The sequence below is a fragment of the Conger conger genome, chromosome 1 (assembly GCF_963514075.1).
Source record: "Conger conger chromosome 1, fConCon1.1, whole genome shotgun sequence".
Lineage (NCBI taxonomy): Eukaryota > Metazoa > Chordata > Actinopteri > Anguilliformes > Congridae > Conger > Conger conger.
The window spans coordinates 63,147,118-63,208,065 of NC_083760.1; the positions used below are offsets into that span (position 1 = coordinate 63,147,118).

Sequence of the window (60,948 nt, forward strand, 5' to 3'; positions counted from 1 at the left end):
AGGTTGTCTTTGCGAGTTTATAACTTTTTCTGATATTAATTCACAAGAATAAAATGTATACATACTATTATCTAAGACTTAAAGGGTCACACTAGTGTTGAAATTACTCTTATATGACGTGCTTAAATTGAGGTAGTCACAAATGAGTTAAAGTGTGACAACCATCCCCGGTCTCCCCTACTTATTATGCCAAGAGAGAAATTGCTGTTGGATTAATCTTCAGAGTTTACAAATCCAGTCTATCTGCAATTTGTGCCAGTAAGTACTATTACAGCTATATTAAGTACTGTCACATAATTGAAATGAAACGATTGTTCACGTCTATTCCAGTCTTCTCATTACAGACAGGTATAAGAAAAAGAACAAAATAGGCTACCGTACCAGAGCATTTTAGAATCTACTATGAAAACAGCCAAAATCAATTACAAACAGAAATAAATAGAGGAATTAAAATGAAAAGAAGTGGAAAAAACAGTGAATAATAACTACAATGTCACCAATGCATTTTCTTGTTTGTGAGATCTAGCAATAGGCCTATCATAGACAAACTGAAAAGCATACTATCAACGAAAACTGCTAATTACTGAAACTTGTGCCATAGGCCTGGGTTGAGCAGGTGGGTGGCAAAAGGGTGAAATGCGCACCTGTCTGACTGGAAAATTACAATAAGCTATACCAAATTTGAAATCAGCTGCTCAGTCTTGACTGACACGCCCCAAACAGCTTGTGCTGTGAGTCACAAAATTACCAGATGCATCCCGTCCTGAAAAGTCTAAATCAACAGCACGTCAGTGCGTAACACTGCAGACGCTGACCAGAAAATATGGCCCATAGTTAGAGTGCAAAACCACCGGCCCACCTTTATTTTCCAAAAGAATAACAATAGTATTGTCCTTTTATAAGTCCTTTTCTTGTCTCTCACCTTGCAAACATTTAGGGTCAAATTTGCTAACTTTCAAGTAGGTATATTTTGGCGATACATATGCAGGTACTGTGAATTACTGTAGACTATGTTTTTTTTTAAAATTAAATCACAATAGTCTTCATATAGAATAATCTGGACATAGTGCTAAACCACTTTTCCCTAGAAATTTCCCTAATTTCCCAACAAAAAAAAGTCTGTAAAAATCACGTTAGTAAAAAGTAAAAAGTTAGAAATCACTCCATGTGCAGATTCAGAACAACCTCGCCAACTTTAATTCTGGGTGACCCAACTGGCAATATGGATATATTTCAAAATATACATTTAGACATACACATTTGAATAGGCATGCTGCTAGGAGGTACGATAGCTTAGTAGTGGTACTATGCCCTCATGTGGTACATTTGATTATTTCTGCAGGATAATTGTACTGTGACTTCAAGGGGCAGTTCACTATCTGGGTTTAAAAAACATAATTTAATTTCTGTGTTTGTTTTTAACCAGGCTGTTTTTTTAACCAGACAGTTTTTATGCACAATGGAGAACATAATAGAACAGAAATAGTTCCAGAAGTTCCAGATGACCAGCAGGTTTATATTAACTGGTATAGGGATATTCAGGGATTTGGACATTTCAAGTCAATCTAAAGCAGTTTTTATGGCCATTTAATTTCCAGAAGCTGAATTATATTTTAATAAATACATACATTTTATAAAACAGTTACATTGTATAGTATTCAAAAAATCACAATAATTAAATCATTACCTGTTTTTATATAGTACTTCTTTCGTTGAGCTCAGTGGTTTCAGGTAAAATAAGATTAAGCATCATTAATATAAATATACATGTGTTCAACCAGGCATGGCACTAGCTGTTTTTGTAGTTTCCTTTCAATCAGCTGCCAATTAAGGCCTTGAGAAGAAGGTTTGCGAGAACACTGAAAACCAGCAGGATTGGAGTTTGTCATCTGTCTTCCATACATCTATGAATACAAAAATATCACTTATTCCAGAGGTGGGCAAAGTCGGCTGTATCTGTTTATGGGTTTCTCACCAACTTCTGGAATTAATGACCTAATTACTTAATTTAAACATTTATGGCATCTGACATTTTACCTACATTTCTGACAAATGCATTGATTGGCCAGTTCATGTCTTTACATAAAAGTGCCTTTGTGTGTGCATTATAGTTGTAGCCTTCTAGTAATCAGTCATAGGAAGATGTTACCTTCCGCAATTAAGCTAAGCTAAGATTACTATTTCAGATGAGATATAGCCTACAAACTAACATGCTATTAATGGAAAGGGTCTTGGATCAAATCTGGTCTGTGGCTTTTTATACATAATCCTATTTTAGAGGATTCAGAAGTAATTGGACAAATAACATTTTGAACATTATAATAAATAAAGTAATCTTTTCTTACTTGGTCGCAAATCCTTTGCATTTGATGACTCCCTTAAGTCTACGACCCATAGACATCATCAGACACTTGATATCTTCCCTGGTCATGCTCTGCCAGGTATGTGCTGAAGCCATGTTCAGTTCTTGGTTGTTTCAGGGGCTTTTTGCCATCAGTCTGATCTTCAGCAAGTGAAAATGTTAATTTGAATTCAGTTCAGATGATTGACTCAGCCAGTCAAGAACATCACACTTTTTTACCCTATAAAACTCCTTGGTTGCTTGGCCGTACATTTAGGATCATTGTCCCACTGCATGATGAAGCATCGTCCCATCAGTTTTGATGAATTTTCTTGGATCTGAGCAGACAAGATGTTTCTGTATACTTCAGCATTTATCATGCTGCTGCCATCAGCAGTAACACCATCAATGAACATAAGATAGCTACCCATATTGGCATTGGCACCAACAACCATTCCACAGTCAAAGTCACTTGGATCACATTTCTTCTCCATTGTGACGTTTGGTCTGATATACATACATATACTTGGTTATACAACGTACAAGTCCTACAACTGTTAACACAATATATTTGCAAATATGGTGTAACGCCCCGTGTCGCGCGTCAAATGTCCCAGTTTTTCACATATCAACCCTAATTGTAATTCACTATTTTCTCTGATTACCTGACGTTTTCAATAAAAGCGCACCAACAAGCAAAACGCACCAACACAAATACAACATAAGCTACGGCGAAAAAAAACAAAAACAAAGAAAGAACCGGTCGCACAGCTTCACAGGCAACGAAATGGAGATATTGTTACAGGACGTGGCGCTGAATACATTTTTTATCTCCCAGTTTTAGAACTACGGTATCCGACAAAGCAAAGAAACAACAATGGTTAAACGTCATTCCAGACCACAGCGAGAGTGGGAAATCGTCAATTTATAAATATAATTCAATAGGTAATTAGGCAACATGTTCAATAAAGGACAACCTGCATCGTTCGTAATGTGCACTTATACTCTTTGCATGAAAACAGTCCCATTAATGTGGCATTTTAGTAAGATTATTAGCCAATTACAACTGTAGAATTAGTAGTGTACATATTGCTTAACAGAATGAGATGTAACTAAGAGCAACAGCTCAGAGGCTTGCGGTCGTAACAGTAGTAGTGGCCACAAGTGGAGTGAGCTGACAACATCGATAAGGTATAGCTAAGAGTGGTCCAGACCAACCTTACGGAAGTACGACATACAGAAGGTATACTTAGCTAAGAACGTTTCGGGAAACACGCTGAAACGTTAAGGTACAGCTTAAGGTACAATTTACGAACGACGCAGCGTTAAGAAGGCTTCGGGGAACACTTTCAACCATGGATGGAGGAAGCACATGTGCATAATTCCCTTACATTTTTTTTAAAGCTGGACCATACTCAGTATGAGTGGATGAAGAATGTCTGAATTGTAACTTTTGGAATGGTAACTTACTTTTAAAGCGGAAATATACCAATTCAGAATTACAGTATCTATGCTTAATTGGTTTACAGTAAGTAGTTCCATTGCAGAGACCTACAACAACAATGGAACAATTGAGCAATTGGTTTGAGCAGTTTGAAAAAGATTCTCTGAGCGAGAATCTTTCAGGTATCCAGTTTTGGTTGATATATGTGCTGTTACTCTGTGTGCTCTTGAACTGAGTAACAATAATAATATTCAATCAATAATATTTGTTATAGCAATGCCTACGACTGTGCACAAGCAATGATACTAAGAAATTTAATTACATTACAGGAAAACAGCTTAGCAGAGCAACTTAAAGCGGAGGAGAATGCCAGTGTTATTCTCAGGAATACAACAGTGCAATACAGACAATAGTATGTATCACCAAGGAGGCCCATTTATAATCAATAACTGTAGTTAATAGAGAATAGTAGAATATCAGTCATCACAATGTGCCCTAATTGGCTTCACTACTCTCAAGGGTTATAGCACTGACAACACATTACAGACACATGAATAAGGCAACAAAATGGTGGCTCTGTATAAATACCAGTGAATACTGACCTTTGACAAACAATATTCAGCATACTTCATAAAAATGTTTGCACCAACATGACGTGATCACAACAACTTATTGCGACACATCAAGGCATCACTGCCAGGGAACAAGCTAGAACTCGTCTGGTAAGTTTGGTTTGTTGTCGATTTCTGAGCTAACCAAGCAAAGAAAACAGTCATACTGTATATTCTATATATCAAAAATGATTGAAACATGAGAGAAAATGAATTGAAATAAAATAATATAGTTTTCCCATATGTTTGAATGTAGCATAGAGATCATTATCTATGTTCTTCATTATATATTTTTTTATTAAGGGTGCCAATAATTCTGGAGCTCACTGTATATAAACATAACTTATATAACTTAACTTTCCGTAGTGTATTCTTTAATCAAAAAGAAAAGACACCACTTGTTTCATTTCGATAGTAATTGTTTCATTTTGATAGTTATGTTTGTATCACTGGAAAGTATGACTTGTTTAATGCTTGCCACCAGTAATGAGTTTCATATGCCATTTTGCACATATGCTACTTTCTGCTGGTTTCACAAGTTTTGTATTGTCAAGGTTCTGCTATATTTAGGTCGAGGCAAATTTCAAAATTTTGTCTGTCTTTTAATAGCCATTATGATTTCAGGATCGTTCTCTAGAAATAGGTGAGGCTGTAGAACCAGTCCACCAGGTTCTCCCAGGGCATGTCACATGAGAGTGTAGCTTTTTCTATAGATTTAAGTGCTCACTAAAGGAAGGGGCTTGCTATATACAGTACAGTAAGACGACAAGAGCAGACAGTTCAATGTTGTTCATATTACTGGTAAGTGTTTTGAGAATGTTTTTTTCAGGTGTTATTTTAATATAAAATGTTCCATTTCATTGTGTAGTTCTGTTCTGTTGGGCTTTCAACAATAAACATGTATTTCAAGGGCTTGTAAAGAGGTAACTCACCTTTCTCTCTTTTCTGCTCTTTCAACAGATCATTGTTGTCCTCCTTGTCATCATTTCATGCATTTCAAACAGTCTCAATGGGGTGAGTTATTAATCAACTTCTTCCAAGTGACCATTTTCACTTTTGCCAGAATGCTTGCATAAGAATATCGTTGTGTCATGCCACATGGAAATTCTACAGAGTGGAATGGTGGCTTATTTAAAATAGCATTTGGTATGTGTTCCCCCCCTCAGCTGAATACATTCCCTATTCATTCTACAGAGCTTTTAGGACACCTTGAGTGGGATTTATATATTTATTCTTTGTATATCACTTAAATGACTTTAAAAAACACTTAGTGTGCATGGAGTCTCATCATGACTGATGTGTGATTGGTTAAACATGTATTACATAGTTATTTTCATTAAATACAAATCCAGGGCCTAATTAATAATTAAAATCACATTTTAAAGAATTGTGTTGCTATCAACTTCATCACATTCAAATAATACAGCATAATTCAACTGGTTTGGCACTCAGGTGTGACTGAAATGTGACACTTGGAAGTTAGAAGTCCCATGTGATAGAATATTTACAGGGAAACTTAATAAAACAATAACTGAATTATTTAGTTTCCCTGAGTTTTTTATGTATAAAAAATAACATAACAATAATACTCATTTTGCACTCAGGTGAAACAGAAATAATAAAGGTGGCATACAGTAGGTCAGCCTAATGAGCATGAACAGGGAAACTGTTAGTAAACTCACGTTTTCAATATTCTGGAAAGTGTGTTGATATGGAAATTTGAAAGATTAGTTACTATAACTAATCTTTCCTGAATAATGTGGAAGGCTAGCCCTTTATTTCCTCCCTTACAGTAGTGTGCTATAAATAGACTAAATTCCAGGAGGGTTGCCTGAATGGAAATAGGTTTGGCCTGCACATGTCATGGGGGAACTGACACAACCCTAGTTGTACGTACAGTAGTAAAACTATAACCTGTGTTCTTTGGTTGAGCATATTGATACTGGCTTGTTCCAAATATTGGCATATAAAGGGATGTTTCCCCTTATGATGTTTTAACCTCTTGTTTTACAGTATGTCAAACTCGTGGTATGACAATGGAATGAAAATATATCATTGTGAATGCCTAATTTATACCATGCATCATATTGAGGAGTACATACAAATATGATCAATGCAATATGCTGGATAATATGTATCTTTCACACCACTGAGGTATACTGGAAAAACATGAAAAGGACCTGAAAAAACACAAACCTCTCTCACCACTATGCTAAATTAAATGCACATTGCCAGTTGAACGGTATATTAGTTGTTTTATTTTATTTTTTTTAGGCCTTTTTTCAGCTTTATTGGACAGTATAGTATAGAGAGACAGGAAGAATGGGAGCGAGAGAGATCTCCCGGGATTTTCCCACACAACAGTCTGTAGAGTTTGCAGAGAATGGTGCGTCCAGTGAGCCAAACATCCAGTGAGCAGCAATTCTGTGGGCAGAAACACCTTGTTAGTGAGAGAGGTCCGAGGAGAATGGTCAGACTGGTCAACGCTGACAGGAACGTGACAGTAACGCAAATAACCATGCATTACAACAGTGGTATGCAGAAGAGCATCTTTGAACATACCACAAATCAAACCTCTAAGTGGATAGGCTACAGCAGCAGAATTCTGAAAAATAGTAAATACCTAATAAAGCGCTCACTGAGTGTACATGCTGTAGATAACTCTTTGTCAAACTCTCTGCTTGCAAAATAGTATATCAATTGCTTTTCTACATAAAGATGCATATGTGTCATTAGAATTCATTAGCAAATTATTTGTCCCTGCGACCCTATTCAGGATAAGCGGGTTTGGATAATGAATTAATTAATGATTGAATTATTTGTACTGTAATGCTGTGCATTTTAACGACTTTGCTGTGATGGTAGTATGTTGTTTATGAATGACTTAACCCCCTTCCCAGAATTACAATGTTTGATTTCAATTGCAGAGGAAAGCAGACGTTGGACGATGTGAGAAAATTAGCCAGCCTCATCTAACTAAGCAGCACTGCTACAAGGGGAAGAAGGTGAGACTGTAATTGAGTTAAATGTAAATAAACAAACAAGCCATGTGCTGTGTAATATTTCACCACTGTAACAAAAGGTTATTATGATCAGATCTAAAAATAGCTTTGACACACTTAAATTAGTAGGCCTATTGCTTTGTTTTATCAAAAACAAAAATGTTTTCCTTTCCTTTTATAGGACAGTTTGAACATTTAATTCACATACTTCCATATCATACAAACACTGAGGTTATCCATGGCAGGAGGAGAGAGCAAACATTCATAGTAAAATTAGACCATGAAAGCAGGCTGATTTAAAAACTGGATGACAAAACAACTTCAAAGAGGGATTATTGGTATGCACGTGTGTATATTTACCTTTAAGAAAGCAATGGAATATACTAATTACTATTGCACACACATTTATAATGGGAAAAATAACTAAATCCGATGTGAAATAGTCTATTCTGGACAATATAAAAATCCATATCAGGTATGCTTAAAACAAGTGTCATTTTAATCTGCCTATTTTCAGATCAGCAGAAAGCAATGTTGTCAGAACACTTACTGATGATCCATTGTTCTAGTACGATTTCTGTCATCCACTGAGGCTGCCAATGTAGTGCAAGTATGGGTGGATTGCTAACAGTGGTTTGTTACACTTGACACAAAGCCTCCCCCTTCTGGGGTTATTTGGTGGGTCAAATTCCCTTTATACCTTTGGGTTCATTTTTGCCATGTCATGAGTCAATGTTTCATGACTGATTGCTACATTGTACATTAATTACAGAACAGCAACCAAACACGTTGTTGAACGGATATATGGACAAATTTACTCACATACACACCTAAAAAATGAAGAAATGATGCATTTGTCTTTAAAATATCTTTTGACATTTCAGAGGGATATGGGGGAAAAGGACCTGCAAGTTTTGGCCACCATCTTGTCAGCTGGTCTTGTGGATGCAGACCCCACCACCCTACAGCACCTAAAGGAATACAGGGATCTCCGTGGGGGCTCAACCTGAGAGTACTCCACCACCCCAAAAACATGAACTGGATGGTTGGAATGTAATTACAGTATATCTTCTTCAAAGAGACTGCAAGTTCAATTGCAGGTGGAATATGTTTTTGTCTACAGCAATGATCCCTGGTTTTTGTCAGTTCAATCACTTGCATAAATATAGCAGTAGTTATAATGATGTAGGAAGTGGAGTCCCATAGGGTTGAGGCTGGGGTCACTGCTCTTTCTCCTTTACATAACTGACCTTGATAGAGACATTGAAAGTACTTTAGTTACATTTGCATATGATAGAAAACTGGGAGGTTTAGCTAACAGCTTAACAACATCATATGCCTTTTACTCAAGAGTGACTTCCGTCTAGCAACTCTACCATAAAGGCCTGATTGATGGAGTGCTGCTGAGATAGTCTCTCTTTCAGACAGGTTCCCAACTCTGCAGAGGACTTCTGAAGCTCTGTTAGAGTGAGCGTTGGGGTCTTGATCACCTCCCAGTTACTCAGTTTGGCCAGCTGGCCAACTCTAGGAAGAGTGGTTCTAAACTTCCTAGAAATGTCCACACTTCCATTTCACATTTATTGAGGTCACTGTATTCCTGTGAACACACATAGCTTTAGAAATGGTTTTATACTCTTGCCCTGATCTATGCCTCACCACAATTTTATCGCGGTGGTCTACAGAGAGTGCCTAGGACTTCATGGCTTGGTTTTAGTCTTGACATGCAGTGTGAATTGTGGGACCTTATACAGGTGTATAAACTATGTCCAATCAATTCAATTTGCCACAGGTGGACACTAATCAAGTTCTAGACACATCTGAAGTATAATTAGAGCACAGGATGCACCTCACCACAATTTGGAGTGCCACAGCAAAGGGTCTAAATACTTATGTAAATGAGAGATTTAAGTTTTTGATTTGTAATAAATTTGCTAACATTTCTAAAAATGTGTTTTCAGTTTTTCATTATGGTATTATATTTTGGTTTACCTTCATTTTGTGCGTGCACGCGCACACACACACACACACACACACACACACACACACACACACACACACACACACACACACACACACACACACACACACACACACACACACACACACACACAATGACATACACTCTGCAATAGCCCTCCCACTGGTAGGGACAGTTGGTCACATAGAGGGTTTAATTGTCATTAGTACTGTTTATTGAATAGGATATTACAGGAATCACAGGGGTTCACACAGGCAGTAGGGGGCCCAGGGAAGTCTGGGTGCAATGTATATTCCTTCCTGAGAAAGTTTACTCATGACATTTCACATTACAAGCGTGCAGAAGTGCATCTCTGAACATACAACACATTATAACTCTAAGTGGATAGGCTACAGCAGTAGAAGTCTCAGTAATAAGTCTAATAAATACCTAATAAAGTGCTTGATGAGTGTATGTACGAATATATCCCATGCTTTTTGAAATATGGCGGGTGGTCTTTATTTTTTTAATATATATAAAAATTGTAAAGGTCCTGTAGCACCTGTTAAGATACACATGATCATGAACCCTCCCAATGAGCTTACCTAGATTTCCATTTTCATTTAAAAATGAAACTTTTGAATGCAATTCACTTATGGTTAGCAGCTCATATAATAAGTAAACATATGATATAATGAAATATTAAGTATTTATAGACAGGTTTATACAGTTTAAAGCATTTTATCATGAACAAAAAGTCACATTTCCCATGATTCTATTATGTTCTTTCCTCATCGTTCCCTTTTCTACCCTTTCTTCGTTGCTTATGCATGTCACTACTCTCTGTAGTCCTACTCGAATCCTGGAAAACCCCACAGTAGGCTACTTCCTGAAAGCTGTTTGTCACGACCCAGCGCCGACAGCCCATCTTCGTTGAAACGCTTAGACTTAAAATTAGTTAATGGACGAGATCGACCCGACACGATTGTTTGAATAATTTTCATAGCCTACACAAAAGTGCCATACCGGGATGATAGAACAAACGTCAGGAACCCAACTAAGGACTAACGTTGTTGATGGAAAGGGGCGACTATTGCACGAACCGAGGGCAAGTTAGGCTTGTATATGAACTCAGATCTACAGTTTCACTTCCTCTACGATAGCTACAGTTTGATTGATGGTAAGTGTTGATAAAATAGCAGGAGATAGCCTAGCCGGCAGCAGTTTAAAAATAAATAAAGAAATATATATATGTGTATTAAAAATTCCTGGAGCATTGGCTCTTGGCACTTTTGTAATGTCCTTGTTGCTGAATATTCTTGAGAAAATGGGAAGTAGTTAGACTATATTTAATCAGTTGATGGATATCTGACGGTTGAAATCAGAAACTTAAAAACGTCAAATCTGAGAATCTTTCATACTGGGCTAGCCAAAAATCGCACGAACTCGAGATATCATGCTGCCTGCAACCATAGCCTACTCGAGTCTGCGACTGCAGGATCTGGTCACTGTGATTTTCTGTTTTGAACATCGATTTCGGAGAAAATGTCATTTTGATTGAACATAGAAGACTTCCCCATGTCGGTGGATTTCCTAATAACGGATCAGAACAGAAGTAAAACAGGAAATGCGAGTAAAAGAAAAAAGTACAACGAAACACTCTGTAGGTAGGCTAGGCTATAGTCTGATTTTAGCCTACAAGCTAAACTGGACTGGACATTCATACTACATGTCAGTTCTGAATGATGTTAATCGCCCATTTTATGATTCCTAATCATTTTGATAGCATTTTTATTTTTAATTATATTTTTGCTAACAACTAAACATAAAATTTTTGTCTCGTTATATATCAGGTTTGTGAAGTATTTCAGAGAAGTGGCTGTAATGTGCTGTGAAAGATGCATGGGGTAATATTTTGGGGAAAAAAAGGTCCAGTAGCTGCTGAATTTATTTTAAATGTATATATTCTTTTAGAAAGCACTATTCAATCCTACTGCGATGCAATGTAATATCTATATCCTAATATCAGTTTTTTTTGTGTGAATTGTGTGGAATGTTGTAACTGGAGCTGAGGGCTCCCCGCTCTTTATCCAGTAGAGGCAGGTCAGGGAGTTGGAGGGCATGACGAAGGACAGCTTTGCAGGGGGGCATCCCACGGCCCTCCTGTCAACCTGCAAGCTGCTGACTGTGCATAGGGAGCTACTGGTGGGACAGGTGAAGAACATACAGTGCATACTGGACAACTTACAGCTCACTGGCTTCTTCTGTACCGAAGATACAGAGATCGTTCTGCGCTCAGCCACCAAGACTGAGCAGGTACCTGACTGCTGTGCATGCCATTTACTGCACCCCATTTTTCACCAAACAGGTTCTGTGCATAAACCTTTTGCTTCCCTACCCACTCACTCATACGCCACCCCCATCTTCCAATGTGCCAGGTAGACCACACCCCCTACTCAAATCGAGCAGGCTACCTGAAATGTATTGTTTTGGTTTTCCAATCGAAAACAAAGATTCCCAGACTTTGTAGAATTTCTTTAAAGTTTTTCAATAACAAGGATAAGGCAGAATCTTCAAGAATATCAGACTTTATTCTCTAACAGCGATCATAAAGCCGGGGTCACTCTGCGGAGTGACCCAAAATTGTTCAGTTGCAGACAGGCTTTTATACCGTTTCCAACAGGTGTCTCTTTTCACAATGACTTCATAACACGTGATAAGGAGAGTCAACTCTGCTAAGTATGGTGGTACGTGAGGTTCTAGAAATACGTGTTCCCACAACCATTTCAAAAATACGTGTTCCCAGCACCATTTCCCGCAGGGCCCATTGTCCTTCCCCCCCTGTGGGCCCTAAAAGAGTTCCAACACCTCAAATCCTTACTCTCCAGACGGACCACCCGAGGAATCTCTAGTGGTCTTTTTCTCAAGTGCATACAGTGGAAATAATACTTAGTGAATACCTAACAGTGTGGCTTGATACAACAATATACTTTCACATCTCTATGGGTATATATTGTCTGTGCATGTCTATTTATCACATTTATCCGGATGCAATTGCATTTCACCAATCATCAGTTCATATATTGATTTCACATTTGTGGCTACCAGTCACATTGTTTACATTGATTCTGACATTAATATGGCTTTTGATATGAGTGCATATTAGGTACATATTACCATACAGGTATATGATGCATTACATTTCAACTTAATATTTCCAACATTTTGATATGATGTTATTACATTTCAACTTAATATTTCCAACAGTATAGTTCTGACTGAGTATTTTTACATTGTTTTATACATTTAATAGGTAATATATAATATGTTATCACACTGTAAGCTGTAGCATTTGTGATGCAGGGCTGGGGGTGTCCACTGTATGTTGAACAGACAAAAACCTATGAACGAGTATATTTGGCTACATGTCAAACACTCCCCAAAAAAACAGTTTAAACATTACAAAATGAAACCGAACAACCTAAAGAAAGCCTATGGTCCAAAATCCATTGCTCCAACTCCCAGCAGTTCAGTAGCAAAAGAGTCCTTTAGGCTTGGAAGCAAAGGGTTTTATACAGCCCAATGATTACGCAATGGGCCACAGCTGAAGCAATTATCATTCATCACAGTTGTGGCCATGCCTGCTTGTACGCTGTGCACTAGGTGGCAGTTCCATTTCCCAGCCTGGCACCACACATTGCACTAGTAAAAGGTCATAATTTAATTTGGAGCTAATAACATTTACAATGTGATTTGCTGTGATTGTCTCCTCACGAAAATTAGCCTTCTGGCAGAAGGCTAATTTTGATTACACATTTATGGTAAAAAAAAAAAAAAGCAATGTTGTTATATATAAACAAAGAAAAACTGCTTCTTTACAGGTTCGTAAGATCCTGGAGCTGGTCCAGAGCAAAGGGGAGGAGGCTTCCGAATACTTTGTATATGTTCTGCATGAGGCCTGTGATGCATACATTGACCTGCGTCCCTGGTTGCTAGAGATCCAGTATAAGCCTTCTGATTCTATTAAGGAAATACCAGTGATCAATACTGACCCAAGTAAGTGTGCTAAGGACTTTAGTTTCTTTCAGTTGAAGCTGAAATGTTCTTTTTCTTGTAATAAATATCCTTCAGTTTATTTTTACAGGATTATAGTTATAGTTCTGTGCAGTGAAATCATTTCCAAAAGTAAATTATACATTTAAGTTGAATTTCTATTTTGCTTTTATTTTGAAATGCAGTTGTTTGAGCGCAAAATATATCATCATTTTACTTTGCATTTGAATCAACAAGTTAAACTTATTTCACATTCAGAAGTACATTTCATATTGAAAGACTTCCAATGTACAGTTCACAGTTTGTAATTGAAGTAAAATTATTCATTCAAGTCTATATTCAAATATTTTTAGTTAACATTGCCAAGTTTTTAACTAAAAGAATAATGAAATAGGAGAAGGAGATTATCAACTGAACATTGATTTTGTGTCACAGAACCATTTCTCTGTGGATTTGAGGTATCAGTGATGTTTTGGGGCTGTTTTAATCCCAGAGGTTTAGGAGCTCTGGTTAATATCAATGGATTCCACCAAGTATCATCATGAATCTGGTTTACTCTGCCACAAGGCTGAGACTTGGCTGCAGGTGGACTTTCCAGCAAGACAATGACTGAAAGCATACCTCAAAATCCACACAGAAACGGTTCTGTGACAACAAAATCTCAGGCACTGGACCTCAATCGAATTGAAAAACCTGTGGGCTGAAATCAAGAGGGCAGTTAATTAGTGCAAACCCAAGAATGTGAGGGATCTTGCAAGGAACTGCATAGAGGAGTGATCCCAGATCCCTCCAAATGTGTTCCTTAACCTTGTCAAGCATTGAACTCAATGCTGTTATCCTTGCTCGAGGTAGATGCACCAAGTTGATTTTGGTGAAATGTATTTTTTAGTAAATTAATGTATGATTTTGTTTGTTTGAAACTTTAATAAAGTATAATTATAATTATATTGTTTTGTTTTTGCGCATTGCCAATCAGGGGTGGCAATCATTCTGGAGCCCACTGTATATGATTAAAACCTGAGAAAAGCTCTAGTCACACTTCCTTTGTGTTGGGATGCATTTAGTTTTGGTAATAAAATTTCAATGTGTTTCTTTGGCAGTTAGTAAGTATTGCAAAAAATTACGTCATGAACTGGGACAAGACACCCGCTTCATCACCTCATATGCCCAAAAAGAGGAGACTCTGCTAGAGGACGTCTACACAGACACCCTGATGGAGCTGCTCAGTGAGAAGAATGAGAGCCTGGGCTACTTGGACAGCCTGGATGAGCTCTTGGGCCAGCAGGGGGTCTTCAATGAGCATGCTGAGACAATCTTCATCGTAGGTGATGCTGGTGTGGGCAAGTCCATTCTGCTCCAGCATCTCCAAAACCTGTGGTCCAAGAGGGAGCTCCCCAGTATTGAAGCTAAATTCTTCTTCAAATTCCGCTGCCGGATGTTTAGTGCCTTCAAGGAGATGTATGAAATCTCCCTCAGAGACCTCCTCTTCAAGCACAACTGCTATCCAGATGGTGATTTGGATGATGAGGTTTTTAGTTATATAGTGCGCTATCCTGAAACGGTGCTCTTCACCTTTGATGGCTATGATGAGATCCATTCTGACTTTGACTTGGAGAACCTGCCTGAGGTTGTCTCACCTGAGGAGAAGGCTCACCCTCTGATGCTGCTTACTAACCTGCTTAGTGGGAAGCTGCTCAAGGGTTCCAGGAAGATACTGGCAGCCAGGACTGGCACTGAGGTCCAGAGCCGGGTGGTCCGGAAGAAAGTGTTCCTGAAAGGGTTTTCACCAAATAACCTGCAGCAGTACACTGCTTTGTACTTCCATGAGAGAGATTACCAAGAAATTGTGATGTTGCAGTTGGATGCTAACCCCCACCTCTGCAGCCTCTGCTCCATCCCCCTGTTCTGCTGGATCATCTTCAAGAGCTTCAAGCATCTCCGCTCAATGTATGATGACTTTGAGCTTCCAGACACTTGTGTGACCCTCACCAGTGTATTTCTTATGCTGTGTGAGGTTTTCCTTGGCCACTCCTCTCGTCCTGGCCCGCTGAAGAGGAGCACCAGGTGCCCTGCTGACACCTTCAGAGGTGGGACTCGCACTCTAGCAGGCTTTGCAAAGCTAGCCCAACTTGGGATGGAGAAGGGTGGCTTTGTGTTCAGCCAGGATGAGGTCGTCTCTTGCGGCATTACTGCAGAGGATTTGCAGTTGGGCTTCCTGAGACCAGTAAGCAATTATGATAGCTGCGGGAACCCAGCCACTTTTGAGTTCTTGCACTTGACCCTCCAGTCCTTCCTTTCTGCATTCTCTCTGGTTCTGGATGAGAGCACTGTCCCTATGGAAATCCTGAAATTCTTTACTGAGTGTGAGTACCAAAAAGATCACCATTTCCAATTGTGTGGCCCTTGTCTGGGAAGCTCCAAACCCAAGGGCAAGAACCCCTTCCAGACTAATGAGCACCTCCAGTTTGCAAACCTCTTCCTTTGCGGACTGCTCTCAAAGTCCAGTGCTGGCCTGCTGGAGCACCTAGTCCCCCCGTCCTCACTGAAGAAGAAGAGGGCGGTCCTTAAGTCATATTTGGCAAACTGTGTAAAGTCACACCTGAAGGGCCTGCCACGGCACCCCAGTGAAACTGAGGGCTGCAAGGTCCAAGTAATGCCCCACTTCCTGTGGATGCTGAGGTGCATCTTTGAGACTCGCAGTAATGATGTAGCCCGGGTGACGGCCAGAGGGATCTCTGCAGACAACATCAAGTTGACATACTGCAACATGTCCTCTGCCGACTGCAGCGCACTCAACTTTGTCTTGCACCACCACCGCAAACATCTGGGTGTGGACATGGACAACAATAATATCAGTGATTATGGTGTGAAGCAGCTTCAGGTCTCCTTTTGTAAGATGACCGTGATCAGGTGAGGAAGTCTGTGTGTCTTTTGTTAGTACTGTACAAAAAAACTTTAACATTGTCATTGGGAGGAAGGCAAAGATGAGCAATGGACTTTCCTGCATCAACAGGCAAAATAAGTCTTTGTCTCCTTAGGTTGAGTGTCAATCAGATCACAGACTGCGGCATAGAGGTATTGGCTGAAGAACTTGTAAAACACAAGGTGATCAAGGTTCTAGGGTGAGTGTACTCCTTAATATATGAACTTAATCCAGGGTTTTTCCTGGCTCAAAATCAGGTATCTCAAACAAAATCATGTTAGCCAACCACAATTCTTTGGGAAAATGTATTGTCTGAAATACATACGATTCATATAGTAGACACATGTTCTTCTTTTTTGTCATTGTCTTGTCCTTGCAGTGTTTATATATGGTAATCCTCTGTTCTCAATACTTTTGGAATTATCTTTATTTTTTTAAACACCAGCCACATTTGGAGGAATATATGCAGGAAAACCCTGACACCCCCAGAAAAGTGTTTGCACTTCCCCTGCCTGTCACCCTCCCCTACCTCTCTGTCCCAAACTCCCTCTCCTTGCAGTTATACTCAGACAGCAACAGGTTGAGAAGATCATAAAAAATAAATACAATAATCGCAATAATACCATCTTGTATACTAATATATCCATTATGGTCCATTGATTGAAGTTTTTGTGAAATACCCAACCCCCATCAACAAGTCAAACACATTACATACATTTTTGCCGATGCGCAACAGACTCTAAATGCTACAGTTTCAAACAGTTTTAGTTGTCACTTCTATGATTTTCCCGTCATCAGAGCTGAATTTATACAGAATGTTCTTACACACGGATGGGGGTAATGCATTTTCTCTGCAACTACATTAAAAATTCTTGTACTTGGGCTCATCATGTTAGAGAGAGCCGATGCAAAACGTAGATAATAGCATTTCTATGTACAAGTACTTTTATAGAAGTATACAACGGCGATACTGACAACAATGATAATTTCTCCAGATAAATTCTAAGTAAACAATGGACATTCTTTCAACGTTTCTCTGAGTTATCACATTTTTATAATGAGAAACTATTCTGCATTTGGTCCGCTGGACACTTGTGAAAAGTGACAAGTGACAATACATTACCTTATTTCTTGTAGTATGTGGATTTCCAAAATGCAGAGAAGGTGAGGTCCCTTCTACCACCCACGTTACAAAATAAGGAACTGATGTCGGTAAAGCAATGGTATCTTAAAATAGGTTATACATATGGAACCGTGCATTTTAATGGTTCCAAATGGTATATCCTGTTACCATAGTGACTGAAAATTGCACCCTGAAAAAAAATGTATGAATGCAAAAAAACCCTTGCTGGCCCAGGGTGAGACTTAAGGGGTTAAATGTGCTTAATGTTTGTATATTTAACACGCTAAAACAAAATGTTTATTTATTTAGAGGAAGCACTGGTATTACTGTGCGTAAAGTGGCACAGCAGATCAATAAATTGTATTCAAAAGCATGTCTGTTGTAGTGTGAGATTTCATGTTGTGACATGGTGTTGAATAACTAAAGTGGTACCTGAAATTATTCTTAGCGACTTCCCGATATATGGGCAAACATTGATGTATTGCTGCTTTCATGTATTCCGTTATAAAAAGTGTAAATATAAAAAGGTTTAAAGACCCTGTGCAGTCAAAATCATGATTTTATGCTTTGCTTATATTATGTCCCGAGATTATAAGGTTACTTACACATTGATGTTAAAATTATTTCATACACGTATGTAATTGATTTGATTTCTTTTCCAAAAAACTGTGCAATGCTCGACATTGCCGCCTGGTGGAGTATTTGGTATTCGTGGTTTTGAGACCGCAATCGTGATGTCCCAAATGCTTATAATTTGCATTGACCAATGTGCGGTGGTCAAAACGCTCACCCAGTATGAATATCCATGTAGTGTGCTCTCCCAAGTTCAAAGCCATAACCAAATTCTCACTTAGATATTGCGCGGGTCTGCTGCTTTAGCAGAACTATCCGCTTCAACAATGCCTTATTATTGTGTTATTAAAGATTGCAGAGATAGTAATACATCTTTTCGTGCCTTGCCAAAATATCAAAGTCTCCGAAGGGTCTGGGTCAATTATATAGAAAAGAGAAACGGTGCAAAGTTAGTCATATCGACGGTACTCAAAAGTACACCTTTTACCCCTAATTCATTGTACAGTTGTGAACAGAAGAGGGAGGGTTTTGGAAAGACAACGGTTCTAAAGCCAGATACAGCGCCAACTGTAAATCAAGATCAATATATGGGTTGTTTGTCTTTTTACTTTAGGTGTTTTTACTTTAGGTGTTTCGGTAACCATCCGTTCGGGCTAGATATGCTATGAATCGAGTCAAGCCAACAAACTGTCTGGCTATTGATAATTTTGCTGATGTAGCAATGAGCTGTACTTATCTTGTGTAAATATAGCTAATATTAGCTGGCGAGTGTAATGCTACTTTATTCTCCAGATTTTTGTATCATTACATCCGCAAAAAGAACCAATTAATAATGTTATTTATAACTTTAGTGTCCTAAATTGTACCCTACTGGTATATGATGGTATTACCATTACGTTACGTCAGTATTACGTCAAGCATACAGATCACATTAAACTCACCTCCCCAATTTAATTGATCACTAGCTATCGATAATGTAATCTGCTAATTTAGAGATGAGCTGTTCTCACGTTATTTGTCCGTCTTGTCTAGCTAGCTGATGAGTTTACTTTATTCTCCAGACTGGCATGCTGCCGCCAGAAAGAGACGTGGGGTGTCAGTGGGAGCCACAACAAATGACAAGGTTCTCTTGCTAAACGTCAATCAAGCAAGCTGAGGTCAACACATCCATCAATCTATCCATCTATCTTTATCTATCCATCTAACTTTATCTATCTACTTACCTATGTATCTATACATACATACTTAGAATTTGGGTTACCATATACTAATCTAGTTAGCTAGATGATTATGGCGGAGTGTAGTCATCGCTAATGTTGCGCTAATACTAATCGATGTTGCGCTAATACTAATCGATGCTGTGCTGATACTATAGCGAGCTAGCTAGCTTGCGTAACGTTACATTTACCATTCTGAGATTGGTTGATCAGCACGAGTGCCTTCGGGTCCCGCTTCACTGATTGCAACGGTTTTATTTTGGCAAGGCCAAGGATTAAGAGCATGGGCTCATACTTCTACGGCTCAATAATAAAAAGTTTTTGATGTACTCGATTGCCATTATTACGGTTGTATGAGAACTAGCTAACGATGGGAGTGTGCGGCCTTGGCTGTCAATCAAAAGTGAATACATAAATAATTAGGACAGAACTGACGCCCTGCCAGTCTTGAATATGCTATATTAAGAAATTCAGCTTTTACACCAGAGCAGGGTTTTTATCTTTCTTTTCAAAGTCTAATTAGTAGCTGGGGAAATATATATATAGTAATTTAGTAACTAAAGGAACAATTTATATGTAAGAAAAGGGATGCTGCACAGGGACTTTAAATGTATATATGTATATATAAAAAAACACATTTTAGTATGTTCAGTATCGGCCAGGGTAAGCTTTGTGTCATTCAGAATCCTAATTATCAACTTTTCTTTTGCAGGCTTTATAAGAATCAAATCACTGATGTTGGAGCCAAACTGATTGCACAGATTATTGAGGAATGTCCCCATCTAATGACTCTTAAGTATGTATCAATCTAACATACCCTATAACAGGTCATAAGTATTGCCCTTTTTTGTGGAATGTTGACAAATATTCCTTGAATGTGCCTGTACATGCTGGAGTGCCTATTCAGATGTATAATTTCAAATATGAGTCAAAGATAATTATTTTGCATCCCATGCATTGCTTTTTAGAAAGGACATTGATATTTGATTCTTGTAAACATCATATAAAAATGCATTTTTACATTCATGGTTGAATTTTCATTATACACTATGATTGGAAGGAAATAAAAAATGTTTTGATTGATTGTGGACACAAAACCTGTTTGTTGGTCTAGACTTGGCTGCAACAAGATCACAAGCGTGGGAGGGAAATACCTGGCCAGTGCAATTCAAAAGAGCAAATCCATCTTTGATGTGGGGTGAGGTTAAAGCCTATGAAGCATTATTTTTAATTATTTCTTTAGTTTACTCTGTCTAATGTGGGTATTACCATTCTGAGTTAGGTAGTGGGATACATTTTTCATTAAAGTTCTATCATTTATTATTTTGGCCATTTGGACATTATCGATGGAGCTTGATTAACTCTGCATGAGTATGCAAATGTTTCTATAGTGCTTTTTTTCTTGCGGCCAGAATGTGGGGGAACACCATTGGGGATGAAGGAGCAGGAGCATTTGCTGCAGCCTTGAAGAATCATGCCAGCCTCACCAATCTCAGGTGAGAGAAGTATTGTTACACAAATAGCTTCTGGCATCTCATTATGTTATTGCAAACTGAGATGAGTTACACTCATTTCAGCAATTTCAGAAGTGAGCAATAATCATTTCATTTTGTTAAAATAGCTGAGGTGTTGGGCATGTTTTTTGACAGGCTCAATACACAAAAGACATCGTGTTTACCTTAACAGACATTTGGAGGAACACAATACAGTTAATAACATAAAAAATATTTAACCTGTTAATGTAGTGGTTCACTTCAAAGGAATGTGTTGGTTTTGGTCTATTTCTCTGAGGTTATTGGTGATTAATCACAAACATATTTATATCCATGTTGGCCATTTTCTGTATGCTTAAAATAAACTATCATTCACAGCCTGTCTGCAAATGGCATCACCTCAGTGGGAGGGAGGAGTCTGGCAGCAGCATTAAAAGAGAACACATCTCTTCACATCTTCTGGTAAGCAAATACACACACTAAGCACTTTATTAGGAACACCTGTACACTTACTTATTCATGTGATTATCTAATCAGCCAATCATGGGGCTGCAGTGCAATGCAAAAAAGTCATGTAGATACAGGTCAGGAGCTTCAGTTAATTTCAATATCAGCCATCGGAATTGGGGAAAAATGTGATCTAAGTGATTTCAACCTTGGCATGTTTGTTGGTGCCAGATGGTGTAGTGCAGATGGAACACAGGGACCGGTATCTCAGAAACTACTGATCTCTTGGGATTTACACACGCAAGAGTCTCTAGAGTATACTCAGAATGGTGCGAATAACATCCAGTAAGCGGCAGTTCTGTGGACGGAAATGCTTTGTTAATGAGAGAGGTCAGACTGTGCCAGTCTGGTCAGAGCTGACAGGAAGGTGACAGTAATGCAGACAACCACATGATGCAGAAGAGCATCTCTGAACACACAATGCGTCAAAACTCAAAACTAAAAAGATAATAGGATACAGCAGCAGAAGGCCAATAAGACAAAAAATATATCTAAATACCTAATAAAGTGCTCACTGAGTGTATACTGTAGCATCAACAGTAAAATATCCAAAATCCGTGGCTGTTTTTTTCATATTCATTCTGCATATACCTTCCATATCTGTCCTTTGTGAAAAATGTGAAATATGCAAATATCTAAATGGCGAGCATTGTTAATCTGCATGGCTTGTTCGTTCGTCAGTATTATGTATTACATGTATTAAATAACCAGTGATTAAGAAGAATCTCTTTGTGTGCCTGTATTGTGTCAGGTTGGTTCAGAATGAGCTTACTGATGATGCTGCCACAGACCTTGCAGAAGCAGTCAGGATCAACTCTGGATTAAGATGTCTCTGGTAGGATTGAAGCACAAGTCTACACATCTGCAGTTGTGGAGGTTTTTGTGGTTATGGAGAGATTGTAATGTTACATGGTATAGCCAATTTGTATCAATTTGACTTTGGGACCATTTTAATGTAAGTGCTATCTCAAGCTGTTCAGTTACATTTTTGCCTATCAAATTAGTGTTTTATTCGGCAAGTAACAAGTTATGTTGGTTAAGTCTCCTTTCATGTTTTAATGTGTTACCAAGCTACTAGCTATAAATATAGAAAACAATTGAGAATGAGTAACAATGAAAGGTCTGCCAAGCAGCTAGTCACCTATTTTTAGTCACCTTTCACCTGCATTCATATTTTACCTTTACTTAACCAGGTTAGTCTCTGATGTAATTTCTAAGGTATGTACCTGTTGTCAGGATTCGGTACAGAGGAACCAAACGCAGATTCAGGGATAACGAAATCAGGCAGGCTTTAATGATAAAGGGGCAGATCCAAAATGTTACCACAAACAGGCAATGGTCGAGATGCAGGCAGACAGGTACATGGAGGGCAGGCAGAGCGTAGTTGGGAAGATGGGCAGAGTTCAAAACCAAGAAGACAGACAGGCAAAGGTACCAAACCAAAAACCAAAAACGGAGTCCAAAAAACCAGGCAGATGTCAGAACCAGAAAAATCCAAAAGCAGAACAGACAGGAGCAGAATATAACAAATACAGGGCACAGGTATGGGGGAAGCTTGAACCAGGATGGGGAACAGAATACAGAAAGACAAACTAGCAACAAGAAACTGAAAAGGACAGGTTTAAATAGACTACTAACAAGCAGTCAATGAGAAACAGGTGAACTGAATGGCAAGAGACAGGAAAGAAGTACATATAAAAATAAATAAGACAACAAATGAACGAGGGAATGAAACTGAAAACAGACTGGTGGTCACAGAGGGAAACGAGGCAAGGACTTAGACAGAAATCTGACACCTGTAACAGAACCATTACTGTATTTCTAGTTTTGTTTATTTCAAATATGGCATAGAAGACATTTTCCCCTTTACCAGCCTGTGTGACTGATTAGTGTCCAGGTAACACGTTGAGTCTTCTCCACAGGCTAATAGACAACCAGTTTACAGTACACGGAGCCAGAGTACTGGCTGACGCGCTGCCTTCTAACTCTTCCCTTAAAGAGATCTGGTAAGTGACATCCCAGCCTCCCAAGTGCAGTGGGCATCAAGAGCACAGTTTAACCCAACTATCACTCTAGTTGGAGAATATGGTTATATAATAATCAGTAAAGGGATAAGTTAGCATATTATTGTTTTATGAGCCAGGTTGCTTTTTGGTTCTTTGTATGAGTTGTTGTCTGTTAATTTACTAGTTCAGTGGTAAATTAGATCCCTACATTAGCCTTTAAACCTCATTTATAGCAAAGAAATGAAAGATGAAAAAAATGTTTTGAATGCATTTTTTCCCCTTCCTCCATAGTATGAAGGGAAACCAGCTCTCTGAGGAGGAAAAGAAACTATTTAAAATGGAGCCCCGGCTGCGTTTTTCCTGACCAATGAAAATGAGGCAACTTGAAAGTCTTTTACCCCAGAGGTTGTGCATACACTCAGCAAGCACTTCAGCTTCGACCAGCCTGGCCATTCTCCTCTGACGTCTCTCATTAACAAGGCATTTCTGTCTGCAGAACTGCTACTCACTGGATTTCATTTTTGTTTTTTTGCACCATTCTTTGCAAACTCTAGAGACTAGTCTCCTTAAAATCCCAGGAGATCAGCAGTTACTGAAATACTCAAACCACCCTGTCTGCCACCAACCAACGTATCTACATGAATGTATGCATTGCACTACTGCCACATGATTGGCTGATTAGATAGTCGCATGAATGCATAGGTGTAAAAAGGAAAAATGCTTGTGAGTGTATATGTGCCTGTGTATGGCCAAGTGCCGGAAACACGTATTCTAGCCCGTTTGTGTATTTTATATTACGTATTGTATTTTTACGTGTATTAAGTTTTTTTTTTTTATTGCAAAAAAGTTTGTATTATGTAATTGTGTGCATTGTAGCAAAAGTTATTTTAATGTTCTTCAAACACTTTTTTATGTTACAATACTAATTGTGGTTTCATTTTGAAATATGTAGTTGCATTGATATGTGAGAAATTGGTTTGTACTGTTTGAAGAGGGTCATGTATACACTTGAATTTGGCTTAATGCTACTTAAACAGTGTTCGTTTGATACTTCCTGTTTGAAACTAACATTGGCTGCAATAATGTATGGCACTTAAGGCTAAAGTAACACAAGGATGGATGAAGGTTCACCTTTGAGCAGGTAGCCATAACTACAGCATGGGTCACAGTATATCCTGCAGGCTGGCAACACACCTCACCCTGCACTCAGAATATGAAGTACCCGTAAGCCCTATGAGAGAGGAAGTTGGAATAGATCTAATTTGCCCGCAAAAGGTTGAGTGCACTGGCTCCAGATGTGATCTAAATTAAATATTAAATCTGTTCATGAAGATCTTTTCATTTCAACTCAAATTTGGCACACCTAAATAAATTAGCAGCTCAATTTCTCTAGTTGCTCATTCCAATGACTTAGTTTTCAAAAATACTTCTGCAAAGGCTTTGCTCATGTTTCCTTGCTCAAAAAATCTTTGAGAGACTCCTAGCTCCTTGAAGGAACATTTAATGGACTGGAATTTCCTTAAAGACTATCAATTTCCAGGACAGGCAAACAACAAGGAGACAGGGAAGGATACAATAAGCGATTAAAAGAAGTCCCTGGTCTATAGACATCAAATGGGATTTTAACCTTTAAAACAAATATGAGATATGGTCCCTTGCATTGCCACATTACTATTGATGAATATGAAGGTTGGAATGAACATAATAGATGAATAGTCTCCATTCTGATATTATCTGGCTTTCTGATACTGCACTCCCAAGTTTCCCACACAGCAGTGTTTAATTGCTAGGTAGGAACAGTAGAATATTTCATGTGCATCGCTAATGGTATAGTATTACACATAGGAAAAGAAAGGTGTCTGATTTGTGTGCAATAGATTATGGCTTTCTCTTTGTTTCTCAAATATTGTTGATTCAATGCATATTCTCGACCTGTAAATATGTTTTTGGTAGGCTGATTAAAATGCAGACTGTCAATGACAAATGTACATGTAGCATTGTTTGCACCATTACTGCAACATTCCGTTTACAAAGAACAACTGCATGAAAAGGAAACATGAGATTAAGAACAATGTCCGTTCAGTTTTGTTAAATGAAAGAATGCAAGCAGTAATTATTCCATTTGAACAAAAAATATTTTTCTATCACCCCTAATTCACAAGATACTCAGGCACAGCTAGACACTCACCAATGTGCTTTAAAAGATTTTACTCTGTTAATTTCACATTTCTGTACATACTTGTTTTGTACATAAATGGAATGTTATAACACACACAGCACAATTATTTAAAAGTTTATAATGATCAAGGTATGTGCTCTCAGCTTGTCACATAAGTACCATGGGCAGCATTCAAACAGATACTCTTGCATGTCTACAGGTAACCCATGCATACTTTGACGCCCACTTCAAAGTACACAGTTCTTTTAACTCACTTCCTCCCATTGTAATAAATACTAAACCATGTACAATATAGCCACACCTATAAATAGCTGCTGATTAAAGTTGGGTCCCAGTATCAGCAAAAAAACAACATTCTGACCGTTATGACAACTAAGCAAATTTGTGTAGTCTTTTTCTAATTTTTAAATTGGACTAATGCAGGCTCAGATGTAGCAAATTTTGCACAAGCAGCAAATCTAAATATTTTCAACAGTGGAAGAAAATTTTTTGTCTTTTTGCTGGCATAAATATATAAATGAAATATATATTTTTTGAATCTGGTAAATTAGCTGATTAGCTCAGCTGGAGCTCAGAAGGCGACAGTGAAGTCTTAAGTATTTGGACAGTGACACATTTTTTGTTTTCCCTGTTTTCACTCAGCAAACCAACAGTTGATATAAAACAATCACAATTTTCGGGGCCCAAAGGTAATTGGACAAATGAACACAAACTGAAATAAAGTCACTATGTTCATTATGTGTTCCAAATCCTTTGCAAACAATGAATGCCCCATAGATATCACCATATGCTGGGTATCTTCCCTGGTGATGCTCCGCTAGGCCTGTACTGCAGCCCTCTTCTGCTTTTACTTGTTTCGGTCTTCTCTTCTGCTTTTGCCTTCAGTCTGGTCTTCAGCAAGTGAGATACTGTTTTGTATTTGTCCTGCTGCATGGTGAAGCAGTCAGTTTTCATCCGATCAAGCGTTTCATGCATTTGCTTGAATCTGACATGACAAGAGGTTTCCATATTCTTTGGAATTCATCAATGAACACAAGTGAGGCAGTTCCAGTGGTGCCTTACATGCGCAAGCCATAATACTACCTCCACTATGTTTGACAGATGAGGTAGCATGCTTTGGATCATGAGGTGTTCCTTTTTTTCCCTCACACTTTCCATCACTGTGGTGCAGGTTGATCTTCATCTCATCTGTCCATAATACTGCCCTATCTACAGAATTGTTTATGTCAATATTTCTACTCCAAGCTCTGCTCAAACTGTAACCAAGCGATTCTATTCTTGACACATCTCATATGTTTGCATCTTGTGTTGAGCCCTCCGAGATTATGCTAACATGGTCTTCTCTTGATGTCTTTGACACATCTACTTTAGGCCTACATCCAGTGTGTTCTTCATCCGTTGAACAGTTACAAATTTATTTTTCTCTACCATTCAAAGGATTCTTCTGTCATCCAGTACGCTGATCTTGCATGGTCAACCATGTTGTTTGTCATTGCTGGGCTCACCAGTTCATTCTGACATGATTTATTATGACTTTTCATCCTAATGATGGCCTGCTTTACTGGCATTGACTCTTTGGTCCTCATGTTGAGAGACAACAACAGACTCCAAATGCAGATGTCACTAGAATCAACTCTATTTTAAGCGCAAACTAACAATGAAATTGAATGCACCTGACCCAGAAACCGTTACATTTGGTCCCCTAAAATTGGGGGGACTATGCATACAAACACAAAAAATCCTACACTGTTCACCCAATATAGATGTAAAAACCCTCAAATTAAAGCTACAAGTGTGCATTTCATATACATTTTATGGAGTTCAGAGCCAAAACAACAAAAAATGTGTCTGTAGATTTGCTTGGCAACTGTGAATTTGGCCTGCATGGCTGATTTCCTACATTGGAAAAAGGCTAGTATTTATGTACATAGTCCTGCATTATTCCACTTACTGCAGTCCATAACTGATAGCATCCAACCCCATTCAGTCACAGCTGTTGGAGTTGCTGCTGGATTTTCTAATGAAGCAGTCCTGTTGTACCACAGGTAATTTAATTCCCAACCTTTGGGTACAGAGGCCAAAGTAATTTACCAAAGTAGAAAAGCTCAAAACATTCCATTAATTTGTTTTTCTAATGTCTGAAATGGCTCTTTCCCGAGTTTAAGATGACAATAGCAGCATATACCATATACCATATACCATTTATTTGCCATACTGGCAAATAAATTTCCACAGTTTATTAGGATTTGTCTGCATGTCCTATGACTGGTCACAGGTCCCTTCTTTTACAGTAAAAACACCAGACACTACCTTCTCAGTCTCATGTGATTCAGTACAATATTTAGCAGCATGTTTTCAAAAGCTGTCAAACCCTTTAATAACATGTTTCAAGGCCTTTTCATTATTGGGGTACAGGGAGGGCACTTGAAATGTGGTGAAATGTGTTACGAGAACCAAAATGAGAGCAAACTAAAAAGAAACCTCCTGGGACCCGTTCCATCAAGCAGGATTACCGAGTTTGCTGGATGTAAAACCCAGACCCATGCGGAACATGGACACTGCACTTTGTGCTGCTATCCAGCTAACTCAGTAATCCTGCTTTGTGGAACAGGCCCCATGTCCCACGTAGCTATTTTATTTCTGTCATAAAAAGAAACAATTTTATTTTTTCATCCAATACAAAACAATTTCCATTTCACAGAAATCTCATTTTCAATATGCAATGGAAAATTTCACATTTATTCGACTTTTACATGAGTCTACTTCACTCTTTGTGTGAGTCTGTAGCTGGATTTTCCTGTGACCACATCTGCTTTGTAGTAATAACATACAGTGACTCACAAAGCGAAATCAGAGCTTTTGTCTCAGTGTTGTACTCTGTCCATGCATTGGCGACCTCTCTCTTTATTTTGCTCTGTATGATTACATTTAATGACTGATTAACTGACTGATTTTGCTGCTGTTTAAATTATTATCGGAAGCTGGTAGACACTGAGAACTTTATGATCCCAAGGTCAAAATTCATGAGAAACAGGAAATAAATATCCGGCTCTGTTTGTTTTCTGATATGATTGATAAAGGTTGTTTTGCAATTACAAGCCGGATCATTAAAGATAATGATGCTAATTATAAGAATAATATGATAAAACAATGATGTGGTAAGGCCTACAAAGGCTAGAGTATGCACACAATGACCCTGTACTTTTCCCTGGGGCTTGTTTAGGATCCACCAAGCTTCATATCCCAAACTGTATTGCTACACTCTACAAGGACATAGGACACCGTCTACATTTGGAAAAAGCCTCTGCCGCTGATTCGTAGGAGCACTACTATGCTTCCATGAAAAATTGCAATAGTGTTGTGGAAAGGGTATGTGAATCAGCAACATTGATTCCACTTCTCTTGGGGAGGGGGGGCGTAGCATTGCAGAACGTTGCTTTTAGGCATAGTTAGCAGTGACATCACAATCACAGACTGTTTGCTGGTCACCCAACCTCCGTAATGTAGCAGACTGCTCTGACAAGCCCTTATTATTGGACTGTGAAGGCACTAGTAGACAGAGTTGGCAAAAAGGAGAATTAAGAAGTGGCCCACTCCTTGCCCAAAATTCCCAGTGTACAGTTGGGTGTTTGGATCTGTTGACCAATAGCAAGACAGCAGAGAGAGTGAGTCCATCTCCCTTTGTCAGAGCATAGTGTAAAGCGTGGACACTGAATTGAAGTGCGTTTTTAGGTGGTGTTAAAAGGGGCAGGACATGATGGCACCATGGGTGTGGTTAGTCTATCAGCATAATTTCCAGATTGCACAGTTGTGTACCAGAGTTGGGTCTCTTGTCCTGACGCAGTGATGGAGGCTGCCATGTCCATGTGGAACTTGAAGAAAGCTTGAGAGCCAGGGATCATGCCAAAAGCTTGCACAACAGGGAGTAGTGAAGGTTGCTTGGGCAATAGGGTTTAATTGCAATGGAAACTGCTGACAGTTGATTTTGAGGAAAAACAGCTGCACGCATATACAAAGGTAATTCCCTGAAGATTGCTTCAACAAATTTTGGCACACCCAAGGGCTTTTGGCAGCAGGCTTTCAGAACTGGCATTTTATGAGGGGTGAGGGGAAAATGAGAGAGGGGACAGGTGTGGGGTAAGGGGATAGGGGATGATTGGATCTGATCATGAACGTAGATCCCACAAGAGTCACATTTCCCCTAACATTGAGAAAACACCCTCCCTCCCAAATATTACCTTATGTTCTGTTCGTGCAACCCCCCCCCCCCCAGACACCCAAAAAAACCCCATGAAAATATCTTGTCGTCTCCTCCGAAGTTGAAATGAGATCTACGTTTGATTTAGATTCCCACCAACAAAGCAGTGACCAGGATCATGCCTTTGATTATGGCCTAGGGCAGAACTTCACATTCATTTCTGCTCTTAGTAGAGCAGACAGTCTTCCAGAACCAGTAGGATAGACACCTGCAATACAAAATAGAAGAATTAGGAGGAACCTGCCATTTGAATACATAGATTATATCTTGTCAGTTACACTTCTGGACCACAGCTGTCCGGGTCCATCCATGCATAGATGTGGGAACTAGGGGTGCAGTTTGAGACCCCCTCCCCCCAGAGATATGTATCAAACATGCAGAACTGCCTGCCCCCTCCCCCCTCCAAAATACAAAGACACTAGGAAAATGATTACAAGGACAGTAGTACCGCACAGCTGACAATTGTTCTGCAATTGGCTGTTGGTTCCTAATTTTCATACCTGCAATACACATTACCACCATGCACTTCCATGCAGGCACGTACAACATATGCATGCAGCCGTCACCCTTCACACAAATGCAGGTGCAAACTTGCCTGTGCAAAAAATGGAAGCTCCTTAATCGGTGGGGTGTTCCGGACATGACCTGTTCACCTCAAACCACTCGTCTATACAACTGCAAGAGTTAAAACAGAATGTTCTTATCAGGTTGTGCGGTACTGTGGGATGAGTGGGAGGTCTAACAACTTGAGTGGCTAAAGAGAACTTTAGTTTCATTAATTGGACACAAGATTGGACACTTTAGAAAGTGCAAATTAGACAGTTTTGAATGTGGGTGCGACTGTGCATATGATTATAAGTGTGCTAAATGTCTTATTTGTATGTTTTTACCTTTTGAGAAAGATCAAGACCTAAATGTATTTGTGCTCTTACCCTTTGTGGTAGATGCAAAGGCAGGGAAGACGTGCAATGGTATCACCCTGCATCAGCTCCTCCAAGCATATTGCACATTCCCCAGCATCTTTTGACAGGATGTCCTCTGTGGAAGCAATGCAGAGGGACATGTTGGTGTCAAAACTGGAGCTTGTGTTAGCTCACTTCAACTGAAATCCAATATGACAACATACTGTAAGGTGATACAAAGAGGTGCCCAACAAACGAGAAAAGTCAATAAATAAATATTATTAAAGTAACCTTCACATTCATATTACTTACCTCTATAACTGACCAGTAGACCTACATTTAACCAGCAGCATTTAAACAATAACTTTCACAGTCAGCTAGGCCTCCTTTTAAAAGCTACTGAACCTTTCGGCCTGTCTACAGGTATTTGCTCCAAACATGCACCACCTATTTTCATGAATTACCACAGGAGGTGAAGTAATTAGTGAAATCATCTGGTGTAGTGCATGGTTGGAAGAAATACCTGCAGTCACTGCAGCCCGCAGAACCTGGAGTTGAGTCTGCTTTAAAACTGAATGGTAATGCAATACATAATAAAACATTCATTTGTTAGGACTCGCAGAGGTGAAAAGTCTGGGGATCAGAAAGTAAAAGTCCTGCCTCGTGTTTCCCCTTCCCATGAACTCAGCCAGCTGATTTCATGAATTAGTTCTACCTCCTGACTGAAGAATTGTGCTAAGTAGCAAATCCAGATGATTAGAACATACTGGGGAGGACTTACTTTTTTAAGTTGGATTTTACATCTCTGGTTAGGAGTAACTCCATAATTTTACAAATCATGAAAAAAATCTGCGATTTTAACATGTTATCACAAGACTGAGCAGTGCTGCTGCTTATGTACAAGAAATTCTGATGCAGACATGTAAGAGTGTTTATCAAGAGTGTAGCCTAATCCAGCGAACAAACCTTTTTAGCCTGTGAACCGGCAAAGTCTCAGGGACCTCAACACATTGAAATGACAACAATATCATGGGTTTTATTATGACTAACTAGTAATTGCTGGGGACCTATGGCCATGTTGCTAGGGACCGGGCCACTCCATGGCCTTTCAATTCTCAGCTTTGGATTTATTTTTCAGAAATATTCTTTGGCCTCCTTGTATGTACAGCATGTTTGAGATCTCTCCACAGATTTTCAATAATATTCCAAAACCATCTTTCCTGGAGGCCCTTCATGGTTGATTTCGAGGTATGCTTTGGATCATTCCTGAAAAACCCCAACCTCTCTTCAACTTCAATATCTGGATTGACCTTCAAATAATAGCCTCTAGAATTTATTTGGAGGAATCCATTGTTTCTTCTACTCGCACAATATTTTCTGTGTCCCCAGCAGCCACACAACCCCAAAGCATAATGGATCCACCTCCACATGCTTAACAGTTGGAAAGGTGTTCTTCTCTACAAAGGCTTCACCCTTTTTTCTCCAAACATACCTTTTTGGTGGTGGCCAAAAAGTTCAATTTTGGTTTTGTCAGTCCAAAACACATTGTCCCTTAGGCTTCAGGCTTCTCAATGTTTTCTTTTGCATACTTCAGACACTTAATTTTGTGTTGAGGTAATTCTTTCTGGCAACTGCCAGAAGGTCTTTGTTTTTTAGAGTATGTTGTATTGTTGTCCTGTGAACAGCTAGACCTGTGTCTGCGACTCTTTTTTGCAGCTCTTTTGCAGTGATGTATGGCCACTGTATCTTAAATCTTTTTTGGCCCCGAGACCTAGTGAGAAATGCTCAGAAGAACCCACACATCACTGCAAAAGAACCGCAAAAAAGAGTAATCTTATAAATAAATAAAATAAAATGAAAATTTAATCTTACTTGGTCTTCCAGAGCTTGCCTTGACTTTAACTGTTCCCTTTATCTCCCATTTTCTAATAATGTTTCTGGCAGTGAAAATAGGTAGTTTGAAATGTTGGGAGAGTATCTGTAGCCTTCTTGGTGGAAATGAACCATCTTCATTCTGACATCCTTGGACAATTGGTTAGAGGAACCCATGGCTGTTAACACCAGACAGAACATCCAAGGCATGGAGTACTCCAGAATAAATAGTTCAGCCCTGGAATTAGACTCACCTGACTCATTGAAGCCCTAGTGAGTAAATCACCTGGGTCTGGGCCTTGGTAATAATATTTAAAAAAAGTAACAAACAATAATCCAAAAGGGTTTCCAAACTTTTGCACAGGGCTTTACAATTTGCAGAAAGGTATCATGTTTAACACTGTGCCATTTAAAGTTCAGGTTTGCTTGTCATGTACAGATTCATTCTAACAGATATTTAAACAAGGGGTGCCCAAATGTTTGCACCCCACTGTAGTACCAGGAAACAATGGGTAAAATGGGTATGGTAAAAAAACCTTCATATTAAAAGTATTTAAATTGTTTTTAAATGTTTAGTATTTAAGTGGGCCTTCAGCTTGTTCTTCAGTCCTGTCCCACCTGTAGACTGATGACTTTGGTCAGTGAAATACCTATATGATTGATAGCTGCAGCAAGTGTTGACATGCACCAGTGATGACATGGGATTATTTAAACACATCAGTGAGGTGTTTAAGTAACCATCCTCTCTTGGCACAATGCAGGTACAATCCCTCTTCCTGAGACAAATGAGTTTGCATGGCAAAGCAGGCATTTAAAAATGCAAGCATAACCTGGTCTTGAAAACCACTTAAAAGCTTGGTTATCTGGAAGTCTCATGAAGGGATGTGAGACCATTTCACAGACATTGAGTCTTAAGCAATTAGAACCTAATGTCTCAAAGATTAAAAGTACTTGCAAAACCGCAAGAACTGTGAAAATGAAAAAAATGTTAAATTAAAGAAGTGATTTTCTGCTAAATGCTGTTGATAGAAAGTAGAGAAAATATAATTTCAGAGCATTTCTTGCCAAAAGGAAAGGTAGCTTTCAGCTTGCAATGCAAAACCAGGCAAACGTCACCCAATTTGGCAGTATGGCTTCATTGTACCTGGATTTGTTAATGGTAATATGGTAAATTGCCTGCAACACAGAGTGCACATGCATGCACGCACACAGTTGCTAACAACCTCACTACCTCAGCATAGATATCTACCACAGAAAGGAGAAAGCCTAGTGGTAAAGGTACATGACTGGGGCCTGGAAGATTGCTTTGGATAAAAAGTGTCAGCTAAATAATCCATCATGTAATGTAATATAATGAATGTCTATCCATCTCTCTGCTTTTTCTGTCTCTCTATCTTGCATGGTTACAATCACTTCTGATTACAAAAGGGGTTGGAGAAGAAGCCTCATCTCTCTCAAAACTGTCATGTTAAATATTATTCATATTTACATTTTAGTGAACTGCTTCTAGACATGGTATTGATAAATCACCAATTTGTACCCAGAAATAGGCTAAATCATGCACCCCATTCATGTCTTAAACAATCCAACATATTTCCTAAATCACCACACCACAAAGCTGGCATTAACCATCACAAATACCTGCTTCACTGGGGTGTAAAAGAAGGCTCCCTTGGATTCTAATGGAATCCAGACTGAGATGTGGGAAAAACTGATTATCCCAACCCTCTAGCTTGTGAACATTATTCAATTTGTCAGACCAGGATTAAAACACTTATCCAAGCACAATTTCCAGACTCATAGCTTTTTACAGATCATATAGTCCCATCCTACCAGCCAAATACTGGATTTATTGGACAATATAAAAAGGAATGAAACAGGATTAATGTCTGTCAAATGGACATAGCTTTGCTGGTTGATTCACGCCATGACCTTCACAATCTGCATTGCATGAGAAAATACTTTTTGCTCACCAGGACATTGAACAAGGTCCTCAGCTAAGTTCTCCATTAGGGAAATAAAAAAATAAGGCAGGGTTACTTTATGGGTTTTCTATCCAAATCCATTGAATGAGCTGCCTCTAACCAACTCTCTTCCTTCTTCTCACAGAATCACCTGCTGAACCCCCACCAGTCCAGCTTCAGACCTGGCCAATCGACAGAGACCACACTCCTCTCCGTAAATGAATCCCTTCAGACTGCACGAGCAGCCTCCCTCTCATCTGTCGTGATCCTTCTTGACCTCTGCACCCTTTGACATAGTCAACCACTCCATCCTCTTATCCTCCCTTGCATCTACAGGGATCTGTGGCACAGCGCTAGACTGGATTAAATCCTATCTCTCTGACTGGTCCTCCCAGGTGACCTGGGCTGGTAGAGTATCAACCCCTCGCCCCCTTGATACAGGAGTCCCCCAGGGCTCAGTCCTCGGTGCCCTCCTCTTCTCCATTTACACCAGATCCCTTGGCCCTGTTATCTCTGCTAATGGCATGTCATATCATTAAGCCATTGTTATGTCAATGACACCCAACTCTTTCTCTCCTTCCCCCCATCCGCCACTTGGAACCGTATTGTCCTCTAGGGTCCTTATCACACACCCTGTGTTCGATCTGCACTTCATTGTACGTCGCTCTGGATAAGAGCATCTGCTGTCTACCTGTAATGTAATGTAATGTAATGAGTGGCACAAAATGAGAAAGTTAATTTGGGGGTAATAGTTGATAAAAGGTGACCTAGAGAAATATCACTCCCTAGATAATATGAAAAAAGCTGTTATTTTACTATGTGAAGGACACACCTCAATGTGCCACTTGAATGAAGTGTACGGTGTATCAAATTCCTACTGTAGATATGACAGGCATCTGAAATAGTGGCCAAGGTAATGTGAGGTGGTTAATGCCGGCAGTCATGTTCAATCTGCATAGGCAGTGGTGAAGTTGTGTGTTCATTTGAAATGATGGTTGTATAACAGTGGAAATCAAGAAAAATGGACTGGACTGGAGCACAGATAAGGAAAAAGAGTCAGCAAATTTACTACTCCACGATAACGCCTTCATGATTCCAACTGCATGAAAGCAATGTAATAAATTATATTTTGAAAGCCAAGAAGTATCAACTTCAGAAAATAACTCGACAAACACTGAAGAAAATCATGAACATAATCACTGGGGACGCGTAAAACCTAATGCTCTCGGTTTTGCCACACGTCATGGTTGCCTGCCACACGTCATGGTTGCCAGCCACACGTCATGGTTGCTGGCCACACGTCATGGTTGCCAGCCACACAGCCTGTCCACCATGGCTGCTCTCAGGTTGGAGCTCCATCCACATTCTCTTCACTTCCCAAATAAACTGCAGGCTAATAGACCCTGCAACGTACCTGCCAAAGTAGCATTGTTTACTAAACTTTATTAGAACTGATTTCTCCCACTCTGAAAAGCAGTTAGAACAAATTGAAATACAGTTTCTCTCGTTATTTATCATAAATAAATAATTAGGCAATACTGTATAATTAGAATTAAATATGTATAATTTCATTCTAATTAAATACCAAAAAAAAAACTGAATTAAAATGAGAGGAGAGAGAGAGTTAAATGAAAGCATGCAGGATTCGAGAGAGAGGAGGGGGAGGAGAGAGAGCTAAACGAATGTGTGAGAGAGATAATAAGAGTGAGCAGCAAAGCGTGGCGATGAAAACCTCAGCAGATTTTGCCAGAATTCATCCTGCATAGTTATCAGGTAAGGAAGATCACTGGAAGAAAAATAAGTGTCTGCTCTGCGGCAGTGTCTTGGTCCTGAAGCCTGACACACTCCTTCCTGCCTGCTGCTGCACATTCTGTTAGGCCACAGTTTCCAATTCAACACCTTAAAAAAATGTCTGGCAAAAAGAAGGAGAGCTGTGAAAAAAAAATTTTCTTTTACCAGCCTGGAGATTTCCTTGACAACCAACCGTTCACTGCCTGCTTCAGAAGCTTTCTGCAGTTTGCTGCACTCAAAAGCACAGTTTTCAGTCTTAGACATGAATAATGTAGCCAGGCAGAAAAAAAAAACATGCAAAGCACATGAATTACTCATAATTTAATTTGCCTATTAATAGTCTAAACTATTACTGATCTGGCACACCTTTTCTAGATGGAAATGGGTTTCAAATTTTTAGTTGGGATGTAACTGTTTATACAAATTTGGCCATTGTCTTAAATAACAGTACAAGGTAATATGTGTAAAGTTAAGCTCTGTCAAGTTTAGGTTAATTAAAGATGGTGCAAAGGCTTAAAAGTTAATGTCAATATTTTTTTATAAAGTCAATAACTGAAAGCTCAGTGCAGGTGGTGGCTGCAGTTGCAGGGGATGTGGACAGAGAGCTGCAGCACCATTGTGGGGCACATGCAAGCTCAGGTAAGTTAGGTACAGACAGCCCTGTAACCATGTTGACTGCACCTCTGAATAAGACGGGGAAGAAGGAATGCCTTCAATGTTCTGATTCAGTCAGATTTTCAATTCCATCAGCTCGGGTGACCTGTCACTGCAGAAAAAAGCCAAGTTAACCTGTGTTACCACGGTGCTGAACATCTGATTCCAAGTCATGTTGGGGGGGGGGGGGGGGGGGGGGTCATTGTGAGGACTGGGAAGATATAGATACAGCCTACATATATACTCAGTGAGCACTTTATTCGATATTTATTGGACTAATTCTTTCCACATTCTGACGTTTGGCTTGAAAAACAGCTGAACCTCTTGACCACTTTTATGCATTTAGTTGCTGCCACATGATTGGCTGATTCAATATTTGCACTATCAGTAGGATTCTGTACGGTACACTGCATAAGCCGTCTGGCACCAACAATCATGCCACAGTCGAAAATCACTGCGATCACATTTTTCCCCATTCTAATGGTTGATGTGAACATTAACTGAAGCTGCTGACCCAATGCATACAATCTGCATGATTGTATGCATTACACTACTGCCACACAATTGGTTGATTAGATAATTGCCTGAATAAGTGGGTGTACTAAGTAATAGTATATAATAGGCCAGTCACTGGTTCCAGTTCTGCCCTGTTACCAGAGGCCTTTAAGCTATAGGTATAGGTATTGCTACAACACACACAGGACCCTGGTCTCAATACAAGCAGCACCTGGTAAGGCAGCATATTTCCAAAATTCAAAATGGGGATCAATTCAAACCCATTTCTCTTTCGTTCACGCCATATTATAAAGGCTAGACATTGCTTTGTATTTAACAGCATGGCAGGCAGCAATTGCGAATGCATTCTGATTTTGGCTGAACGTGCCACCGTGAATAATAACACGGCTGTAAAAAAGCAAACAATCAGCACTGTGAATCCTGGTCTTTGTCTCTGCACAAGAAAGAGAGCTCCAGAGCGAATTAAACTGGAATAGGAAGAGAAACTGCAGATCTGCAGCCAAAAGGTATCGATTCAGTTCTTCCTGGGCTTCTGTTTATAAGTGATCTGCAAGACTGGAACAGCCAGGACATAAAAGCGTTTGGCTGTCATGGTGCCCGTGCCTTTAGATGCTGGGCAGGCACAGAGAGAATATAAAACAGAGCTGCCCTCCTTACACCACTCCAAAGAAGCAGCCTGGGCTTAAAATGGATACATACGTTTGGCCTTTTATCTGAAGATTCTGATTTTGGAAGAAGGAAGCAGCCATCAACATGGCTGCTGACTGACAGATTTTTTGGGGGAATTATTTTCTAGGAACTTTTGGTTGAGAGAGGTGGAGATGCAGAGAGGCAGGTCAGATGATGTAGCCAGCGCCTGTTCCATTGCCTAGTCTCTTTTAGTCTCGCTGTGCTGTTTTTCATCACTTCCTCCAGCAGGAGGGGGGGAAATGGAAACTGTGGCCTCATCACTGACACTGGGCAGTCTCTCTGAACTCCTTTCACACAAAAAAGGTTCCTTTCAGCTGTGATGATGGATGTCTTAACCTTTTCTGTGCCACTGGCTTATTGTGAGCACATTAGCGCCATCCAACAACATCTGATGCAGATTTTCTTAACAGTATGATGAAGTCTGCCTGTGTCTGAGGCTTTCCGTGACCTGTTCTGTGAACAAACCATGCGTATACATCATTCTCCAAGGCCCACTGGACCCAGTGCATTGTGGGCCATGGGGTGGGAGTTGAACTGACAAACCACATTCACAATATTACATTACATTAATGGCATTTGGCAGACGCTGTTATCCAGAGCGACGTACATTTGATTAGACTAAGCAGGAGGCAATCCTCCCCTGGAGCAATGCAGGGTTAAGGGCCTTACTCAAGGGCCCAACAGCTATGCAGATCTTATTGTAGCTATACCGGGGATCGGACCACCGACCCTGCGTGCCCCAGTCACGTACCTTAACCACTACGGTACAGGCCGCCCAACAGTCTGGAAGGTAGCACAAGCCCAACATTCTGGAAGGTAGCATAAAGCCTCCATGTTCCATGTTAACTGGTGCCATACAGTAACGCAGGAGCACTGTACATGTGGGCCTGATGATGATTGGCTTGGAATAACAACACCTGCTTAATATATGCAAAATGTCATTATCATTATTATAGTGCTTGCACACTTTCTGTGAAAAAAAATGCTTGTTGTAACTTGGTCTCATTTTGATGTATTTATGGTTTGTTGAGTCACCCTGGTTAAAATTTAATAAAACAATCAAATAATAATCAACTAATTAAATAAATCTTCTGTGCAATTCACTATAATATGCCAATCCTAAATAACAATACATGCAATTAAAAATAACATTTGTCTTTCAGAAAGCTCAGAAATGCTACTGATATGCACAACACCCGCTCACACAAAACTATGCCTAGTTACCTCCTCGCCAATGACATGAGCACCAACAAATTCCCTCAGGGGGAGAGGAGAGAGTGATCCCTGATGGTGGTGGTAATATGTCAGACAGGTAGGATTACCCTGTCATTCATTCTCCGCTGGGAAGCCCCTGCTGGCAGGGCCTGAAGGACCGTGCTCAAATTAGGCCCCTCATCTGTTATACGTGTTTACAGCATAATTCCACGTGGATACGCCAGCAGCAGGCGGACACACCTATACTCTATTGAGTAGTGCCACAGGCGCCACAGGGGGCGACAGGGGCCAGAGGCGAGTAGGATTAGTGGCCTCACCAAACCCAGCTCAGAGACCCCTTACCAAGAAAACGCATGACACAAGCTTCAACAATTACGTTAAAAGCGTTATGTCCTTGAATCACTTGGAAGGATTCTCCCAATTTAACATGTTCCTCCATAAAATAACCTCATACAGATGTGATCTGACATTCTTCTGAGAGTTTAGCTACATCGCCACCCTCAAGGGCGGTACATCTACCGTACAGTATCATCTGGGTTTCACCCCACTGTGAGATCCACCCCAGACCATTATTGAAAGACACACCAGTAAGAACCCCCTGTGCACTTTAACAAAAGGGAGGCAATAGTTGTGGTCCCATGCTCTGTATCTTTTGAATGGTTCAGGAAGGCATGCAAACATGCAGGAAATCAGCAAGGCCAATCTGACTTCTCTGTGCGTACAATCAGGAAATCAAGGTAAATGCAAATTACAGCTTAGTCTCTTGAGCTTGCGGCATTGTTTTGCATCTGCTTTTCAAACTCAACTTTAATACCTCTCATGGAAATGTAATACCTCTCATGGAGGTATAAAAGGGACTGGTTAAGGTCTTGATAAATAATACCATTGAGATCTTACCATTGTAGGTCACCCTTGGTTTGGTTAAGCACATGACAAGGTGCAGGTCCATTTCATCTGATGTTACAAACTTGGAACAGACAGGGCACTTGAAACCTATAGTCAGAACAAAAGCACTTGTTAGCAAAACCGGATCACCTGTCAGATTTTGTTTGGTTTCTGCCAGTTTTTTTCTGGCTGAATTAGCTCATTGTTTTTATACACTCAGTGAGCAATTTATCAGGTAGACCTGTACACCAGCTTGTTATTGCAAATATTGAATTAACCAATCATGCGGCAGCAACTAAATGCATAAAAGGATCAAGACATAGGAAAGAGTTTCAGCTGTTTTTTAGACCAAATGTCAGAATGGAGAAGAAAATATGTGCGATTAAAGAGACTTTGACCGTGGAATGATTGCTGGTGCCAGACAGGGTGGTTTGAGTATCTCAGAAACGGCTGATCTCCAGTGATTTTCACACACAACAGTCTCTAGAATTTGCAGAGAATGGTGTGAAAAACAAAAAACATTCAGTGACCAGTAGTTCTGTGGGCAAAAATGCATTGTTAATGAGGAGAAGGGCCAGACTGGTCGAAGCTGACAGGAAGGTGACAGTAATGCAAATAACAGTGGTATGCAGAAGAGCATCTCTGCACACACAACATGTCAGACCTCAAAGTCGATAGGTTACAGCAGCAGAAGACCAATAAGTCTAAAAAATACTGGTTCATTCTTACATAAGGGCACAGAAAACCATTTCATGTACACAAGATAAGTCTTTCATGAGCAAGAAATGCAGCCAAAATGCTACATCACATAAATCAGAGAGGCTTTTTTACTGAAGGTTGGAATCTTAATCTGCTCAGTGGTGAGTACACTGTTTGAAGTTCAGGAGACATATACAGGGCTGTAGCAGATGTCAAAGATCTGTGCTGATCCACCTTGATAAAGAGCAGACTGATGTTTGGGCCGATACATTTTATTTATTTTGAGGCTTTTGGCAAATCCAAACATTTCACTTAACAGTTTTTGTGTGAGTAATAGACAGTTATACAAGGAAGCAGGGCCATGCACATACATTTTGGGGGGCAGGGGCTAAATTGAAATGCACCATCCCCACTATTTTCACTGCTATATTGCCACACTGACACTACATTCATAATCACAAACTATGTTCATAATACGGGCACAGTTTTGAGTCTTGTGAAACAACATGTGACAGACATTGCATTCCACAAATCTTGTATGTCGATGGGCTATATTAGGGGCCCAAAGGTATCAATTGTTATGATATATTTGAGATTAGTGCTATACGTGGACTTTATATTGGTGGTAGTTTTGAACAGGGCCAAATGATCATTAATATCCATTGTTTTATAATAATGTGATATAAAGTGGTTGGATGTACTCAGCAAGGAGATCTACGTGAATTGGAATCCCTGTACTACATCTTGGTAAAAGAAACATGGCCACACAATAAACACAAAGGCAATAATAAAGAGCATAAAATAACACACAAAGACGCTTGTATAACCCCCAAAACCCCTCCCTGTTTCAACAATTATCTCTACAGGAAGGGCATGGCAGCCAAGGAATTTAGATCCCGTAGAATATCTAGGCCATTTGAAGAAGTGTTGGCATAAGCCATTATTTTGTCAGAAGCCAAGCAGGAGAGAGGACAAAGGTCTTTCTGGACCTTTATGAGCTTTGATTTTGTTTAATGCTTGCCCTGGGACTTCATTTTTGACAGCACTAATAAAGGAGTTCCACAAAGCATGAAAATTGCACACTGGCATCTCGGATGGTGGATTTTTTCTAAGCTGCTCAAGCCTCAGTGAAATGTATTATAACCTTGAAAACTCTCCCCCAGCTATCTTATCCTCACCAGGGAGTACAGAGCATTCTGCCCCATATATGACACGGGCTTCACAGTATACTGTCAGCTGTGGAGATGAGCAGGTAACTGCTACATCAGGCATAACATTACTGGAATATCAATTCACTTGGACCCTAAATGATTAATTTCTAACTATATGGATCCGTTTCCCTTGGTAAATTGTAAAACAGGGGAACAAATTATGATTGATATTGCTCTTTTTGCATGCAATGGCAATTAACTTTAAGAACAGAGAGAGAACTTGTGAGACTTTGAAAATTAGCATCAAAAATGCTATGAAAGTATGTCCAGTAACTACCGTTCCTTTTTCTTTTTTCCAGAATGTAATGGAAGTGAAATGTACCTTTATATGCATGCTGATGACAATTTTAACACTCTTGAGTTGGAAATTGTCCAACACAGTTTACGTATATTGAGAAAAGAAAGTCAAGGAGGAGATTTCCGTGACTGGCATAATGTGGAGCTGATATACTGTACGTTATAGCACAAAACCTGAGTGCAATCAATCCTGAAAGCACCACCCCCTAAACCAAATTCTCTACAAAGAGGCAGGTATTTATATGCAGGGGAAAATACCTCATCAACAACAGTCAATTCAGAATGAGCAGAAAAATACAATATTGTGTGCGGAGTGCTGGTAGTCATGCGGTGCAAAGCTGAGCAGACCCACAGTGTAATTGCAGCATTCTCTGCCAGGCAGAACCCCCAGGTGAGAGTGAGGCATAAAGCGGCTCTAAAACACGGTGGATATTCAACTGTTAAAAAAAATGGTAAATAGGTAGGTAGTTGGTAAATATCTACTTTTAATGAACAAAAGAATCAGCTCATAACATACCCTGATTGGTTTGCAGATTTTGTATTTAATTTTAGCAACTGAATAGCTAGCTGGAATGTCTTCATAAAATGTTGGTAGAAGAAAAAAAATTTCTCAAGGGTTTATGACTGCAACTTCTTGCTACAGAGGTCATCGGGAGCTCCTTCTGATTCACCTGACTGGCTGACAGTTTTCAAAATTACTCTATATACTCATGAAGGGAGTATTCACATACGGTACTTGACAAGCAGTGAATCGTCCAACATTACATTACATTATTGGCATTTGGCAGACGCTCTTATCCAGAGCGACGTACTGTTGATTAGACTAAGCAGGAGACAATCCTCACCTGGAGCAATGCAGGGTTAAGCAGGCCTTGCTCAAGGGCCCAACGGCTTATTGTGGCTACACAGGGATTCGAACCCTCGGCCTTGCCTGTTCCAGTCACGTACCTTAACCACTACGGTACAGGCCGCCCAACAGTAGAGCATCAACATGAACAAGCAAGCTGCAAAGTGTGGTCCTGCCCTGTTGTAAATTAGAGCAACTGACTGTAGTAAATATGAAACACAAGTGAGTACAGCATCAGTTCCCATTCCCACAACCACAAGATTAGCACAACTCCAAATAGGATATGACTCTCCCAATATGAACATAATACAAATCCTGGGCTAGAACAGAACTTCTGAAAATCCAGTCATGGTTTGGTGCACTCTTACTCTTCAAAGACAAGCCTGATGTTAAATGTTACTTGATGATGATCTTCACCCAAATGTAAACCTTTATATTTCCTGTAGTTTGTCATCGTGGGAGCTATAAAACATCGACCGCCAAACGACAATCTCTCTGTAATTTTTATGAACCAATCTCACTTATAATGGAAGCTGATACATAAAACATTTGTTCAGTTAGGGAGCTGCTTTGTTTTTACTTGGCATTAGATGTGTTTGGGTAGCTTGAGACAGAACCTGAAAGTGTCCAAAAAGCATACAAGTTGGCAACCCTGTTATTCCCCAATATTGGTCACGTCTAACTAATACAGGCTTAAAGACACAGGTTCCCACTTATCTGTGCAGCTGTAGGCTTATAGAATAAATAATATAGTATGACATAGTCTTGATTTCACTTATTATGCTGAAGTTATAGGGAAACTGAATGGTTAATAATAAACCAGTGTGTTGCAACGGCTTCCTGGGGCAGGAGCAGAGACCCAGGAGCAGAAGTTCAGTTATACTGTTCTTACACCAGCACTAAGGAAGCAGTCAGTTGAATATATAGTAAGACTAATCAGAAACAAGCTAACTGTCCCTAAAACGGGCATACTATTTCCTACACATATCACCCAATATGGATGGAAATACTCTCAAATTAAAGGTGGCAGTCTGTACTTTAACCTCATATTCGTTGTTTCATTTCAAATCCAATGTGCTGGAGTACAAAGCCAAAAGACCAGAAATTGTACCACTGTCCAAATACTTAAGACTGCGCTGTATACAAAAATGAATGAAAATGAAAAAAATGGATCAGTTTCTGGTATTTTATTTGATGTGCCAATGATTAAGCTAGGAAATATAATGATAATGACAAATAGCACTATAATTATAGAGTAAATGCAGATTTTTAAATTAGAAGGATATCTATCACAGAACATATAATTTAGATATGCATGCAGTATGTTATTTAAAAGCACTGTGTTTTCTTTCCGTCCAAATCTCCTGAGGCAACTTGCCAAGAGAGAAAAAAATTTGTCCATGTATGTAAATGGCCTGTACATATGGACTGCATAATCACTGCTCAGTCAGATCCATTCTCCAGTTTCATTCTGTTTTCTATTGGCAAATGCTTGGGCAAGCAATGATTGGTGCAGATCAAAAAGATACATTTTAATCACACTAATCAATGTTTCAATTTAAAATGAATTGAAGGTGTGGCAAATGTGTGACAAATTCTTTCCAATTAATGTCTATAGTGTAGTTATACATACAGTGAGCTCCAGAATTATCGACATTCATAATAATAATGGAGAAAAAAGAATGGATAATGAGCTATATTTTATATTTAAATATGCAGGAAAACGATATACTCTAACTTCAATACATTTACTCTTATGTTTCAATATTTCTAATCTAGTAATCTAATTTTCTCAGAAAACCACAGGTGCCAAAATTATTGGCAACCCTAACATGCAAAATCCCCTTGTCAACCATCAGCATGGGAAAAGCCAAAGAACTGTTAATTCAAAAGATACTGTTGGTAATTGACCATCACAAGTCGGGTAATGGGTACACAAAAATACATAAACTGTTCAATATATGGCTTAGCAGTGTAAGGGCAATACTAAAAAGGTGTAAAACATATTAAATGGTTACAAACTTGCCAGGAAGAGGATGCAAGTGCATATTATCTCCACGGACGGCAAAGAAAGATTGGAGGGAGGCCATAAGTAACGCAAGGATCGCAGTTTAATAATTGAAGAATTGAAGATCATCTTTGCCAGGGGTGTTTGCACAAAGTATTAAACCAGTGCCAATCATTTTGGATCCTGCTTTTTGGGGAAATATTTTTATATGCAAGACGTTAATTCCATGGAATGCTTCACAGATGTTGGAAAACAAAGCTTATACTATACCAATTACAGCATTTTTTATGCATATTTATGAAGGGTGCCAATAATTCTGGAGCCCACTGTAGGTGATTGGGAAAGTGAGGGTAGCAGGAGTTGTTATGCCATTTGCCATGAAGGTAGCTCTAATAATATAATAATTAAGTGAACAGGTATAATGATGTGATGAACTTATCCTTTTCACGTATATTTTGAGCAAACATTTCAGTTTCATATTGACTACTACTACAGGACACACGGTTGCTGCATGTGGTTCTCAAGATATCACCAACACTTTCTGTGAAGAGGCGTAGGCCAGAAATAAAGCCATCTGACAGTTCACTACAGAGGCTCTGAAAGGCTCCGCTGCCAGCTGGCCAATCACACTAATGGGCTGAGGCTTCAACTTTGCCATCTCCTCCTCATGAACTACAGACATCATCTCTTGCATACAGACCACACAGTCGCTGGAGTACTCCAGCTAAAGTCACATCCCTATGGCCAGCACACAGACCACAGTCCCTGGAGTACTCCAGCTAAAGTCACATCCCTATAGCCAGCACACAGATCACAGTCCCTGGAGTACTCCAGCTAAAGTCACATCCCTATAGCCAGCACACAGATCACACTGTCCCTGGAGTACTCCAGCTAAAGTCACATCCCTATGGCCAGCACACAGAAAATGTCTTTAAAATGCTACAAGTGGATGCTTACTACTGCAGCCCTCGTAGCACCACTATAACTACGATTCAATCCAACCACTCTCCATAAAAGACACATTTCTAAATAAAAATGCAAAAATTCTGAAGGGAAAGCAACTACAGAGTATCAACTTCACTATTATTATGGAAAATATTGTGAAACAGTCAACAATCTTTATTTCAGGCATATATTATTAAAGTCATATTTTTTCCTAGTAAGGTAATACTTTCTGTTTTTGTGCAATTGGCCAAGAGAAGAGAAGGCAGAAGGCAATATCTTTTGCAAGCTGTCGGTGAGATTGAGGGCTTGGGGTCATAATTAAATAAGAAAATGTCAATGGTGTTGCGGAAATACAATTTATAGAAATTCAAATATTGCAGAGAACATAAAAAATGGGTCACATTTTACAATAAGGTGCATTAATTAGCATGTAATACTTAATTAGTTGTTAACACTAATGAATGAATTGATTAATGCATTATTTAAGCATTCAATTAACATTTCATTAGTTTATGTATTCAATTAATGAAAATTAGTAAATGTATTAGTTACCTGAATATGTATACATTAGCAAACCGAAGGATAAACTTTTTACAATTAGTTAACCATTAACAAATACAATAACAGTTTTTTTTAGTTTTTTTATTCCAATATGAATTGTCATTCATTAATGAAGTTCTTAACATAAATGAATGATATACAAATACATAAACAAATCTGTACAGATTGACTTCTCGGTAATTGTCCCCACGTGGTAGTTCCTTACTCATGAGCTGCATAATATAAAGCATACCTCTGTAATGATTTTTTTTTATAAACACGCCCCAAAGAGAGCAGTTTTAAGTTACTGTTAGCATAATGGCCATGACAGTGACATAAACAAAGGTAGACTTCTATGCTCAGTGACAGACAATGGCCTTGAAGAATCACACTACACTGACTGCACTCAAAGGTACAAAAAGGTACAAATGCTTGTCGCTGGGATCATGCTACATGTACCCCTACCCCTACAGCAATATGTAATTAATTTGTACTTTTTTTATTTGGAAAACATACTCATTTGTACCCAAAGAGAACATTACTGTAAATTCATGGTAAATTGACGAAATGAGAACAAATGAATACCTACACTGTGAGTTTCTGAGAGTGTACAGTTAGAGTCCAATAGTACACCGGACATAAGGCTTCATTTCACAAAGTAATTGTGATTTGACTTGTATGACATAAGGAATTAGATTACAGTGAAACCATGAAACCATCACACTATAAATGTACCAATCTAGCCAAAGCCAATGCTGTCTAGCCAGCTTAAATATATAGTCACTGTGCACTTATGGGGAGGAAAAGTATTCATTTTTGCCAAGTCTGACCAGCACCAGCTGCATTAATGTCATTCATACAAGGGTAAAATGTCAAGCAAGCACACAACACACAACTGGTGTACAGACTGCTGGTGTACAGATTGCTGGTGTACAGATTGCTGGTGTACAGATTGCAGGTGTACAGATTGCTGGTGTACAGCTTGCTGGTGTACAGCTTGCTGGTGTACAGATTGCAGGTGTACAGATTGCTGGTGTACAGATTGCAGGTGTACAGATTGGCTTGGGGGAGGGAGTGACAAGGGGGGTTAAATCAATGTGACATCTGAAGGTCTAATCTAATCTGGGGAAGGGCCTGTGGACACATGTATAATTCATATCACTGCCCCCCCAGGACAGGCAGAGGGAAAGAGCGTAAATAAAATCCGCCTTTTCAGGCTGGAGGAGTAATAAGAGGCTACTTATTGACAGATTGACAAGTGAAAGCGATGATGACAGCATTAGACAAGGGAAAAGTGGCTCAGTGCTCAGTCCTCTTTCCTCACTACACCTCCATCAATGCATCTCGCTACCAGGCCCAGTGAATAACACTGGGAAATGAGTTCAAACGCAGCTTATGACTTCAGGACTCTACAAATGTCCACCCATCACCACCTTGACAGAGAGATACAGAGAGATATGAGATATAACTAGAACTGAGTCTGAGTTCATGGGAGGTCATGACCTCCTTTAATTTAGCAGGTTTTGTGTAAACAGGACTGTGCCAGCCGCAAATAGAGATAGTTCTCTGCCAGCATGAGCCAGCCAGTGACACCACACCCTGTCAGGTCATCCCACTGGTATATGTTTTAACAAGAAGTAGTGAAGAAGAAGATGTCATTAAAATGACATGTTCAGGTCAATTGCTTAAACAGCCTGAATATAACCAAGGTCCATCTCTAGGCAGAATGGATACAAATACTTTCAACTGGAGCGATATCACGTGTTATGCAAAGCAGATTGATAGCAAACGGGGATGTGAATGGTCTTGGAGATTAAACACACCCAAGAGTACTCATATAATTCTGGCATTCCTTGTAGACCCCCAGGTATCACAGCCCTATAATTTATCCATGTTATATTCAGAATTTTCTATTCTTATGACCAGATCATCACATGCATATCCTCAGAGAATTTGTGTATAAATGTTGTGAAGTCAGTGTGTTGAAGTAGAACTCCTCCAAGGGAGGTGCACTGCAGTGTAATGCAGAAATGGCCACCATGTCACTCTGCCTCTACGAATTAGTAGTAACAGAAACTGTGGTGTTGATCAAGCACAGACATGTGCATTTTCCAGTGCTGTTATCGCCATCAAATGTAGTGCTTTACATTTTCTATAGTTTGAACTGACTGAAGGGACTATTCACTGAATGACAGCAAGCAGTAAATTACAGGCATTTTGAGGATTTTTCATCATTTGACAAAAAATTTTTTTTACTTACTATAGAAAAGCAGTTTGATAAATTAGTCCCAGTATTTTAAAATATTATAAAGGATAATAATATAAATAATAAAAAGATATGCTTTGACAATTTATATACTGCACTAAGATTTTGTCCATGAAAAAAACCCAACCAATATTTATCCTGTTATTTCTCATTCAAGATCAGGTAGTCCATCCCAAAGGACTGCAGGGTAATCACTCTTCTGTGGAGGACATGATTCAATTTGTGGTCAATAATTCCCCTAGCAGGGTTGACCTCTGTTCTGTGTCTAATGTTCCTGTTCAGAGGCATTGCTTTTGTGAAGTCTGACAATGAGCAGAACCACAGGCCAGCATACACCGAGACCCCACCGAGACCCCACTGAGAGCAGCACAACATGTCCAGGAAGGGATGAGGGCCAGTCTGTGCACCCTTCACACAGGAGAAGAGAGATATCCAGCAATTACAAATAAGAAATGTAATCGTAAAAGAGCACTTCAAAAAGGGAGTGCTGCGTGAGCAGGGCCGCGTGTGCCTCACACTTGTGATGGCCCGGCGCAGGACAACTGAACGTGGATTAAAGGCAAAAAGGTGGACGCTGGATTAACTCCAGGTAGATTCATTTTAACAGGCAGGATGGAAGGAAGAGCAGGATGAGAATGGCATGCTCACATTCCAATTCTGTCCAACTCATTCAACAGGATTGCTTATGAGCAAAGTCAGCTCTTGTAAGACCAAAGATCACAAAGTCATTGTCCTTTCAAATACTTAACAAAGAAAAGTAAGAAATCTGGTATAGTATATTACAATATCATCAATATCATGCCAACCCTAATCCCCAAATCTACAAAGCAAACTGACAAAAATGCCTCAGTGCAGCTAAAAAATTTGAAACCAATTAGAAGTTATAACTGCTAGGATCATATGTTCGGGATTTCTGGTTTCAGTCTTTAAGGCACATAAAGAGAGGAAGACATTACTTTACTCTTACAGGCACTTATGATATTAAAACAGTTTAAGATTTGTATGTGCGTTAGACAAGTATGAGGGACATCCACTTGTCTGCTAAAATGAGGAAGTGCTCCAAAGCACCGAGCACGAAAAACTGGATGAAGACATGGGGATGAAAGTACTGACAAAGCAATGAAATATGCATCATTCTTCATTAAGTCAATTCATACCAGCTAGCTAACGACAATGAGACTTCCAAAATAAGAACTGAATAAGATAAATTCACGATGCCATTTCCTTTGCTTCATGCACTGCACATTGATATAAATCATGGCTGCAGGTGTGAGAATGCATTTGGATGTGGCCTTCATGGTCTGGCAGAGAAGAGATTGGCATACTAGGTCTCAGCGGTGGGTTCAGAGAAGGAGAAGATGCATACAGCTGGGCAGGTCTTCATGGCTAGGATTATGGTATTACAGTCCCCCTGATCAAGTAAACAGAAAGGAGGGATATTTGATAGGTAATCAGGTAGGCAGGCAGGCAGGCCTGGCCAATAAAGCACACACAGCTGTCAAACTATGAAATTAAACAGCCACTTGGAATGATGGATATTGGTAGGCCTCAGATCTTACATTACGTAAGGGTAAAATAGGTAAGATTTTTGTGCTAAAACATTGTTACAAGACCGTTGTAAATCCCTTCCTTCATTGAACAAGGCTCACTGACACATTGACTCACCCTCTGCCTGTGTTTATAGTCCTTAAATTCGGGTTTCAAAGTGTACATTTGTAGGGTCGTCAAATGTATCAAAACATTGTACAGCTGTACAGCAATTAAAGCTCATTGGTTGAAAAATTGTTCCAACTGCCACAGCCAATGGCATTCTGGGGGCTTATTCTGATTGTTTGTGTGGCTCCCCAAATTGCAATCACTGAAACTGTGTGTACTATTGCTTATTATCCAAGCGAAGACTACATATCTAGTTATAAAACAATACCAGTTTGTTATCGGTAGCAACAAGCAAATTAGTTATAGTTAGCTTGAAGAATTTACAAATATCCACTTACAATAAAATATAGGCAATACGAACATAGTAGCGATTGCACAAGCGTTGTGCTTCAGGTGGATATTTGTACATTCGGGAAGCTAACTAGTAATCGCTAATATGCTTGTTATAGCGAACTGGTATCGTTTTCTAACTAGATAAGCAATAGAATACAGAGTTTCAGTGATCGCTTGTCTGGAGTGCAATTTGGGCAGCTACACGTTCCTTTAGTCTCTTTATGTGTTCAATCAGCCGTAAACATTTATTTATCTCAAACTGTAAGTTGCAGTTGCATCGTTTGTGGTAGACTATCATATCGCAGCTAATTACGCAGCTAAATAACTTGCTTGCTCACAATATAGTTGCTTAGCGAAAGTGAAAACTATAAATAGTGTTGTGTAGCACACCAAAGTAAAGATCTCATAAGGTCACCTGTTCAGCGAACACTAAAAGACGGCAGGCTCTGTCGCGTTTGTCACTGTCAGCTTTCCATAACCAGTGCACGAGAACACTGAACTGTATAATAACACTTTATGTTAGACGTTATATTCATAGACTGTGGGAAGCATAAACAGTGCTGTGGTTTGAAGTTTTTCGCACCATTCTCTGCAAACTTTAGAGACTGTTGTGCATGATAATCCCAGGAGATCAGCAGTTTCTGAGATAATCAAACCGTCCGGTCAGGCACCAACAATCATTCCACGCTCAAAGTCACTTAGATTGCATTTCTTCCCCATTCTGACATTCCCCATGCTGAACCTCTTGACCATGTCTGCATGCAACCCATTTAAGAAGGAAAGAAAGACAAGTAACCCTTTTTTAACTTAACTCTTACCCTTTACAGAATATTCTCATCTTCATGCACCACTGGGAGTTGAAAATGATGATGCCCAGGAGAATATATGCCAGATTGTGTGAAATTATTCTTGATTAAATTGATGTGATAAATAATAACAGATTTGAGCAATTAGTCACAACTAATACATTCACAGACTAGGCACAAGGAAGTGAAATGCAAATGTCATCCAAAACAATAAAGTTCTCAAAATCAGGGGGGTGATTTGGGCCACCTGTCAAATGCACTTACAGGCCACACAAGGAGCTAATTAGCATGCAATTACTGCTGTTAATGTTTGGCTTGTGGAAGGGAGAAAGCTGCTTTGAGGCTGCTTGGTAACCTGGCTGGCGTATGTGTATCTGTGTCACAATACAATAACCATGTCAAATAACCAGTGCATGAGACCAACAAGTAAAAATTCTACCTACTATACCTTTTGACCTTCCTGTTCAGTATATAACATTACTGTTAAACAACTGCATTTTGAACACTAAACAGGCATCATAACAGCTAAAGAAATGTAAAACGAGTGAACAACCTAAACATACATTATTATAGGCATAAGAATAAGCACACATATGTGCAATTCTGGAACCAATACCATCTCCACTGACAGAAAATTTACACAACATACACAAAGACGTAGATCTGGAAATCCATCTTGTCTCCATTATCCAGGAGTCCCATTTCCTGTCCTGCTTTCCCTCCCACCTTCACCACCCATATGACCTTGTTCTGCAGATAGTCTGCCATAGTTGGTGTGTGACTATGGGGGGGGGGGGCATCCATTAAGTAGCAGAGCTTGAACTGCTGAGGCAGCAGATTGGGTCATCATACTGCTGATACACCATTGCAGTGAGCTAGTATTGATGTGACCGTGTCCCTGTTTTACCTCTAGTTTCTGCTCCCGCTCAGTTCCCTATTCCTATTTCCCTATCCTTGGTTCCTAGCCCTGCTCCAACTCTTATTTCTAAACTAATTCTTATTTCCATTCCAATGATTAACTCTTATGTCTCCTATTCTAGCTTCTGTACTCCACACGCAGTACCAGCTCTAGTCCCTATTCTTCTTCCAGCTCCTACCTAGTCTGGTTCTTGTTCCAGTTTCTGGTTCTTGTGCCCCCCAATCATCACAAATATGTGCCTATATGTGTAGCACTTTCCACTTGTCTCTCTCACTCTTGAAAGATCTCTGACAGATCAGCTCATGTCTGCAGATCAGCTCTACCAGGAAAAATGGAACAAATATGGAATGTCAAGTACCTGCAGAGGTGTATACAGAAAGCCAGATAAACCAGAATGGCTTAGGATAGTTGGTTCACACTCTCATCCATAGAAGGTTATTTCGAAAATAATGTTGCAACATTGTACCCCATTTAATATTCATGGGCCAATAAAGCTCATTCATGCCCTATAAAAATGATAGTACCTAATCCAAAGCCCATAAAGGGAGTGCTTGTAGGCTGGGCCATGTTACTTTTTTTGAGAATTTTTGTACTGTGCCAAGTACAGTAAGTATATCACTCAGTGACTTATTTACCTTTCATGTCAATTTTTGCTGCAATGCTTGCTCAGTGGTTTTTTTTTTTTAAGCAAGAGGCATTTAGATTTTTTCTACAGTCCTGCACCAGTAATCACTGCAGCCAATGCAGCCACAAAAACTTCCCAACATGCACTGGTCTATCCAGTGTTCATTAAAACCAATGCCCTCCCTCTCCAACCACATTACAATGGGCAACCTATTGATGAAGAGACAAGGGGGAGAGATTCGATTTTGTGCCCTAGTTGCTCAATGACTCACAAAAAGGTGATACAATCATCCAGTCATGAGAGAAGATGCAGACAAGAGAAAAAAAAGAATTCAGAAGACAACAGACAGAGATCGTAAGAGAACACAAGGATAAAAACTGAAGAGACAATAAGCAATGTCGTTGTATACGGTAATATTGTACTGCAAACAAAGATAACTGTGCTCAAACTCCTCCTCTCTTGTGTTTATGTGGCTCAAAATCTCCTGTGCCACTGGCAGAAGTACATGTCATGCAAACTATGCATCTCTGCAGTCGCAAGACTCATTTCTTCCATACAGTACTGTGCAAAGGTTTTAGGCAGTTGTGGAAAACATGGCGTAAAATAAAAATTCTTTCAAAAATAGAAATATCAATTAACAAAATGCATGAACAGAAGAAGTGAAGGAACAGAAGAACAATCTAAATCAAATCAATATATGGTGTGACCACCCTCTGCCTTCAAAACAGCATCAATACTTCCAGACTTCTCCGCACAGTAGATGGGTGTACCTGGGTCCCACTGGTTTCTGCCAAGTTGATGGCACTACTGGACATCTTCTGATTACGAAGGGAAGTAAGCATGATGTGTCTTTCAGTTTCCTTGACCGACCACTGCGTCTACGGTCCTCAACGTTGCCAGATTCTTTGTGCTTCTTCAACAGAGCTTGAACAGCACATCTAAAAACTGCTGTATGCCTTGAAATTCTGCCTGGGAGAGACCTTGCTGATGCAGTATAACTACCTTGTGTCTTGTTGCTGTGCTCAGTCTTGCCATGGTGTATGACTTCTGACATTAAACTGTCATCAGCAACCTCAACCTCAAGCAGAGTTTGGCTGTCCCTCACCCAGTTTTAACCCTCCTACACAGCTGTTTCTGTTTCAGTTAATGATTGTTTCAACCTACATATTAAATTGATGATCATAAGCTCCTGTTTGGTATAATTGGTTAATCACACACCTGACTATATGCCTACAAAATCCCTGACTTTGTGCAAGTGTATCTACAAGAATTGATGCGGGTTTGAAGGCAAAGGGTGGTCACACCAAATATTGATTGGATCACAATTTAACATATATTGGTTGTATCTTGGGGCAACAAAATCTCAAAAAGAACCAGAAAATGACACCTCCATACTCTTTAGAAAAGAGGAACAAAGACAGCCCTCAATGAGCACAATAAACAAAACCAAACAAATACCTCAAATCACAATAGATACTTTATCATGCTGCAGAACACTGTCCCCAAACACAGTGCAAAAGCATCAAGGGCCAAACAGTTGAATGTTCATGACTGACCAAGTCAACCACCTGACCTGGATCCAAATGAGCATGCATTTCACTTGTTGAAGAAGAAGGCAAAAAAACCCTGAAAAAAAACAGGAGGAAGATGAAGATGGCTGCAGTACAGGCCTGGTGGAGCATCATCAGGGCATCTGGTGATGTCTACGGGTCAGACTTAAGGCAAACATCAAATGCAAATCATTTACATATCATGTACTCAATGTGGCAACTTCATTTAAGATTATGTTAACTGTGTCCAATTACGTGGTCCCCTAAAATGTATGTGTGTGTGCGTGTAATTCCTACACTGCATATGGATGTAAATACATGGGATTTCCAAAAATCTTAAAAGCCTGAAGGATTGAATCAAGGACCTGCTGAGACAGGACATCAAGTAGGCTTTCCAACAATAAAATAATTTGTAATTTTGCAATTTAAAAATTACATAATTTACAGTCAAGACTTCTAAATCTATCACAACAGACAATGGCCATCTGAGCAATATTTCAAAGACCTACTGATGGAGAAATTGTAATACAGTATAGGCTATAAAACATTTATCTGCCTCTTTCCATATTTGAATGGTTTCAGCCTACAAAAAGGGGAAGTGGCTGGTACAAATGAGATATCTTTTTGAGCTTGCTTACTCAAATAAAGGTGATGACTAACACACTGGCAGTGGCAGTTGTGTGAGGAGAGGAGAGGACTTGTGCTAGTTTCACCTGTATTTCAATAAACATTGACTTCCTCCCCCATCCATCTTTTTACATTTAACAGGATCTCTTTTAACAACAACAAAAAAAATCAATAAAAGGATTTCTTTATGCAAAGTTTTGGAATCAATGAATCAGGCTCCAAAGCAGTTTTTTGTCTGCAGTGTGGAGGGGTGGGAGTGACACAGGACAATTGTGCTGGCACACTGCCTCAGACCCCACACAGGCAATCCCTTTGTGCAGCACGTGTGGGGTCACTGGAGATGGGGGGTGGGGGAGATTGCTTTCACTACAGTCCTGCTAAACTGTAATGGAGACAACAGTCTTCTCAATAACACTTTACAATAAGGTTACATGAACTGGCATTAACTAATGTAGTTGTCCAGCTTTGCTTATGTATTTATACATAAGTAATTCATGTTAACAAGTACATTAGTTAATGCCAACTCATGTGCTTCATTGTAAAGTCTGGCCTTCTGCCCTTCTCTCTCCCCCTACACTTCATAAAAGCAGGTGTGACACAGTGGTGTTATTTATTCTGTGGGTGCAGGGTGGCTCATCCTGATAAGCCCCATTGCAGCACGTGAAGGAGCCCACAGTATGACACTGAATCTGACAGTGCCAGGCAGCCCAGTGGGGCAACACATAATTGGCGTTAGTGTTGCCCAAGGAGGGAGAGTTTCAGCCAGCCGGGATGACAATGTCTCATCCAGCACCAGCAGCCCCCCCCCTCAGCAATCAGGCATGTGCGGTGTGCCAACTGTGCTCCGTAGTTGTGTCTTCTGATTTATGTCTGTGTTAACTTCACTTGTTAACTGCAATATTAAAAGAAGCAACAGGTACTTGCATGGGCAGAGCACATACTTCAGTGCACTCTACTGATTCAAAAATTATTGTTATGCTGAGCATCTCTACTCAATTTTTCCTTGCACAAATAACATTGAAACTCTCAACTATGCCCTTACCCTCCTGGATCGATCTAGGAAGAACTGGTACAAGTCTTATACTTCGTAGTGCATAGGTCCTTTTGTTTTCCAATGTGAGTAAACCTTTTCTTATCTCATGTTCAAAGAGCGTCCTGTGGTTTATTGACACAGAGAATGGCGTGTCCCACTTCAGTGCTTGCACAAAGAGTCTGGAACTAAAAAATGTCAAGAAAATGCACAAAAGCGCATGACACAAACTAACATAACAAATACATAACTCAAACATATTCCTCCCTCCTTTGCTTGAACCCCATCAATGATGAACTGACGCAGCACAAATAGACTGAGAAGTTACTGTATGGGTTGATCAAGCATCCTCTTGACCCCTAATCCCTAATGGCACCTGAAAGACAGACCCTTCCTACAGTTGCAAGGCACCCAGAACACGTTTGGCCATGTAAATATTGCGGGGTGAATGATGTGCAAGCAGCAGCTAGCAGGAAATGCTATGCCCACATAAGATGTGCGGTGATGCAAGGTGTTGTGAGGTAGGGGGGAGGGGAGGAGGTATGGGATTTGGACTCGCCCTGTGATATCAGTGCTCAAAATGTTCCTTTTGGGGGACAAGATGTGAACAGACCATATGTGATGAGTTTTCAGAAATGAAATTTCACCTGTGTGTAAAAAAGAAACAGGAAAGAAAACACCAGCAATACCTATACCGAGATGAAGTGTTTCCTTATTGCAGATACCTTGCAGTGTCATGGCTTAAGTCACGTGAATTATCAACCTATTATCCTTATTCCTTTCAGCTGAAAAAAAAAAAAAAAAAAACTCAGACACAGCAGGCTCTAAAAATTCAGTGCAAAGAGCAACACTACTTTTGCTAGTTTTACTTTGCCTGTGACCGAACAATCACCCACCATCACAAACAAGTGCCATTAATATAGTGCACACTTCAGAAACACAGAAATGTAAGAACTTAAAAGTACAAGCAAGAAAGTAAACAAACACAGAAAAGTATGGACAAGCTGTTAGTGTTGTGTTTTTTTTCTTCTTTACATTCATAAGCATAGTGCTGCAACAGTAGACCAATGAACACCCTTACATGTTGATTGGGAACATGTATACACTCGACCATGAAGTTGATAGGTGTAGACCAGCCTGTTTATCCAAGAAGAGAAGGCAAAACTCAATATAAAGGCAATGGCTACTCCATTGGCTTAAAAACATCTTGAAAGGGCTGGGTGGATTTCCTCTTTTAATAGCCACGCCTAATAAAAGTGTAAAAATGCAATGCATTATGCTCATTGTCAGCAAACACCACTGAAGTTTCTGTGTTCAGCAGTCTGTAGTTTCTCATGCTGAATGGTTCAATGTCATTCCCAGCAGCAGCACAAAGCAGGACTGAAGTACAGATTCACTGGAAGGGTTACAGGTTCAAAAGTTGGACAGAATACACATTGACATGAACAGCTAGAGCTATAAAACCTTGCCCAGGGGCCTTTCTCCCATATTTTTATTTAGGTGTGGGGATATGATGGGGGGGGGGGGGTTCACATGTTTGTCTGTGGGTGGGAGGGGTCGGGGAGTGTCCAGAGGTGCCCTAGGTCTCTGTTATATGCAAACCACTAGAAAAAGATACATAGCCATTCTCAGAGATTCCAAAGGTTACACACCCTTAACAAAACACCATGGATTTAAACTTGAACCATAAAAAGGTGTGCCCTGACCAACATCAAAAGTCTGACAGTTTAACATATCAAAGGTATTGCTGAAACGTAACCTTTGCCTCTGTGTTTAGTGTTTGATGAATTCATGTAGCTTTGTTTTGCAAGAGAGCGCTGTAAAAATCAGTGAATGCTGTCTTAGGATGTGGAAAATAAGTGGAAAAGATCAATAAAAAGAAAATATAGAAGATAATGAATAATGGTCTCAAATAAATTTCTCAATTTCTTATGATACTGTGTTACTTTGGTGAAATTGAATTTCCAAAAATATACTTCTTGTTTAATATTTTATTTATTATTTTACAGAAGCCTTATTTCAAGGCAATGCACAGTCATACTGTAGATGATACAAGTACACTTTAAAATGTCACGCAAGAACACTTAACAGCAAGTAAAATTTAATGCACAATGCTTTTTTCTTCAAAAGTCATACCTCGCAGAAACCTGAGCACATCAAAATATTTTTAAAATGCTGTGTCCACTACGACGAATTAACCAGTCTGGAAAACAAGCCCTAGGTTAGCTGGTAGCACCTTATAACGAGGGTAAATATAGCTACTTTAATCTCACTACAGCACAACTTTAACCTCTAATTTTATTTGTCAGTATGTCGTAGCCGAATGTGTAATGCTCGGTTTTTCTTGCGAATTTGCCGATAGTGTCAGTGAGAACTGCAGTTAATGTAGTTCTGCCATTGGTTCAAAAGATTAACATCGTTCAGAACCGTTTACGTACTGAAATGTCCTGTGAGTAGAATATAGGCCTACATATGTAATCTCTGAAGTTATTGTATCTGTTATTCTTTTAAATTGGTCGTTGTCAGACCATATCATACTCCAATCGCCTTAATAGACAAAATGCACATATAGTGATTTCCGTAGGATAAAAGGTCTGTGGGCTAGTTGGTGTTAAGTTTCTTAATTGTAAATTATTTCAACGGCTATCGGACATACGCCTTCTGAGGATATCATTGAATAATTAATGCTTTAAATTAGTTTTGTATCGCCATTTCTTACCTCCAAAAAGATGAGGCGAAAGGTGTGCTGGGAGTGAGCCAATCAAGAGCCGGGGAGCCCCCTGACCTCCACTTGACCCGTCTCCACTGGGTTCTTCTGGGGTACTGCTGCCGGAATCTTGGGAGCTGTAAGCTCCACTGTTATCGGGAATGTTGATACTCGATTGAGGCCTGGTTCCTGACCCACCCCCACTACCACCCACCGATCTTGTCCTGGGGCCAACGTGCTGAGCCGCAGTCGCTGTGGCTCCAGAGGTCCAATGAGCTGAAGCACCATATGCATGGTATCTCATTGCCATTGCTGCGGTTCTGCCGTTGCCATTACTAGTGGAGGTACTCGACGGCAGATCCGAGCCCGAGTAAGCCCTGGTTCGACCATTAGCAGCCGGGCTGCTCTGTTTTGCCCCCATGTTTGCAGCCCTATGCCAATTTATTCACAGATTTGCTTTATTTAAGATTGATAAACCGGTGTGGCAATCGAGATTGTATGTCAATTGCAATGATCAAAAAATAACAAAAATAGACCCTGGCAATAAAATGAGGATTAAAAATATTCAAAGTTATTAAATCCCAAACATGTTATGAAAGTACTAACATAAAAGCGAACTGACAACCATGCAAAATAAGTTTAGTAGCTATTTAGTTTGCACGCCATGTGGAAAAAATAAATTAAACGAAATTAAATGAAAAACTTTTTAAAAGTACTTAGTAGATGTCCAGTCGAGATTCCACAAACAATAATTGTTGATGTACTCCAGTTGTTAGCTTTTATGGTATCCGCCGCTTGTTTCGGCTTTATTTGTTTTCGCTGTTGTTTTCTTTGTACTGTCTTCTCCGCCATGCCTCTTTATAAAGGGGAACTGGACAAGCACACTCCTCACGTTTCCTCCTTGCGCTACTCTTAACAGAGAAACTGTTACAAATAAAGTCAGTGGACAAGAGGACGCAAAGAAGCACAGCATATATTGACGAGAAGGGAGTGAGACAGTGTACGTGTGGCAATCCCGCCTGCTTGCCGAGTGTGCAGTCTGAGAGACTGCCCTGCCTCTTTGTGCGTCAGGTGACGTAAGCACCAGCAGGGCATAAACCCAGCGACATTAACAATAAAACAGTGCTTAAGGACAGTGACACATAAACACAACCAAAGGCAACACCAGTCTGCGCTATAGCATCGTTTTTGCGTTTGTTTGAGGGAATCGGTATTGCATGTAATCAATTTAGATAAAAAACAAAACTATAGGTTTGAAGCAGGCGACCCCCCTGGATAATCCACTGCTATACAGTGTCGCACGTTTCAAGGTCGACCTGTTGGGCACCGCAAGCCGTACACAAAGATAGCCTATAGCCTACTACAGGTTATGTCAGCACACATCATATTAAAACATTTGCACTTTCAGCACCAGCTGCAGTTTGGTAAAGCAGCTATTTCAGATTAACCAAAAGTAAATAAAACATATTGTATCTAAAATAGTAACAATAAACCCTGTTAGCCTACATGATTACCACTGTTTAATAATATTTTTTCACGTCAAGATAAATTCACTTAGATTGGCGAGGACATTAATACGAAATATGACTATATATAGCCCAATTGATGCGGGAAATTAATAGCGATGTTACCAATGGAATGCTTTGCGTCAATGCCTATTTATTAGCCAATAGGTGATACCCAAACATCTTATAGGCTAGTGGTGT

The 60,948-nt window shown here is 39.7% G+C and overlaps 2 protein-coding genes across 4 annotated transcripts; one reads left to right on the forward strand and one right to left on the reverse strand.

Moving 5' to 3' along the window:
* Positions 1–10,252: 10,252 nt before the first annotated feature.
* Positions 10,253–25,238, forward strand: nod1 (nucleotide-binding oligomerization domain containing 1). 3 transcript variants are annotated; one of them, XM_061250030.1, is made up of 12 exons: positions 10,253–10,535; positions 11,450–11,671; positions 13,237–13,411; positions 14,509–16,318; positions 16,447–16,530; positions 19,957–20,040; positions 20,359–20,442; positions 20,657–20,740; positions 21,116–21,199; positions 21,996–22,079; positions 23,167–23,250; positions 23,542–25,238. In XM_061250030.1, exons 2-12 carry the CDS (start codon positions 11,477–11,479, stop codon positions 23,612–23,614), a joined length of 2,841 nt encoding a protein of 946 aa, XP_061106014.1. In that variant the 5' UTR covers positions 10,253–10,535; positions 11,450–11,476; the 3' UTR covers positions 23,615–25,238. The 3 variants fall into 3 exon arrangements, with proteins under 3 accessions (XP_061106014.1, XP_061106005.1, XP_061106024.1); XM_061250021.1 differs by having other exon boundaries at positions 11,453–11,671; XM_061250040.1 differs by lacking the exons at positions 20,359–20,442; positions 20,657–20,740; positions 21,116–21,199; ... (1 more) ...; positions 23,167–23,250; positions 23,542–25,238 and adding an exon at positions 19,089–19,184 and having other exon boundaries at positions 11,453–11,671.
* A 4,483-nt stretch (positions 25,239–29,721) lies between these two features.
* On the reverse strand, positions 29,722–60,262 carry LOC133106733 (E3 ubiquitin-protein ligase znrf2-like). The gene is made up of 5 exons (XM_061216053.1): positions 59,255–60,262; positions 40,189–40,284; positions 30,620–30,725; positions 30,283–30,362; positions 29,722–29,895 (listed from the first exon to the last, which is right to left on the reverse strand). The coding sequence occupies exons 1-4, from the start codon at positions 59,661–59,663 to the stop codon at positions 30,305–30,307; spliced, it is 669 nt and encodes a 222-aa protein (XP_061072037.1). The 5' UTR covers positions 59,664–60,262; the 3' UTR covers positions 29,722–29,895; positions 30,283–30,304.
* Positions 60,263–60,948: the final 686 nt, after the last annotated feature.

Bases quoted from the DNA above. Each gene is read 5' to 3' on its own strand.
- nod1 (XM_061250021.1), top strand. The intron at 11,672-13,236 runs GTACCTGACTGC...GCTTCTTTACAG, and splicing joins CAGCCACCAAGACTGAGCAG to GTTCGTAAGATCCTGGAGCT. The intron at 23,251-23,541 runs GTAAGTGACATC...CTTCCTCCATAG, and splicing joins TCTTCCCTTAAAGAGATCTG to TATGAAGGGAAACCAGCTCT.
- LOC133106733 (XM_061216053.1), bottom strand. From the start codon at position 59,663: ATGGGGGCAAAACAGAGCAGCCCGGCTGCTAATGGTCGAACCAGGGCT. The intron at 40,285-59,254 runs GTAAGAAATGGC...TTCTGACTATAG, and splicing joins TTCGCCTCATCTTTTTGGAG to GTTTCAAGTGCCCTGTCTGT. The intron at 30,726-40,188 runs GTAAGATCTCAA...TTGCTTCCACAG, and splicing joins ACCAAGGGTGACCTACAATG to AGGACATCCTGTCAAAAGAT.